Raw genomic sequence first — 70,664 nt, forward strand, 5'->3', positions numbered from 1 at the left:
GCTTTAGCTGCATTCCGAGAATTTTTCATTCTTACGAATGGTGTGGCCTGGTCCTCTGGTGTGGGCCACAAGGAGCCACAAGGACATCATTATCATCATCAATAAAGCATAATTCTTGGCAAACAATTCTATTGAACAACAACAAAAAGCAAGCCCAGCCAACGTTGTTGCCCACCAAAAGTGCCATTATAAAACGCAGACCGAGCCTCAGACCGAGTGCAGGCTCGTGTTACATGCCTCTGCCACAGCCACATCCACAGCCACATCTTCGTCCACGTCCACGTCCAGGTTGCAGATACCAGTTGCAGTTGCAGTTGCAGCTACCAAAGTCTATGATCAGCGATCGCCGGCTCAGTGGCCGGACGGCAAGCCAACACAATAGGGGTCACAATGAATGGCAATTTTTTCAAACTGTCAAAAATTTATAGTTCGAGCTGCCTCGCGAGTCTGCGCCGGCTGGAGCAGAGTAAACCCAAACAGGAGCGGTTGAGCGTGGGAACACGCATCGAGCAGGAAGGAGAATGGTGCAAAGTAAGTAGAGGAAGGAACCAGGCGCCCCACACTGGGCGCTTCGTGCAACCCCTTAGCGCGCCTGGCACCTGGAAGCAATTCTATGTGTTGTCCGTCTCGATCAGAGTGTGGCCATCAGTAGTCGCCCACCTACTGAGGGCGTTTCTCGCATAACACAAGCGAATCCGAACCCGAACCCGAACCCAAACCGATGGCTCCTCTCACCCACCGCAGCACCACACTGCACGCCCTCGCCTTGGCCAGGTCCGGCAGAGCAATAGACAAATTGTGGCCAGGCAGGAGGAGCAGGAGTAGCAGCAGCAGCATCTTGTGGCTGCCTGCCTGCCTGCCCCGCTGGTCGATTTATAAAGGTGGCTTATTATTGCAATTTAGCCACTGGTTTTGATTTTGCCAGGCATAAAAACACAGCGAGAGGTCTGGTCTCTCTCTCCTTCCGCAGAGAGAGAGAGAGAGAGGGCGAGCGAGTGTGTGTGTGTGTCGAGACAAATGTCATTTGGCAGCATTCGAGCGACTATATAGGCTGTCATGATCATTATCGCAATATATATTCCCTACCAAGAAACGGCACGCACAGAGAGCAAGAGTGGCACACAGAGAGATCAGGCGAGATCGCCGTGGTTGGTCCCTTCGAGGTCGTCTCCTACTAGACGACACTCTCGGGCTGCCACAGCCGTGAATTGTTATGGAAAGTGAGTTATGCGTTCAGCGCGTGCACTGGGCCAGTGTCCTGCTGTGTGCGACACCCAGCTCTGATCCGATCCCAGCCGATCCCCATTCGATTCGATTCGATTCAATACACTTCACCTGTAGGTATCTGCGCGACGGCTGACTCGTCCGACTTCCAGCACACTCATTTGTAATTTATACTTTCAGCCAAAGCAGTCAATAAATGTCATGTTTGTGTTGTTGATTGTCCACACCACACTATGCCATGCCACACCGTGCCATGCCATGCCAGGCCATGCCTTGCCACAACGATACCGACGCGGCTCTGTCTGTGTGCTGCTCCAGTATTCGAAATCGCAGGCATTCCTCTTGTGTGCCGGTCGGAGGATTTGCATACTCGCACAAGATCAATTGCAGGTGATTTGTTTAGCTGTCGAAATCGTCGTCTTATCGTAACTCATTACGAGATTTATTTTGTTCAACAAATGCAGAAGGTGTGATTTGTCTTTGTACCGATCCTCGTCTCCACGTCGTCTCCTCCTCCTTCTTCTCTCCCCCACTCTCTCTCTCTTTCCTCCATGGTGCCCGCCTTGATCTTGGCATTTATTTTTTATTGAGTGAATCATGCATCTTGCGTTGTCTCTCTGTCTCCTGGACTTCTCCTGGTGTCGGCTGAATGGACTTTTAGGCAATGGTTCAATAAATTCTCCTCGCTCCCAACGCACTTGGCAGCATCATTAACCGTCCACGGGTACTGGGCACTGGGCACTGGGCACTGGGCAAGCCATGGCCGCCCACAAAGGCCGCCCGGCATGCCCGGGTCCTGCATGATGAGCAGCTTCTAAATGCGACCGCATCCGTGGAGTTCCGAGGGTGCTGTTGGTGCTGTTGGCTCTCGGTGTCGGTGCCAGCGTCCACAAGCTGGTCCACAAGCGAAGCGATAATGTGATTTATGCTGTCCATTAATCTGGTAATTCATTTAAGCGCAGGAAACTGAGCCGCTATCCTACTGCCAGTCCCCAAACCGCAGTGCCCGCGAGAGCCTGGCCCGTGGCCCGTGGCCCGGGCACATATTTTATGGCATTGTGCATATGAATCTTGCGGCTGGAGGCCTGCTGCCTCGCATCGATTGCAATTCGACTGCTGTTCATCTTACCTGAGAGCAGGAGCTGCAGCTGGAGTTGGAGTTGGAGCTGGAGCTTGGGCAGCAGCAGGAGCTGCAGCTCTTCGAGGAGTAGGAGTCGGTCTGCTGTTGGCTTCGGCCCCTCGCTGTCTCCCAGTGGAGAGCGAGGCAGCGATCGCTTGTCGCTTGTATTAATAAAACATTAATTACACACTTGATACTTGCTCAAGTTGGATGCCCATGCCCATGCCCCATGCCACATGCCACATGCCTCTGCTTTGCCTTGTTGCTGGGTCTATGAGGTGTCGTTGTAGGTGTTGCTGGGGCTTGGCTGGTGGTCCACACGTTAGAAGTGCCTGCTGATGCCGATGATGATGCGCAAAATTGATGTGCCACCAGCCACCGAATGTTGCAGAAGAGAGGAGAGAGGAAGTCGAGGTCACCGGTGCCTCTATTCATCGCTGAGAAGTGGCGAGAGAGAATGGTTGATGGGGGCCAGCAGAGGTTGACTTGTTCGCCAAAGAGCAGAGATTTCAGAGTTTAAATTTCCTGTCATTCGATTGCTTTGGGCACAACTAACCTTCGGGTGCAAAGGGACCAAGTCCTTGGGGCATAAATCAATCGTCAAGCGGTGGCTGGAACCCTTCGCATGACCTTTGACAGCCCCACTTAGCCAGCCCAAATCAATGGCGCTGGCATACCTGCACAACAAATTGATGAGCTTGTCGTCATGCTAATTGTACGTGTGATTATTTTGACAGCAGCCCAGGCGGCTGCCTGGCAGGCATCTTCCATCCAGCTTCCGATGCTCGGTGCCCGGGCGATAGACCCAATCTGCTGGGGCAGAGCGTCTTGTCGGAGTTGTCGCTGTCGCTGTCGTTGTCAAATTGAAAATGCAATCATGCGTTCAAACGTCAAATTAAACAGCTCGGAACTGATTTTACATCCAGCATCCAGCATCGAGCATCGAGCATCGAGGCAGCAGCCAGCGAGAAAACATCTCACCAAAATCGTATGAACGAACACCCACTTAACTAATCGCATGATTAATGATGTCAAACTGACACTTGAGGCGGCTGCCCAACCAGTTGCCAGTTCCCAGTCCCAGTCCCTGTGCCAGCACCATCCACATCTTCTTTCTCTCCTCCTTCTCCAATCAGTTGGGGCATCCTCAGTCATGGGCTCAGTAGGTGCATGTTTGGCTGCCAATCGCAACTGCGACGCTTGAATGACAGGTGCTGACAGGTGATAGATTATTGCTGGCATGCCGCTGCCGCTGCTGCTGCTGCTGCTGCTCTTGCTCTTGCGTTCGAACTGTTTCGGGTCTGGCCTTGCGTGATTTATCCGAAAAGAAGCAACAGCAAACACACAGCAAATTATATGCCCAGCCGGACGTTGCGCCGTTCCTGATTATGCGCCCCAACGACAGCATCGCAGCATCGCAGCGTCCCAGCATCGAAGCACTGAAGCATCCATGCAGGGAATCAGAATCAGCCTCCGGCCCTCGGGCACGGCCCGTAATTGATCTGTTCGATGCGTTTCTCGGCGATCGGCATCACTGGGACTCCCCGGCACTCGTGTGGGGGAGTGCTGGGTGGCTGGCTGGCTGGCTGGCTGGCTCTGGCACTTTGAGCATTATTAATGATGGCAACGTGTCCGTTTACCGCCGTCCTATTAGCCGATAACTCAATTCATTTCGACTAATTGAGCGCCTCGGGGGCAAAGGATTAGACTTCCCCCATAGCCTCTGTGTACTTCCGTTCCGGTGTGTGACACCGAAATGAAGGATTGCCTTGGCTTTGCCTGTGGTGTGGGGAACATCCTTTTGATGTGGAATTTCGTATCTGGGAGTTTCTGTGTTTTTTATAGTTCTCTCTGCTGGGGCTTTGCCGCCATTTGATGTGCCCCACGATCACGCTCTGCTTGTGGAGCATGCTCATTGATTGCCTGGCCCTAGCCCAGGGATTTATTCATCCATCCATCCATTCGATACCCACCGACCAGCGACTCGATCACACGTACCGACCTCGGGCGCTGACAATTGATTTGTCACAATTGGATGTGGCCCGAGAGAGAGAGGAACAGAGAGAGAGATTTGCCATAGTCAAATCAATCAAAGGCCAAAACTATTATGATGATGATTCCCCTGGCTCTGCTTTGGCTTCAAGTGAACTGCAGGGAACTCCAGGGAACGCCAGGGATAGGGCCAGGGCTAGGGTTGGGGCAGATCAAATCGCTGGCCAGAGCAAACAGCACAAGTCCGACCAAGTGTTGGCCCCCGATCGTGTCACGTACGTGGAATTGGGTCTCGGCATCGGTGACGGCGTTCGGCTTTGACTGTGGCTTTGGCTGTGGCTCTGGCTTTGGGTTGGACTTGCTCTTGGATGGGGCTGAGGCTTTGGCAAGGTGCCGGCTGATGCCGCATCGGACGATGACGACGACGAACGTTTACTAGAACGAATTTCGTTAATTTTTATTGTGATTTCCTAGAACCGAAGTCGACAGTCGACAGTCGAATGTCTTTGGCCTGGTAAATCACGAAAAAGTGTCGGCGGACACGCGCCTCTAAAAGCCAACGAACGTTCCAATCGAATCGAAATGCAAATTATGCAACGCCGCAACGTCGAATGACTAAACGAGGTGGAGACAGGGAACCTGCAGAACTGGAGAACTGGAGACTGTGTACTGGAACAGGGACTGGGGACTGGGGACTGCGATTGGGACCAGGAGTGGCGGTGGCGGTGGTTGTATGCCTCTGACCGAGTCCGCTCTGCAGTTAATTTTTAACGACGCAAGATTTGTGCATTCAGGCGCTACAAATTGTTTATTGTGGGGCCCCATGCCCCAAAAAAACATCTCCACAGCTGGGCAGCGGCTCTAGAGCGACGACAAGTCCATTTCCATTGCCAAATCGAATTCGCTCCGGTCAGTCCTCGTCGCAGTTGCAGTTGCAGTCTTTTCGTTGTCTTTTATCTTCCTGTGTCCGTGGATCTTTGGCATTCAATCACGTGTTTGCACGCGGACGGTGACAGCATTTTGTGTGATGCTGAGATCCACTTCACATCTGATCTGCAGCAGGGGGAGAGTCTCGGGAGAGTCACCGAATGAGCAGCAAATGGATGATCTAACTTAAGGTATTTCCCTGCTTTAAAGATGCTAAAGATGCCAGCTGATCGGTGGGAATATATTCTTAAACTAATTCTTCCTTTTTAGTCACACAATAAATCGAAAAGAAATCACTGAAAAATATCTATTTGAAAGGGAAAAGTTCAATATATTTTAATCAATCTTTAACCAATTCAATTTTCACTGCGGTTGAAGTTTCTTGCTCATCCTCTCCCGATCGGACACTCCTTGCAGCGACTCCTGTCCGTCCTCGTCATCGTCCTCGTCCTCTGCCTGTGAACGAAGCGTAGCCTTTTCTCGTTGATGTCGACCGGCTGCTTAAGCATGCAAATCACGCTCCAGGGCAGCAGTCGTCGTCTCGTGTTGAGGAACGCGCGTCAGCATCATAAAAATGTCATTCAAGGGGCCCGCGGGCCAGCGTCAGAGTCAGAGCCTGTGCCTGTGCCGGTGCCTCTCTCTGGAACATACAGTTTTGATCCACTGTGTGGCAGAGAGCAGAGAGCAGGCGGCAGGCAGCAGGCGGCAAACAGCGGCAGAAGAAGAATGAACGATTTGTGTGTTTTAGATTGAAATCAAAATAAAGCTCAAAAGCGGCCGACAAGCGATATTCAGCGCTTCCCCCTGCTACCCAGCGCTACCTTTACGGGCAGTCCACCTCTTGAAATGGCGGTCTCCACACATAAAGACATACGTATATGATTTGTCAAAACTGTTACGATCGCCAAATTGCAGATAAGTTGAGGAGGAGCCTCCGAGAACGAACTCAGCCAGAGACTCAGACCCTGGCCCTGGCGGTAGGCCCTTCGTCTTTTGATAATTATAATTTCTGTTGTTGTTTCAGTTTCAGTGTCATAAAGTTATTGAATATCTCTACCCCAGCAGACACTCGGACAACAGTCAGCGACGGCAACTCCAACTCCAACTCCAACTCCGTTTCGTGTGAATATGAATTAGCTTCATTCCGACTAATTGGCAGTGGCACACAAGAGTCTTCCTCCCACTCCACACGCTGCCACTCCACCGCACTATTCTCGTATCACAAATGGCCTCTTATCGGCAGACAAGTCTATTTAGAGGGTACCCTCTAGCCTCCACCCTCCCCTGCGCGCGCCTGCACGCCTCCACGCGGGTTGACTCGTGTGTCAATAATGTCAAATGGAATGTCAACAGGCACATGGCCACGCGTCAGGCCCCCATCGCCCATCGCCCATTTGCCCATCCCAACTATGGATATGTGGAGGAGTACGAGTATATTCCGGCGACCCCTCAGCGTCGATCCGAGCGTCGGCAAGTCTTCAGTTTCAAAGTTCTCTGGAGTTTAGTTTCAGATCGGATCGGTTCGGTGCAGCTCGGCTTGGGTCTCTCGCTCTCGCTCACTCTCCCACTCTCTTTCGGTCTCTCATTAACATAACAAGTAAAGTCAACAATGAAAATTGTTGTCTAAACAAGACGCGAGCGCGTCGCAACGTTTCAATAAACGTCCGTCTGTCCGTCTGTCCGTCCGTCCGTCCGTTGCAGCAGCGCTGCAGAATTTATTGAGGCTGTGGTAAATATTCGGGGCTCGTTCAAAAGAAATCAAACAAGTAATTTGTTTATTTGGCCAGGGCAATAAAATGAGTAAGCGGCAGGAGAAAGCAGCGCAGAGACAGAGAGGGAACACTGTGGAGACACCGCTCTGTGGATTGGAAACGACAAAAGGCACGAGGGAGAGATCGAGGGCGCCGCAAGAGCAGGAGCAACGTTGGGGAAGATCTGCGCGGAATGGAAAGACTGCAGCAGCAAACTCAAGATGCACTTTTATCCATTCTCTAGCGTCTTTCAAATTGAATTTTTGTCTAATTTTTCTGCTCTTTCAGATCTTTGCCCATTGATCCTCACACACATATCTGAAATGGATCCTTCACTCTCTCAATCTCCATCTCTCCCTTTGTTGATTGGCAAATGTCATAACCTTCATGAGCGTTGATCCACACAGCTCGCAAGATCAGTCCATCCGCCGACCTTGGCACCGAACACAATCCCAGCTGAATATTTGATGCATGTAGATTTGGTGCGGATTTGTGATTGATTTATAGCGATTACCAAACTAATTGCTTGTTCACGATCACTTTGCTCTGATGCTGAAACCGATTCACATGAGAATGAGAATGGGGAGAGGCGAGTGGCGAGAGAGACCATCTAAATCGTATTACGAATGACAAACGATTCCATTCCATATGCACATGTGTGTACGAGCGATCCAATGCTGAAAGATCAGTCCAAGAGATTTATCTACCATTTGGTATGGGGGGGAAGAGGCCAGAGAGCCAGGTAGGCGTCCATGGATCACGTCTGCCTGGCTGCAACAGCAAAACTTATTAGGAGAATCGTGTATCTTGGTTTCTGTGTATCTGCGCTTGTGCAGGGCGCGATACTTGTAGTTTCATAGAATTTTCTATAGACACTAGAAAGATGGATAGATAGGCCGAGTCGGTGGCCATGTCCGATGCTGACAAATCGCCTGTAATAAGTCAAAATGTGTTGCCACTTGTGCTCACCGTACGAATCTGAATCAGAATCAAAAGTCTTCCCTGAACTAAGAATTGGACCCCTCGCCTTATTGATGGCCTGACAGTCGGCGTACCTTTCTTCGGTTCAGTTCAGTTCGGTTCGGTTCGGTACTTTCACTTTCTCCTTTCTAATGAGGATCCTTTCTTTACCTGCCCTAAACACAACAAATTAGTGGGAAATCTCAGCCAAATCGATTTGATATCGACTGAGCATTGAATGTTGTTTCTGTTGCTGTTTCTAGTGGCATGGAGATGGACTAACAAATGAGCTACGAGCTCGGAAATTGATCTGGGTTTGAGTTTGAGTTGTAGTCTGTGTCTGGGAGTCAAAGGTGTGCTACCTATGCCCAGCCATCCATCCATCCATCTATCCATCGAATTGTTGTAGTCTCCCTCCCGCCCTGTGCGAGTCCTCCTCGTTTTGTCTGTGTTGTGGTCGCTTGTTTATCTGACGCTGGTGGTCCCCCCCCCCGTTTCGCCTCTGCAACAAATTTTGATTTATCTTTCGGATGCACCTTTGTCTTCCTCTCGTTCTTGGCATTCTCATTCTCATTCTCATTCTCCTCCTGCTGTTGCTGTTGCTGTTGCCGTTGGGTCTAAATATAGGCTGCTGTGGCTGTGTGGCAGTGTTCACACCTTCTGGCCACAACAACTAACTAGCAAACAGCGACAGCGACAAATTCGTTACAAGTCCCGCAGTTGGAGGCAGCCAGGGAGTCGGAGGATCCAGCCTTGTGGCTGCTTTGTTCAACAGCGAAATGCAATAATTGTTCAAGTGGGAAAACCAATGTTGTGGTGCCTTGTCCAGCGGCTGCTGCACCTTCCACCTGGAGCGTGGAATTCCTGCCCTGCAATTTGTACGAATAAAAGTTGTAGTGGGAAATCTTATGATCCCATAGAGTGTCCTCCCGCCTTGAGCACATTTCGATACGCCCGAAAGTTGATTCCGTTTCCCAATCCTTTGGGGGGTGGCGCGGCTCAATCTGAATGCTTTACGCTCCATATGCCACGTGCGTCGCTGCCCTCCTCCCCCCACTCCCAAAGTCATTTTCAAATTTAACAAGAAAAACACACACCCGCAAAAAACAAGAAAAAAGAAACAAGTAGAAGCAGCAAGGAGTCAAAGGAAAACCAAGTCAAATTCCTGGTATAAAATTCATTGAAACATTTTATGCAACATAAATTTTGCGTGCAGGATTTGCCTGGCCATCGACCAGGACAACCACAAGGATACAATATCCCCTGCCACGGAGGAGGGGGAGACTCAATCACATGCAAGTGGACCAACCAACTGCTGGTGTGTGTGTGTGTGTGTGTATCATTTCAATTTTAAAACCAAACGAGCGTCGACCCGTGCGACCCTTGCCACCCTCCCTCCCCCCCGCACAGCTCAAGCATCGAGAGCCAGGCGCAGAAGGCAAAAGAAGAAAGGAGCGTGGAACGGACCAGCGGATACCCTGTAATCAATGCCACTGCGGAGGGTATTCAATGAACCTTTGCAGATTTTGTTTCTCAACTGATTCTGTGAGCAAGTTTCAACTTTATTCTGCGCTAATTATATTTTGGAAATGTCTCAACAATGTTTTTAGCCCATTTCTTTTTCTACCCCACAAAAACGAATATACCCCTTCGCGTTCGACATTTAAAAGGTAACAGAAAACGCACACACAAAAATTCCGCCCCCAGAAACCGCTTAAGAAGGAATGCCGCCTGGCCCGGCACACGGCAGGACTTTCTACGACAACGGGACATTGGGTCGCCCTGTCCTTGTCCTTGTGCCTGGCGCCTGGTCCTTGTCCGTTTCTTGTTGCTCGACTTTTGGTTTTTTTTCTCTCTTTGGTCGTTTGTCGGTTTTTATGGCTTTTTGATTTGCCATTTCTGGTAGCAAATGATCAAAAATTGAATGAAATTGTTATTTTCAAGTGGAACATGTCCTTTTTACAACCAAAAGAAACGAGAGAAAAAACTTTTCAAGATTGAGGGCTTCGACATCGCTGCTCCACCCCCTCGACGGGGTTTTGTTGCGGGTTGTTAGCCTTAATAAGAGGCATCATCTGTCACGGCAGAGAGGGGAGGAGCAGCGACTGGGGGAAGGGACAGATCGTGAGACATTCGGCATTTAAATCTTCATTTTCATATCCTTTTGTCGTTTCATTTGGAAATTGAAAAATTTCCAAGCGATAAAATTTTATCATACCCATTGCCAGGGCACATCCCACATCCCCGCTTGCTGTCACAGCAAGAAGGAGTCACATGAGGCGTCCTCCTGTCATGTGTGCTGCGTGCTGGCAGGTGCCTGGAGCTCTGCCTGGCGCTCTCGCTGGATTCTTGGCAATGACAATGAAATGAGTCCGGAGTCTGCGACCGAAAACAATTAAAATATTTGCTTAAATTACATTTACACATTTACTCTCGAGTGGTAATGCGATGGCAGTGGAAGTGGGAATGGAACTGGAACTGGAACTGGGAGTGGAGGTCTAGACTTGGGATGTAGATGAGTTTCCCTGCACTGCCATCACCCACCAACCGCCAACCAAGCCACATCCAAAAACGTGAGGCTGCACAATGTTAATTATGAATTTATGATCCAATATTTATTGCCAATAAGCCCCAGCAGGCGACACACAAAAGTAGCAACTAAACCACTGACCAAGCAACCCCCCGCAACCGGATGCGGAGGCGGATGCGGATGCGGACTGTCCACAACTTAACCCACTGATGCGTCGCTAATGAACTTTTGTCATCGTCGCAGGCATCCCAGACATCCCACCATCAGATATGGCCACACATGGCGACACTCATGTGAGTCCGGCTGTACGTGCGGCTGTCGGGGGGTTGCCAATCTTTCGTGGGGACTTGCTTCAAGTGTATCGGCTGGGAATGGAATTAAACATTTAATATAGTGTATAGATAAATAAATAAGCATTAGTTCACGACTCCTGCATCCCGAAGCGATGTACAAACAATTTGCATTTGTCGTTGATTTTTATCTTTTTTTGTCCTAAAAGTTGGCTACAAATTTGATGAATATTGTGTCCATTTCGTGTTGCTCCTCCGACTTGTGTTCTCCTACATGAAGCGAGAGATTTGAGCGACTGTAAAGAGAAGTTCGGGTCCGTCATTCACCCCCAACAAAGGGTCACCTTGGCCCAGGGGCTGAGGCTGGTCCGGCAGAGCTGGGGGGTTCATGTTTAGCTCCGGCCAGACCGGGACGTTCATGTTTAGCTCCGCGAGATCCTGGAGATTCATGTTTAACTCCGGGATAGCCGGCATGTCCATGTCCATCTCTGGGATGGCTGGCATGTCCATGTCCACATCCAAAGCACCAAAATTGATGGGCGTATTGGGCGCCGTGGGTGGTGGCTGGGGGGTGTTGTTGGTCGAGCGATCATCGTCATTCTGCATCAAGGGACCCTGCAGCAGCTCGTCATCGGCATCCCCGAATATCATCTGGAAGGTGGCATAGCCGAACTCCTCGTCGGTGAAGGTGCGCGTGGAAACCGCCACGGAGATGGGGCCATTGCCAGGGGCCAGCTCATGTAAGCCTTCGTTGTTGTTATCCAACTCGAAGGCGAAATGGGAGACGCTCTCAGTGCCGGCATTGGCCAGGGCAGCCTCAGCGGCAATTTCTGTGGAAACAAATCAAGACAATAAATCAATAATCAATTGAAGCCACAGCAAATGACAGTCAAAGTTTACATGGCGAATGGAGTGTTGTATTCCGCATGAGGAGTGATTCAACACATCGATTGTCTTTCCATTGAACCGGGTCGTCGGGCCAGAGGTCGATCGAACCACTTGAGAGCGATCCAAAACTTTTAATAGCTCCCGTTTGAGGTTCGAGCTCCCCGAATCTTTTTTTATGGCATTCCGCTTGTCCGCCATTTGGTGGATTTGTTCGGCGGTCTTGTTTGGCCATGTTTTATGTGTTTCGTTTCCATTGAAAACCCCCAAAGAGCCGAGAAACAAACAACAACAACAACAACAACAACAACAACGACAACAAAAATTATTTGTAAACGGCGGCTGTGACAATTTTTGTCTTTGCGGCGTGGTTCCGTGGAAGTTCCTAAAACACACACAAACCCAAAACACACCGGCGGAAAAAATTAATTGGAAATTTTTATGTCTCAAACATGTTGTAAGCGCTGAGCGGCAGAAGCGGCAGAAGCGGCAGCAGCAGCAACTACAACAACTGCAGCAACATGAGAGCAAGTTCGAGGTTAATTGTTTGATTTTCTAACAAAAAATATAAATAATTTTTAAGGCCAATCTCGTGAGAGAGCAGCATGGCAGCAGCGCAGCAGAGCAGCGCTACCTGAGAGACACGAGCTCGGGCCACAGGAAATGTTTTCTGTTTTCTTATTTTTTTCTGTTTCAATCGCTGTTTAGGTTTAGGTTTTCGGTTTCGGTATCTGCCTTTGAGCCCACTTTTTCCCCTTCTTCCTTTTTGCTGCTGTTGTTTTCCAGCTTATTTATTCGAGTGCTTCTGTTACACATTCGTCGAGTTGCCGCTTTCCGGGGAGCGTAAACAGAAGTTGGCGATTTATGATTGCCGCCGATCGCGCGAAAGCTCAACGGGAAGGAGGTGAAGGCGGCGCTGCGCATCTCCAATTCTTTTTGGAGGTGACCCCTGCAGGGGATAGCCATTCAGGGGAGGGTGACGTGACCCATGCCGCAGTCTCAGCCTCAGATTTACCCTGAATAGGTTATCCATCTAGAGCAGGTCAGCGCAGATCTGACCCAGTCAAAGGTTACAAATGAAAAGGTGACCCCAGCAGGTGCTGGCCAATGCATAGAGCAAAGATTATCCATGCAGAAATCTACAACTATTATCCAAGATTATCCATGCAGAAATCTACAACTATTCAACAAATAAAAGGCCCATCCAGAGAGAGCTCTCCACACCTCCACATGTGCCCCACCCATGCAGAGAACCACCCAAAGAATTCTGAACATCCATGCAGGGTCGAACTGCCAGTGGAAATGGGACCCATGCCGAAAATTCCACCAATGCTACCCATTCAGTGCTGACCCCTGACCCATGGGCCTGCCCGTTGGCATCACTCACCATTTATGTTATCCATCAGATCAGCTAGATACTCGCTCCCCGTTTGGCTTAGCTGGACACTCCTCGAATTTCGCAATAGCTCGAAATAAGATTTGTCACTTTTATGCTGCTCTGTTTTGCATTCGCACTTTTTATCAGAAGTTTTGTGTTTGTGGTTCGACTCCAAACGACAAACGATATTCGCGCTCATCCAATAGATCGATATTTGGAGCTAGATCCGTTAGGTTTCAAAGTGGGGCAGCCCTGTCCCTGGGGCTATCGCGATTCCCTGGCTCAGCCCTGGTTCGGCTCTGCTCTAGTTCGATAGCGATAGCAGGCCCTCGGCTTATCGGCCGATCGCCAATAAAAAGGCGCCCCCGACAGCACCCGATCAATCAGTCCATCAGTCGAGCAGTCGTCAGCCATAGTCGTCGTGTCAGTGCCAAAGTTTCGCGAGTTTCGAACAGTAGATGGGAAATACTATGGAAAATGCAAGTGCAGCCCAATTCTAACTCCAAGTCCAAATTGTGTTTACGTCTTGAGCCATTGATGTGCGCCGGGTGCCTCTGAATTTCGATGCGCTAAGCAAAAAACATCAAAAATAAATAAATTACGCGTCGTGAAGTGATTCGATTTGGTCGTGAAATTCGGAAATTTCGGTGCTCCCTGTGGACCCTTGGCCGGGTGTTAGAAATACCATTAAGCCTGGCAGTGGCGCCACAACTGCCACACCCGTCGCTGTTGTCCGTGTGGGGATACCTGCGACAAGATCTGTTGCCCCTCCTGCGCCGCCTTGTCCGCTGTTGTCCGAGTCAGACGCCAAGCCACGTGCGCTGCCAGGAGCAGGAGCAGGAGCAGAGCCTGGCGACTCATGTAGCTGGCGTCTACGATTTCCTGTCGCAGGTTAAATGTTTCCCCCCGTGCGCGTCTCCCTCCGCACTCGTGCACTTGCACAGGCGACGAATACTCGATAGTTGAGCAGTCTGATCAAACAGTTTTTTATCTACTTTGCATAAAGTCCAATGCGCTCTTAGAGCTCCTCCGGGGTCCATCGATTCTGCCAACAGTTGGGGGTACTTTTCACAGTGAAAGTTGCTCAAGTTTTAATGCCCTTTATATATTTTTTCTTTTCTGCAAGAACGCCCGAAAGTGACACTGAAATCAAGTGAGTATCTGCGCTGCCGGCACTCAGCTGACAATTGACTGACCTTGGCCCTACGACTCCCAGACTCTTTGCAGATGCACAATGACGAGCCCCTCGAGCTGGAAGCCCTGGCCAGCACTATCCAAGCCAGGTATGTGTAATCCGTAATCCTCGTTCCTCGTTCCTCGTTCCTCGTTCCTGTCTGCAAGGCTCGATCATTTTCTGCGTAGCGCATCATTTCTTTTTCTTTTGTGAATGACTCGCACGGGGACTGGGAGTTGGGTTTTTGGTCAGAGCCAGAGAGGCAATTCAAGTCGGTTTCGGTTTGGTTTGTTTTGTTTTGGATTGTTTATTTAACTTGCACCTCTTCCGGCTGACTGCTGACTACTGCTGCCTCTCCTCCTGCTGCTCCTCCTCCTGCTGCTGCCTTTATGGTTATGGATACAGTAGCCAGTGGCTCTGGCTCTGGCTCTGGCTGCGACTTGGATTCGCAGAGAGAGAGAGAGCAACAGTAGCAATGAATTTGCATGTAGTACATGAAAACCGTGATCTCCAATTTGTTGTTGCTGCCCGTTCCCCCCTCCCGCCTCCCGCCTGTCCCCTGACTCCAGCCACAGACTCGCATCGCATGGCATTGCCATGGGGATGGGTCTTGGGATCTTGGGTTTGGGTTTGGGTTTGGGGATGGCTTGACTTGGCATGGCGTTGCTTCGAATTGGTTACAGGGCCTGTGCCGTACTTAGCTACATGCCAAAAGTTTTGTAACATTATTTTAAGGTAGTCGGGCAGGCTGGCTGGCTGGCTGGTCGGTGCCTCCATGGAGCCACCTCCCGTTGCACAAGCAAAACGTTGCAAGTTGTCAGGCTTGCCATGGCAAATTTGCGATCAAGCGACAACAACAGTGACAACAAGAGTCGAGCCGTCGGTGACGGGATGCCCAATGTCCCTGCTCAGTGGCCATTTCTGGCACACACACACACACACACACACACACACACACACACACACAGTGTGTGATCTGTGAGGCAGGCTTCTTGGGTTACAGCGCTGTACATCACGTCGCCTTGTACGCCACGTACCATGCACACCCCTCCCATAGCCTTCCCCTCCCCCATCCCATCCCATCCCATCCCATACCAAGCAGCAGCATGCATGAGACTGCGACTCTGCACTGGGCACTGGGCCTGGCTTTTGGTCGCGCCTGAACTTTATTGACCATATTGATTGCTGCTGTATTGATCGCTTGTAACTGATAACCAGCAAATGGTCGGGGCCGTGGCGCACAGTGGGACGCTGTGACACACCATGCGAGAAATTTGCTCACAGCCTACAGCCAGCTCCAGCCAGCTCCAGCTCCTCCGCACAGCGCTGCTTGCTTTATGATGATGAGCCCAGCGGATGATTCGTTTGCGTTTATGCCGCGAGTATTTGTCGAACTTTCAGCTCTTTCCATTCATCCCCGATTCCCGATCTCTGCCCAATGGAGAGTCATATTCCACCGCTGACATTATCACGTTCTTGGCTGCGCATAAACGTAGAGCGCATCTAGCGCTGGCTACCGACCTGCTACGAAGCCAGCGGGCGGTGCCAGCTCCAGCTCCAGCTCCAGCGACTGTGAGACTGCGCTGCATATTCATAATTTCCAGTTGGGGGATTTATCAATTGCACATCTCAGTCATGAAAACGCATAAACATTTCAAAATGCCTGGCGCGGGTCAATAATTTGACATGAACGAAACAATATGCAGACACGTTCCCAGCGGGCAGGGACAGGGACAGGGACGGGGACAGGGACTGGGGCGAGATGGCAGCTGGCAGACAAGGGAACGTCCAGCGGTGTATGGAAGCAACTTTTTGCTTACCTTTTGCTGCCCCATTGATGATGTGTGAATAATTGAAAGCGGCAGCAGTTACAGGTTGCCTGTGGCAGGTTGCCCTACGGCTTCAACGTTTGCTCTGGGGGCGGCAGAGAGACTTTCAAGCCTAGTGGCAGAGTTGTCTACCAGCAACAGGCAAGCAAATACTCCAGAATACTCCAAGCCCTCAACAGGCAGTGCCAGAGAGCAAAAGAGATCAGCGAGGGAGAGAGTTCCCTTGCCATGGAATTCAATTTCGCTGCCGGCTGATGCTGAGGGAGTTAGACAAGCGCCCACACACACACACACACACACACACACAGACACAAAAACACAGACAGATTTTTGCAGTTTGTTTTTGATTTTCTGATTTTCTAGATCTTCAGCAGATTTTTGTTTGGAGTGCTCCACCGCCCACATTTTGATTCGTAGGCCCTGGGCATAAAATCTGAAATTAGTGAATTTTCTTCGTTGGCTTTCTCTCGGTTCTGCAGTTCTGCAATTTTGTAATTAATTTATTACTTCGCTCTGGCATGGGGCATACAAAAAATTGTCGCGACTCTGCGATGTGTCAAAACTATTTTTAATTGGTGGCAGCCCCTCGACAGACCAGACAGACGGACGGACGGACAGACGAGACCCGACCAGACCATACCCCAGCCCACTCAACTCAATCCCCGCTGATGACCCACGAGCAGGAATACGAGGAAGATCGTAAACTGGGAACGAGATCAAAGCAACAGCAATGACTGCCAAAGGAGTTCAGTTTCTATTTTCTGCAGATTTAATTGATATTTCGCGGCGTTGTGTCTGCACTTCACCTCCCACCACATGACTAATGTCCTACTCAATAGACACTAAAGATGCATTACCCAGTCCACAGTCCACAGTCCACAGTCCGCCAGTTTCCCCCCTAAAACCAATCCGATCCGATCCAAGCTGATCTGTCGCGGGGAGTATCTGGAAGGGTGGTCTCTCCTCTGCATCCACAATTGCATTTTAATGCAAATTTGGTGTCAACGCAATATCGACCATGACAGCAGCAGCATCCCAGGCATCAGCCTCAGCCGCAGCCGCAGCCACGGCGACGGCGACGGCCTCGAGCATCGCTCGTTGACGCTCACGCACTTTTCTCTCCATCTCCATCTCCGACTCCGACTCCACTCGGCTGTCTCTCTCTGGCTCCTTTTGATGGCCTGCTTGCCCTCTCTTTCTGGTGTGTAAGTGGCGGCTGCTGGGTGTTAAAGTGACTGATTAAGTTTGTGCTGTGTTGCTGTTTCTTTTGCTTTTGCTGTTGCTGTTGCTGTTGTTGCCTGACGCTAAACGAATTATACGCTTACGTAGGTGGCAGACACTCCGGCACACAGTCTGAGGCACAGCCAGGGCAGCGGCAGGAGCGACCGTTGCACTATAGACAGAGAGAGAGAGCTAGAGAGAGCGACAAATGAATTGAGACGCGCCACAAAAGTTATAAATATTGTCGCCTCGTCCCTAGGGGCGTCTCCATCGTCTAGTTGCTGCATCGGGGATCCTTGTGTGGGCGGGTGTGCGGTGCCGTAGATGCGATGCGTATGCAAAAATATCAGCAGAGGCGAAGGAGGGGCAGAACAGCAGACAGGCGAACGATGAGGCGTTGAGAAGGTGTTTGCGATCGAATGTGCACCTTCGGAGCTTCACCCTTGCCTTGAACTCACAAATGAAATTCGTTTGTGCAAAAAACATTTGAGAATTCTCTGCTGGAGACGGAGACCTTTCCAAATGTCTGATCACCTGTGAAGGCCAATTCCCAGGGTACATTACAGACTGCAGATCGAAGTCGTTAAAGGCTTGATAGGACTTTCATTCCACTTTCATTCCCATCGCAGACAGAAGCCGTTTCATTTCGGTGAACCAAAGAGGCGTCACCTCCATCTCTTTTCCATTTCCATTTCCATTTCCAATCCCATTCCGATTCCCATATTTACTATGACATCTAATAAAGTCGTTAAAAGATCTGCACACAGTCGTAAAAGTTGTGTAGGGATTTACTACCGTTGCGGGTCGAGGTCGGAGCTACTTTTTATGGCGCCCCGACAGAGCGAGAGGCGGCTACTGTCTGAGCGGATCGTGCCGTATTCCGGATGGGTTATGCCCCGTATCGATTGCGATTGGGATTGGGATTGTACACTTGCATAATTGAAACCTTTTGCCGAGTTTACGACGATCGTAAAGTGTTGGCTGTGATGGCTACTGGTTCCCAGTGCTGTCTGCGGCTACCTGTTCGATGGCCATTGAGGGGAATTTCGAGGGCAGTCATCGATGCTTATCGGTGAAAGTTTTACGACTTCGTTGAGGCTGGCAGCTGAGTTTGGACTTTACTGCAAACTGTCCCCCCCACCTGCGATGAGTTATCTAATCGTAGGAGGGAATCTCACTCCAAGATGACTGGGACAGATGCCAATACATGCCGTTCCTTTCATCGATTGATGGCTAACCTCAACCCTCTCAATGGAGATGAAAGCAGCCTTCCTCCCCCTATTGTCATTGCATATCCCGCGACTGGTTCAAAGCGATTCAATACCTTCCCCATAGTTTAGCCCGTCATTTCCCATTGCCCAATCTTTTATTGCTTCCTGTCTCGCTTCCTGGGACAACCTGCTGCTCCTTTCTTTGCGCTCCTTTCTCCATCATTTTTTGTACTTTTGCCTTGAATCGCATTTCAAAAGGCAACTTAATCGAGCAAAATAAACCGTTTTCATATGCTCGAATTGAGGCAAACACGTCGCATTACACGCGGCACAGAGGTGAGGTGCAGCCGGGGGACGCGGCAGCTGATTGTTGTCATTGGGTTCGGTTCGGTTCTTTGGGGAATATCTGGGGCCCTCGGGTGCCACGGGTTGGGGTTGCTTCCAACGCTCTTCTCTTTTTTTGCACGGATTTTCTTGTTCACTTCACGCGCTGTTCGAAATGCGCGAAATCTCTCCCTCTCTCCCTCTATCTCTCTCTCTGTGTTTGCAGGGGCGGGGAGTTTGCCTTTGTCAAAGGATTATCACTTCCTTTTGCTGGCTGGCTGGCTGGCAGACTGTGGATGAGGGTCGGGGGAGCGCTCTGCTAATGAGCTGTGCCCGTGGCAGCGACTGCGTACAGAGAGTATCTTCAGCTCTGGTCTTCCTTTTCCCCTCTCTTCACAGTGATTTGTCCGCTGCATTGTCCGCTCTTCGTTTCCCTCTGTCTAACATCAATGACAGAGTGTTTCGATCTATGGTCCTTGCCTGTGAGCTTTCACTGTATCAGTGCCCATCCCTGCACTGTTCCCCCCCCAACGTGCATAGTGGCTACATGTGGGGAAATGCTGTTTCGGATTGACAGTGTGCAATATGCGTTGATTTTGTATGGCCTTCAATTTTGAGGCTGATGTTGGGGCTGGCTGAATGCCGGCGATGCCGATTCGCCTCCATGGCATGCTGGGCTGAGAGGCTGATCTCGAAATGCAGATAATAATTATTTCAATATGTGTGACTGACTTGCTTGAATGACTGACTGCCAGTCCGCGGAGACGCAGACACACACAGACAGACAGACAGACAGACAAACAGACAATCCAGATGAACGCAGGGCAATGCCAATGCCATCGCCATCGCCATCGTCGTCGTCGTCGTCGTCGTCGTCGTCGTCATGATCTTCATTATCATTATGCGAATGGATCAAAACCGCAACGCCGCCAACATTCGATGGCCCCTGCTGACTCCACTTTTGCTCATCTGATGTTTGTGTTTCATTTATACACTTTTGTGCACGGGTTATACAGAATTTATGCGGCAGGAAGTCAAACGAGATTTGCATTAGACTAAAGAATAACAATCATCGCATTACCATAAGATATGGAAGGGTAAAAGAATCGATGGAATAAGACGCTGCTATGATTATTTGTAGCTCAAATGAAACTTCCAACGAAATGTAATCGGAGCAAAGTAAAGTTTCTGGGAAGTGCAAAGTAAAACTAAAACAAAAATCAAATCGAATTACCTCACATATCGCCGATAAGATGGAGCTCGATTCGCAAGTGTATCCGATTGTGCGGCGCTGGAAATTTGCACGTTCTGCTGTTGCTTCTGCTTTGTTTTTGCATGTGCTCCACTCAGTCTCTGGGCTGGGGGTTGTTCTTCCTCTTGTTTCACTTAATCACTTGTAGCGAGAGAGTTGCAGAGGGAGCGAGAGAGACGCACACAGTGCGAAAGAGAGTGGGGGACGGTGCGAAAGAGGGGGAAGATTTTTAAGTTGAAAATTGAATTTCTAAGAATTACAAAACAACAACTCCGCCAGCAACAATACGAAACGAAGAGGCAATATCAACAACAAAAGTGCCGTTGGCATTGGCATCGGCATCGGCATTGGCATCGGCATCCTCCCCGTGCACCACCCTCTCACCATGGGCATCCATCCCCAATCCATATACTCGCATGTATACCCATCTTCATATCCATATCCAACCCCATCCATACATGTCTTCGGCTTGAAGCCCCCCAACCCAGCCACCAGCCACCAGCCACCATCCATATCCCATATCCCATATCCCGTATCAGAAGAAGAGCGGGCTTCATTTCATTGCATTGCATTAATTTTGCCAATTAAAAAGTAAATAGAGCCTGCATCCTTCAGTCCTCCAACTCTTTTGCCCCACCCCGGCCCGGCCCCTTTGGCATCCACCCACAAGTGGTGGCATACGATGGATTCCATGGGCAAAGGGGCACGGAAAGGGCCACGGAATTGGCAGAACGCGCATCTTTTTCGGCTGTGGGCGCGCGCAAAACTTTTCAATACAATTTAATCCAATCTACACACACACACACACACACACACATGTGCTATGTGTATCTGTGAGGATGCTGATGAATGCCAGAGGCAGTGCCACATCCACTGTGCCCCCTGTGTCCAAAGTGCCTGGCTCAATTCAATCAGTTTTTCGGGCAGGGCCAAAGTGAAGCCCCGTCAAGTCGTTCCCCCCACACCCTGCACAGTGGGCTGCATGGCGACCATGGCAACAGCGCTGCGCAGGGTCGGCCCCACTGTGCCGACAGACAATTAAGTCCACCCGAGGGGCAACAACGACGGAAAGATGCGACCGCAACTTTGGCAACGGCCAGAGCCCTCAAACTCATGCCCCCCCCCCACCAGTCACTTGCGAGACTTGCACTATGGAAAACCGGCAATAGATAAGAGATATTATCAGAGTTCGGAACCATAATTAAGGGTCAGCCTCTGTCACTTTTATTGAGGGATTGTGGGTCCACTTCTTACCCTTCCAACTATGCAACATTCTCATTAGAACTCATCTTCGTTTGGCTAACTTTCTGTCAGTGTATCTGTAGTACACGGTTTGACGGTGTCAATACTGTCGACAAGCCCATACATTTGTGGGTTGAACCACCTGCCTGTTGGCTGCCCAGCCGCCTCCTAAATTGCTTCGCATACTCGCATGTGGAGGAGGCACTTGGAGACATGCCCCTGCTGCTGGGCGGGGGTCCAAAGTGTTTTTTGGGGCGTTTTTTGGAGGGTACACACTCGTACACTCAGCCGCAGAGTCTATGAACGTTCTTTTTCTGCTTCCTCAATCTTCTGGGGCATCCAGTCGCAACCGTTTTGTGGCGCAATTGTCTTAACCGTCGACGCGTCGCTTGCGTATCGCATATCGCACCTGATGGGTTGGGTTGGGCTGGGTTGGGTTTTGTGGGGTTCCAACCAGCTAGTCGTCGCCATCGTCGTCGTCGTCGTCCAACCATTCGTATAATTGTCGATGCGTTAAGGTAATTGTACACCTAACCAACTAGCAGAGCCAGAGCCAGAGGCAGAGGCAGAGCAGAGCAAGGCCGACCCATCTATGTATCTGTATCTCTGTGTATCTGTATCTCTGTGTATCTGTATCTCTGTGTATCTGTATCTTAGAGCATGACGCTTAGGCTGTGGCTCTATCTCTGACTCTGACTCTACCTCTGCCTTCTGTTCAATGCCGTTGTCGTTGTCGTTGTCGTCGATTCACTCACTCGTTTCTAAGTTTACGTTTGTCGTCGTTTGCCATATTGGTGGCACGCTCCGCCGCCTGTCTTTGCAACCAGCCAGCAGCCAGCAGCACCCTGCCTCCCGGGCCGCCCAATTTCCACGCCCTTTACACCAACAGCATTTAAAATTTTCCATTTCCCATTTCCCATTTTCCACTTCACTCCCCAAGCAACTGTTCAACTGAGTTCGGTTCGGTTTGGATCGGTTTTTGTTTAGTCTGGTTTTGGTGTTTGGTTTTGGTCTGATTTGCTAGATTTGATTTCAAGAAATCCCAGCCGGCGCCCTGCCTGCCACTTGCCGCCCACTTCCCGCCTCACATGGAGAGGCATGGAATGGCTTCGAATGAACGCATGAGCTCTGGTTTTGTTTTTGGTTTTGGATTCCGATTTAGATTCGCATTTGTCAGTCCTTTGTGCGACTTGCTTGTGCGCTTTGTCTCCGCTCCGACTTGAAGGCAGCTCTCCAATTACAGCTGCAACAAACAAAAAATGATAGCAATTAAATGGGATCCCTAGCCATGCTGACAATCGACTGACTGAGTGACTGGCCAAGGTCCAGTCGGTTTGGCTCAGATTCGGTGCGGCTCCCGTTGAAAGTCGCCCCATTCAATAGGATCTGTTTGGATTATGAATTATAATTCCATGGTTGGGGCGGGGGATCGATGTTTATTTGCGTGGCTACTTGATAACACTCCCCGACAATTGTACACAAAAAAGGGCATGGAATTATGCTGGGATTTTGATGGTCGTCTAGGAAAAAGAATTCAATTCGAAATGTGATTGCTGGATGGAATCAGAAACTGCCTTTAGGTATACAAACTTTCAATGGGATCTTATGTCTTTTACCCTTTGAAATCCGCCGTTTAGTTATTGAGCATGAAGATAGGTCCAAGTAGTAGCCTTATGGACTCTCCCTTAACCTTCTGCATTCGCTTCCAAGCTTCCCTGGCCCATCCTTGGATCCTTCCTTGCTTATCCAGTGTCCAGCTTGCTGGCGCTTGGCGCGCGTTGCCTCTCGGTTGCTTCGGTGTCTCGCAGGAGGGTTTGTTTTTCGGGCCTCTTTCGTATAATTTTTATATGCAGTCATCAACAGCTCATATATATTTTTATTGCCAACGCGCTCAGCGATATGCATCTGAGGCAGAAACAAGAAACAGATCGGGCAACAGCCACATGAAGATGATGATGATGATGCGGATGATGACTATTTCTGCGTACAGATTTCCAATAAAAATGTTTTTCGACTTGAGTTCGGTTTGACTGCCTCTCCAGCCTCAGCCTCAGCCTCAGCCTGAGACTCAGTATTTCATCTGCCTCTGGGCCTCTGTGGGTCTGCTGTGTGTGTGTGTGTGTGAGCGAGATTTACACGCTGATACAAGAAATACACCAATGAAAAAAAGAACAACAACAACAAAGGCCCATAAAGGCAGCGTTGCCTGCGCTTAGTCACTAGCAAAGGCAAAGATCTCCCCACAACCCCCAACTCTCTCTCTCTCTCTCTCTTTCTTTGGTGGTGTCTCTTTCTGGCATTTTGGGTGTAAAGATTTATTTCTTTATTTTGGCAGCCAGTACAGGCGTCTCCAGCTCCGTTTTGTCTCTGTTTTTATTACCAGGAAATTTATATTTAATACGTTTTTTCCGCGTTTCGGGTGCGACTTTGTCCGCTAGCCCACTAACCCACGAAAGGCTCTCCCGATGCACTAGAACCAACTGCTGGTTATCTAAGACAAGCATCGATACATGGACCAGAGCAAACTAGAACTGGTGTGGCGGGAGGGGATCGGTAGTCAATTTTCAATGGAAGCAACACACAATCCAACGGCGATTCGCAGAAGACTCTAAGAGTCGATCCTGTTGGATTTTATTATTTATTGATCACATCACAGTTAGCTTTGTAGTTAGCGTTTTTCAAAGTAATGCCGTTCAAAGATTAACCAAAGTACACACCTTGGGCCGTTATAGGAAGCAAGACCCGCAGTCGCCCACGACCTCGCTCTCGTCCTCGACTTCGTCCTCGACTTCGTCCTCGACTTCGTCCTCGACTTCGACTTCGGCTTCGTCCTCGACTTCGACTTCGTCGGAAATCGTTCAGCAGCTTCGACGTCCGTTGAGGTTCCGCATCAATCCATTCATTCTGTTGAAAGGTCACCAGTTTGAGCGCATCAGGGAGGTTCTGGAGCTCAACGCATTCGAGCTGGCCGCCGGCAAGAAAACTAAGTACAAATGCATTTGCTCGGCCACGAACGAACGAACGAACGTAAGCTCTCATTGACCGACCCCCATTTGTTCTCCAGGGTTTCCGCAAAGAGGGTCTTCATGCGAGTGTGGCATCAGGTTTCCTTCATGGATAACCAGCCACCCTCCCGCCCGCTCCAACTGGAACCATTTAAGCCCGAAGAGTCCGAAGAGAGTGACGAGCAGCAGCTCTTCAAGTTGCGCAAGGTGGAGACATGCTACGACCTGTCCCGTGTGGGCATTGAGCCACCAGCCACAGGCCCTGAGCAACAGGGTGGATCCTCTGACGATGGGGGCGAGGCAGCCACTTCCACTTCCACTGCCACTGCCACTGCCACTAAGCCAACAGTGTTCGAAGCCATGGAAGACGAAGACGAGTCCATGGACGAGCTGGTGGATTAGAAAATTCGAGTGGCAAGCGAAAAAAGAGCAGCAAAAAGAATCTAGACCTTAAGCCTATGGCACAAATTAATAGTAATAACCGTCGCATCAGTAGAAATTAATAAGATGCTCAATAAATTCGCTCGAGTCGAAAGCTCAGAAAAACGTGTGCAAACAATCGATCAATCAACATTTGACAGGCACACACACAAGTCTCCCGTCCCATGGAAGCTGCGAGTTCTCCGGTTCGGAGACGGAGTCACAGAGAGTCGGGGATGGCTGACAGGCAGTCTGCCTGCTGTTGCTACCAATCTTTGAGGCGAGACTTCAAAACAATTACACAGCAACATTTCAGAGGCAGGAGAGATGCAGATGCAGATACAGATACAAATCCGCGTGTGTGTATCCGTGCGTTGCTCAGACAACTGCCACTGTACGCCAGAGCAACTGACTGACTGACTGACTGACTGACTGACTGCTGGCTGTTGATTCAAGCGATTAATCGATAACAAATAAAAACATTTCGACAACTACTTCCAAGGAACAGAAACCCAGTCTTGAGCTCATTCCCAACTCCAACTCCAACTCATACTCAAACTGCAACTCCAACTCCAACTCCCAACGTCTCTTTGGCTGTCAACAAGTCGACATTGTGTTTATGAGTGGCGTGGTACGCATAAATGCCATGGAAATTTTCTTTTTAATCAATTATGAGTATTAAGCAAAGGGGCCAACCGTTCTCCATATGGGCAGCTCGCATGCAGAACTGTGGGATCGTATCGGATCTCCTCCGGCTCCTCTCTCTCTTGTGCGATCGCCGATCGGGGTGAGACCTCAAACCGCGAGCGATCGCGCGCGCGATCCTCAGCCTCAGCCACAGCCTCAGCCTCAGCCTCAAGATAAAAATCGCAAACATTCTTTATTGAATGCTGTAGATGCCAACGCCAGTCCGCAGTCCGCAGTCCCCCGTTCCACTTTCTGTCTTTGTGTGTGTGCCCCTAAGACCATGTGGAGTGGCACTTGGAGTGCGACTCTCAGGCTGAAGTACGAGCACTGGTGGCAGTGGCAGTGGCAGTGGCAGTGGCAGGCAGGCTGTGGCTCCTCCGCTCCTTGCGATCGGCTGGGAATAGATCTGCCATGGATGTGGCAGATATTTCGGGGAGCTACTGGTAGGCTGCGCATATGCCTGGCTCTCGGGAGGGTAGCGCACCGATCCCTGCTCCTGGCCACAATCAAACAAATCATAATCGGTGGCTGGCTGGCTGGCTGCGGGCGGCAGTAGACAGTAGCTGCATACGCTTCAAACGGTCGACAGTTTGTCTGTCAAATTGACATTACACACAGCGAAGCAGCCAGAAGCCGCTACGGAGGCAAAGTCAAGTGCAAGAGCAGCAGCAGCAGCAGCAGCAGCAGCAGCAGAGGTTGGGGCAGCCAACAAGTTGCATTTACATGACACATGCAGCAGGGCGCAGGGCTGAAGGCTCCTCTCTGCTTGAACTCCGGGCGTAGGCTGGGCTGATGGACCGAGGACCCTGTAGCCTGTAGCCAGTACCCTGTGCCATGGCTGATGCCTCGACGACGTTGCCTGTTGGCTTCTGTTTGCGGCGCTGACTCAGCTGAAATCGCAGCAGCAGAGAGGCACGGAGCATACGGGGAAGCTCAACCTGATGATTTTCTGCATGGCTTGGCTTGGGTTCGTTCTGCCTTGGCAACCTGTTGGCAACTCATTAAATAATGCCGATGACTGGACAAATTTGAGGCACCTCCGCCGCTCCAGAGACACCCATACACCCAGGCACCCATCCACCAATATGTACAATCGTGTGCACACTTTTTGCCTCATGCCTTAAATGAAAAGTGATTAAACAAGCCCCTGCCCAGGCCATGGTCGAGGCCAGTCTCGAAATTTATAATCCTTGTTGTGCAATGAAATTGCATTTGACTGGGGACTGGGGACTGGGGAGAGGGACTGAAGACTGAGACAGAGACGGAGTCTGAGGCTGATGCCAAAACGTTGGCGTTATAATTCTACCAGTCCCTCGTCCAGCGTCCACCGTCTGCTCCGACTCCTCCTGCAGTGGAGCTTCTGCCCGGGACTCTCCTCTGCCATTGCTGTGTGTGCCAAAGTGACACTTGTACAGATTTTCTTAATGCGCCAAAGTGCCACTTGTCGTCTGTTGACGCTCTTCGTCCTCAGCCTCAGCCTCAGCCTCAGTCTCAGCATCATCTCCAGCTCCATCTCCATTTTCATGCCCATCCTCAAGCCATTCCCATTTGTGTGGTGTGCATCCTACCGGGCAGATCGAAGCTGCTGCAAAATTTTGTTAAATCAGCGCTAAATGTCCCAAGACCGAGACAAGTTAGCAGAGAGCAAAAGACCAAGAAGAAGCCTCAAAACTTGTCCGTTGTCCGCTGCAGAGTTCTAATTGCTGGCCAACGCATAATTTGTCACATGCCAAATTAATAAACGACTTTGCCCAGATGCACCTTTTGGGTTCTTGATGCCCCCCTGGGCACTCACTCACTCAACCAGTCAGTCCATCAGTCCATCAGTCGCTCTGTCATTCAGTCGCTCAGTCAGCTGCACAGTAGCAGCTGATTTGGCTTCAAGTTGGCCGAATCGGTCCTTTGATTGAGTGGATGATGTGGCCGATGTGTGTGCTGAGGGCTTCTGCTTTTGCTCCTGCTCCTGCTGGTGCTGTGTGGGTTGAAGTTGGAATACCGCCAGGAAGTGGGTCTTTGCCACACTTCGAAGGGAGCTCAATCGATTAAGCACTGAAATTTCTGCAGAAATCCAAACAAAAGGGAATTAAATGTGTTGACTGAATCATCGATGAGGCAGGAATATAATATCTATATATTCCTTATGCTTTCTGGGCTATGACTTCTCGCTCTGTGTGCTTCCAATCGCCGAACATTGAATACCCACAAAAGGGGCGTTCTTGGCCCCAAACCATTCAGCGGCTACGCAGAATATGGCGACTCTTCTTAATTGCAGCTACTTGCTGTTATTGCTGTTCCTATGGGCATTTGACAGGGTACGCCAGGGAGCGATGGGTTGTCTGTTCTCGACTGGAGGTGAAGAGGTTTCTGTTTGAGAGAAGGATTTAAAGGTTAGACGCAAAATGTGACTCAAGGTGGAGCCAAGCAGTGAGCTTGGTTCCAGTACTTTCCAGCACTGCTTTGTGCGTTAACCAACACCCTTTTCAGCACTTACCCACACCACATTCTGCACTCTCTTTGCTCATTTAAGCAACTGCTGGGAGTGCCCCCAGTTGACACCCTCTTTGGGACCTTTTTTGCTTTCGTTGAGAGCCCGCCGCCGGGCAGTCTTTATTTTCTTGGGTGTTTTTTCTTGCCTCTACATGGCGCTGGGACTGTGGCTGGTGCTGGTGCTGGTTGAGGCTGCCACTTAATTTATTTGTCACCGAACCGAAGCGCAAATGAAGTTCGAAATGAAAAAAAAGAGAGACGACGACCACGACGACGACATGCAAAGGCAACTGAAGCAACAACGAACCACGGAATCGTTTGAAATTACACAAGTTGCAAGCAAAAGAAGCAGCCAAAGCCAAAGCCAAAGCCCAGCAAAAACGCTGAAGAAATAATTACAAATTAAAATGAAACACGGAATGGGACATACAGACATACACACATGAGGAAGAGCTCTGGGGATGCGCCAGTGGCATCGGAGGAGGCAGCGGAGGAGGGTCCAATGTTTTACCCAAGCTTATAAATAGCTGCGTTGACGACGCTGGCCACGCATGCGCAAAGATTTGTCATAATTGATAAACGACAACAGCAGCGGCCACATATGTACATACGAGAGACTCCTCCATATCTGACGAACCGAGTGAACCCGGGGCGGGCGACTTCGATGCCTCCAAAGGGGTGGACGTGGACGTGGACGTGGCCGTGGACCAGTGGCAGTGACAGTGAACACTGAACAGTGAACACGCCTGGCCGAGCACACAAATCGAAGCGTTCTTGAATACGGAAGGCACTTGGGGGAAGGTGCCAAGTGCCTTGAACCTCTTACGGCAGAGACCCAACTACAATTTGATGTTCCAAATCGAAGTTAAATTTAAAGACTAGCAAGAGAGCCACAATTTGATATGTTTAGAATATCTAGAAGATCTGCCAAAAGGTTACTCCTTTCGTTGTGATTAGCAAATAGTTTTCCCATCGATTTCAGCACTGAATTGGAATCGTTACAAGTAAATTCCTCCGTGGATATCCTTAGCTTTTCGCTGCTTTTGGTATATTGTGTTCAAATATTTCTACCCCAAAAGATATCTCATTAACAAAACAGCAGAAACGGATGCAGAACTAGAACTAGAACTAGAATTAGAATCAAAGCATTGGTCTTCAACTTGCTGCTTCGCTCTTACATTTTCTGCTTCGTTCGTTTTATGTAGATATTTTCCAACCATAATTGTAGATCCTTAATTAGCCCAATAAATTATACTTATGCCCGCAAAAGCACTGACTCGATCCTCATGCTAAGTTTTCCTTTTGCCCCAAACCAAAGAACATTCCCAAGCAATCCCCCAGCCGAATCTTCGGCTAACAAAATCAATCGATCTTCGCATGGCAGCACAGATCCACAGATCCACAGGGATCTATACACCTTCGGCAAGCGGCAGTCAGTGCCTGCAGCATCTGTAGATCTCTGATGTGATGTGCACAGGTGACGATGACGATGACAACTTCAGCATCTTAACTGCACCTTCGACAGCGACGACAACAACAACAACAGCAACGACAGAGACAGAGACTGAGACAGCGACAACTGCGACAACGATGACGCCAAATTGGCAACGCGTTTTTGTGGTTTGGTTTTTTTGTTGCTTTTCTTTTTTTCACTTTGTGTTCGTTTTGTGTTGTTTTTTTTTTGCTCAACGAACGTGAGAACCAATTGCTATGTATGGTCATTACAAGCCGTCCAGTCTGGATGGATCGCTTGAGCTGGGAGAGCTGGGGGAGCTGGGAGAGCGGGGCCGAGCGGAGAATTCAGAGTGTGTTTGGTGTTGGCTCGGTGTTGGTTAGAGCGAGAGATAACCCATAAATATTTTAATGATGATTACATTTTAAAAACGAGTGAGCGAACGAGTGAATGAACAGGCGAACGAGCGGCACGAAATCGAATGAGAAATCACAGGGCCGATCAAGCAAGAGCAGCTCCTACAGAGATCCTCCTGGGGCAAGGCCTGGAGTGGCTCCGACCAGTGATGAGCTACTACGCCAGTGCCGGGCGACACTGACGACATTTTTGGAATTACATTGACAGGCCAAGTTGAGACTAAAAGCGATAATTATTGCCACAGCACTCTCTGTCCCCGTCCCTGTCCCAGTCCCTGTCCTGTAAGTGTTGGCGATCGTGTCTTTGGCAGCGAGAAAAACATGGTCTGGCCTGCAGAAAATAAGGAGATCGCAGCTGTTGCCACTGATCGACGGCGTCTTGCCAATGTAATTTCAATAATTTTATCTGAGGCCGCGCGCGTCTGCCGTGATTCGATTGGGTAACCGGTGAGCGCTGAGCGGTGACAGATCAAAGCCATCCCAGCACCCAGCTCCCAGCACTCAGCTCAGACTCTCAGCGTCGGCAAAGATCACTGATCGCCAGCGATGGGTGGAGTAGAGTGGGGTGGACTCGGTTCGGTTCGGTTTGGCATTGGCATTGGCATTGCTCCTGCTCCTGCTCCAGATGTTTAGCTGCACTTTGGCGGCTCCCAGTCAAGCCCAAGCCCTGTCCCTGTCCCTGTCCCTGTCGCGATCGCAATCACACACAAAGCCAACACTCGAAGCGCAATCATCAACATCAGAGCGAGCGTCATCAGCCGACCGATCCGCTGCACTGCCAATTACTCGCCAGCATTGTTGACATGCCTTTTGCCATTTGCATCGTTTTCGTATTGATTTGTTTAAGTCCAGGCAACGTCCACTCGCCACTCCACTCCAATCCACTCCAATCAGCACACCACAATTTTCGGCATCTCAAGCCCCAGCCCCAGCCCCAAGAACTGTAGCGATCCCAGCACAGGTTGCAGGCTGCAGGCTGCAGGTTCCAAGTTCCAGCTCTCAGGTCCCAGTACCCTGCATTTTTCTCCCACGGACAGCAGCGTGTGAATGAGCCGCTGCGCGGGTTCAATGTGCCGATCAAAAATATGTCAAAAATCTATCGAACTCTTGCTCCTCGATCGAACTGCTTGCTGTCTGGACAGACCGGACAGGGTGCATGCCTCTGCGATTTGTAGGTCAGTTATCGACCCAGTTTACGTGAGGAGAGCCTCACTCTGTACAGAGGAAAGTGCGCTGGGGGTCTGTTGGCTGGCTGGTGACTCAACTAGAGGGGTGTCCTGAAATTCTAAATGAAGCTACACAACTTTAGGAGCGGAAATCTTTCATTTAAATTGAATTAGCTGCAAGAACAGAGCTCCATTTGGGAGAGGTGCCAGCCCAAAACAAACCATTGATTTAGCCACACTTTAGCATGAATTTATTTATGTTTCTTCTCAACTTTTTATGGCAATGTTTTGGCTTAGAAGTTGCCCACAGATATCAAGGAATTTCTATATATCTTGTGCATATTTGAAACTACTTTTTGATTGAATTGAATGGCCAACCGAAAGCACTTCCTACTTGATATCAAAGCTCAAACCTTTCGAATGCCGCAGAGTTCCAGCCTTTGAGTACACCAAAATCGTAAATAGAAAACCCAAAACAGAAAGCTCTGAATCTGAAGTCTCTATCAATCAGTAGATCCACTTTCGGGGGCAATTAAAATTCGATTGAAATCGCCACGAGGTGAACATGTTAATGGAGAAGAGGCAGACGCAGAGGCAGAGGCAGAGGCGAGGCCTGTTACCGATTCACTGGCAGCAATTTTCCCACAGCAATTGGCAAAAAAACATTGGGGATCGGGGATCGGGCGCAGTCGCAGCCGCATTTCATTTGAGATTCCAGAGGCGTTTCGGTTCAAACATAAAATAAATAAAAATCAGTACAATTCGAAGAGCTGTTGTCGCCTTTGAGCTTTTGCGACAATCACTCACGTTGCCTGCCTGGTTCCGTCTCGTTCTCCCCTCTGCCTCCTCTGCCTCCTCTGTCTCTCTCTCTGCCACCCTCCTCCCTGGCTGCACCTTCCCGTTCCGCAGTGGCCGTCGTGCGTTCAATCATCGGCAATCGTCTTTGAGGCCCTGATTCGTTCGTTAAACGTTCTGCGTATTGAAATGAAATTTGTGTCGCTCGACACGATGACTTATTCAATTATTCGATACGATAACACGTGATTGAATTATTGAAATAGTTCCCCTTGCCCTTGCCAGGCCATGTGGCAGCCTGCTCTTAGCCTGGCTTTTGCCTTCAAATCGATTTTGGATATTTCTCTATTGTGTACAAAAAAATTATAAGTTTTGCCACTTCACAAAATGGTCGAGCAGAAGGAGGAAGCGCTGGGCAACGGTGACCTGAACAGGACGAGCAGCGACGAACTGATACTGATGAGTCGCCAGCGTCGCCATGCGGTTCACTATGCCAGCATCGAGGAGTTCCTCGCCAGCCTGAACATCAGCGACACGGCCCTGATCTCGCCCAAGGATCCACGCCCTCGGACCCTCAGTCTGGAGCGTTACAAGAGCTTCATGCGGGGTCCCGAGGCATAGATCTGCTCCGACGTTTGCCACCAAGAGGACTGATCGGGGAGTGTCCAGAATGCCACAAGGGATGCAAAAATCCAGCAACAAATTGAACAATTAAAATGCAGCTTGGAGGGAGCTGGTTCTGGTAATCATTGTTGCAAAGTGTAGGAACATGTGTGGCGGTTTTCACTCTTTTCACTCTTTTCACCCTCCCCCCTGTGGCCCTTCCTTGAGAGCAGCAAAAATTCCCCAAGTTGACAGTTCGTTTTGCATAATTGTGGCGCGGCGGGGCAACGGACAGCGCATACAAATTGATTATTGAACCGAATTGTTGATATATTTTTTATGGTTTGATTTATGATTGCCATCCAGTTGTCAGTCAGTCAAAGTATGCCCGAAGGGGGAGTGGAGAGCGTTCTTTAACGATTGAGCATCAAAAATGCTAATTGAGCTGTTTATCGATTTGTCAACAGCAATAACCCACAAAAGGCGCAGAGCCGCGACAATGGCCACATCATTCCTTCGCTTCATTGCCCCTGGGTTGCCTTTCCCCTCTCCCCTCTCCCCTCTCCACACCCCTCTGGAGCTTCACGCTCTCCATTGAGTTTTATTGACTATTAAAATTGTGTCAAAATGTGTTTGAAATTTTTTATTGTTAATTATACTGTGGCGGGCGTAATGTGGAACCAATAAACAATACCGAGACACTGCAATCGAATCGAGAATTCTGGAACAACGCAAGACTGGCGGCTGCCCCCCGCACGCCCCGTACTGGGAGTTCCCCTTCCCCTTAGGCAGAATCTGAACTAATTTAAAAAACTGAAAAAGCGTGAAGACCGAAATGAAATCAAATCAAAATCGAATTCGAAAACTTTCAAATGAATAGACAGGCAAATCGGACATGGATCAGACAACGTCCAGGGCAGGGGCTGGGGAAGGGGCAGTGGCAGGGGCAGGGTCCAAGCGAAGGCCAAGAAGCGACAGGCTGCTGCCAGGCCACGACCACTGCCTGGGTTTCAGTTTGAGTTTGAGTTTGAGTAATGAGGCCTGGAGCTTGGAGATTGGAGCTTGAAGAAGCTGGAAGCTTGGTAGCCTGGAACTGGTCGCTCCACCGACCGCCCTGGCCGGCTGGCTGGCTGGCTGAATGACTGACTGACTGTCAGACGAGCTGACAGAGAGGCCCAGAGATCTGCAGAGACCCGCAGAGGGAGTGTGTAGGGTGCCCCTGACTGACATTTGATTATTGGCTTCCAATTTGTTGCAGATTTTGTTTTTATTTTCCATTCAAGCGCAAATTGCGTGCCAGGCCGAGTGATCGAGGGATCGAGGGACGGGACGGGACGGGACTGGTCTCGCAATCACGGTTCGCAAATTTGCACAAAAAACAAGAGCCAAAAGCACAAGCGAGAGAGAAACAGAAACAGAAACAGATACAGATACAGGGAGGAGGGCTCGCTCTGAACGAGCAGCGAACAGAAGTCAAATTGTGGCCAACATGGAAATTAATGGAGCAATGGAGCGAGCGGCAGCGATCGAAGCAGCAGCCCAGCAGCAGCCGTGATCTCCTTCTCCTTCTCCTTTTCCATCTGCAGCTCCATTTCGTGGCTGCTGCTGCTGCTGCTTCCAAATCGGAGGCAGGAAAGGAGCTATTAAGACAGAGAGGGATGGCTAGAGGGAGCCCGACCAGGCCAGGCCAGGCCCGGCCCGGCATTGCTCTGGTTTCATTTCTTTTCCTTTTTTTGCACTTTAATGAAGGCAGTTCGATCGATTTGGCTGGCTGCGAGTCGTGGCCTGTCAAGGCAGCTCCAAGCTGCCCCAGCAGCCACGGCAGCCCCAGCCACAGTTCCAGTTCCAGTTGCAGTTGCAGCTTCATTTCCTCGAGATGGCATCGATTGCGATCGTTTCGTGTGCGATAATATCGAAAGAAATTGCAGCGGAAGTCAGAGTTCAATTTTCATTCGAAAGGAAATCAGTTCTCAGTCGAGTTTGCGTTCATCTTTGATGATTGTGAGGAGTTCCAGCATCCATGATCCTCCCTGAATGCCACGATCATTGCTGCGTGTCACGCTGCCATCGCTGTGGCCAGTCCGCGGCACAATTTCAGTTTGCTGCTGTTTGTTGTTGGCCTGGCCAACGATGGCCAGAGACCCTCCAAGCCACCCCGCTCCCCCCAACTCTTTGACTCTGTGGCAGCATTTTCGATCTGTCTGTCAGTCAGCTGCCATTTTTGCTTGGCTCGGGCAGCAGCCAGCAGCCAGCAGCAGCCAGCAGCCAGCCAACCAAGTCAGCGAACCAATTGATTGACATTGCCCACAACGCCCTTTTGCTCTGGCAGCTTGGCCCCAACTTGGGGCGGTCCAAAGAGCGGCACGGCACCGAATAGTGGCAGCGTTTTGTGCACAAGTGTACCGGAAATGTGGGAAAATGTGGAACCATTCATGAATGGTTTTGTGCTTCTGGCGAATTATGCCCCAAGCCAGCTAAAAATTATACAACAATAATTAATTAAGGCAAGAAGTCCACACACAAAAAACCAGCTCCATGGGGACAGTGGCCAAGACCTCGTCGGTGTGTGGAGTGTTAACCAGTTAGCCAAAGCCAAAGCCACAGCCACAGCCAAAGCCGAAGTTCATTCAAGAAAAACTGACAATGACAAAAAACAGTTACTACAGACAGCAGCGAGGAGCTGGAGGAGATGGAGCAACAGTCGTTGAGCGGTCAAAGCCGTGTCATTATGAAATTCAAAGAAATGAAGCATTCAACTGAAACAATCTCGAAACAACAAACAGGAAAATGTGATACATGCGAGTGCCCAAACGAGTGTGTGTCTCATGACTGAATTAGCATGGCTGCGAGGCAGTAGCCACCGCCCATTGATAAAGAGCCACTTCCACTTCCACTCAAGCCTTGGCCATTGAGAGGCGAAGCGCTCTTGGCGCTCCAAAATGTTTGACAAATTAATACAAAGCTCAGAGTCGGTCTCAGACCTAGACTCAAATTCAATCCTCAGAGACTGGCTGGCTCCGTTTGATGTCAACCGCCACTCGCTGGGCCAGTTTCAAATTTGTAATTGGGAAGTGCCATAAACGACAGCTCCAACTTCATAGTTTGATTGCTTCAACCGGCCACAACTTGTCCGTCCATTGGCTGGTGTGGATTATATTTTGCTTCTCACCATTTGTTCGCTTCTCGCTTTATGATTATTTTTACAACTATTATTATTATTATTATTTGAGTTGGATCTGTCTGTCGCTGGTTTTTACAATTTCCACCGAACATGAACACCGAATTTCATACTCCGAAATGAATTTATGGCCATTAAACTGTGAGTTATGTCTTTATAAGTCCATGTCCAAGCCGACAACTACAGCACGGTGGGTCAGAGTGCCAGAGGGGAAATTCAGGGAAATCGAAATCAGCTTCCAGCTAAAGATTCCAAGAATCTGGAATAGATTTTCGTGGGTTTAAGCATCGAATGTGCTGGAATTTCTGCCTCAATCCATTCATATTCCCTGCCGTTTCCAAGCCATTTCCCCCGACTATCAAACGGCAACTTTCCCAGCGGATCGGATCGCTTCCAGGCCATCTACAGCTGACAGACCAGACAGACGGAGAGAGAGAGGGAGAGGGAGATTTTGTTCATTAACAATTAGCACACAACTGCTGACACTTTGGTGGAGTCGGTTTCTGCAGTTCTCTCAACGCTTCAATTGAGCAGTCGCAGGAGATTTTCCATTTGCCATTTTCCCAGGCATCCATTTGCCAGACGTGTACACATTTCTAATTAAATTTTCAAAGTTGTTTTTCCCCATTCTGGGCAATTTTTGATTGACATTTTACATTAAATGCTCCTCCAGCCACGGCGCACTGCTGCAACGGAGAGCAGCGATGGACCAGGTCCAAGTCTGGCCACGGAGCAGCAGAGACCATCAGGAGAGCAGAGGAGCAACGTTGAAATTGATCAATTTCACATAATTTCAAGGCAAGTCGGACGCGGTAATGCAAATCCGACAGATGCGACTACGATTCAGCCTCAGTCTCAGTCTCAGTCTCAGCTCTGACTGGGGAATGTTAGAAGTTAGCTTAGATCGCTGAAGCATTGCTGAGGGAGATGCAGGCAGCCACATTTTGGGGAGGAGAATGGCTGGCTGGCTGGCTGGCTGGATGGAGCAGCTTATGATTGACAACAACTGAATTGAGCCGCTCTGTAAGTCCACGCATTCGGAGCCAAGCCCTGCAGATCCTAACCGATCTGAGCCGAAGCGATGCCTCCCCGGCCCCTCATCGGCTGACAGCTTGACGGGCTTTGGGCGCTTTAAACGTTTCGGTTTCGGTTTCGGTTGCCTCCCTCGCGCGCATCGCCTCTGCTTTTGGCCTCTTTTAATTGCTGGCCGGGCCAACTCCTCAGCCTCTTTCACAATTCTCATTGATCTTTTCTCGAATGTGCGCAACTGTCGGATTTTGTGAGCTGTCAGTGGCTCGACTCGGACTCGGACTCGGACACGACTCTGGCTGTGCCTCGTGCCCCCCTCTCTCTCTCTCTCTCTCTCTCGCTGGAGATGTCTGTCTGTGGCGTGGCATATCTTTGATTTGCTAATTAACGGTTTGTCGGTTCAGTTTGACAGTTGAACATGAGTTCCTGACATTTCTCTCTCCCTCTCTTTCTCTTCCTCCCGGAGTTTGGCCAAGAGTTTGGGAGCTGCTGCTGCTGCTGCTGCTGCGGGTAGCCTCATTGATTTTGCCATCCAAGGTCAGAGATTCTGTTGGGTTTATTCGTTAATCTCTCGCTCAGTTCTCGTGGTGCAAAGCCGGAGTTTAGCTTCCTGGATTTTCCTGCTATTTTATTAGCATTTTTGTGTTAACAATTACAAATCGCTGTTGCAGGCCCACAATTGATGGTCAGCCGGGTTCCTCGACACAACAACAAGCCACAACATTGTTAACACCTTGGCTATGTCCGAGTTGGAGTCCGAGTGTGCTGTTAATATTAATGATGATGTGGTGTTGATGTTAAGTGCAGTTTAATAAATGAATTGTCTCCCATCCCGCGAGAAGATGGCTGTCCACGGTCCACGGTCCACGGTCCGCGTTTCCCCGTTGCCCCAGAGGGCCTTGCAGCTGCAGCGGCGTGCAATCCATCACCAGATTCAGTCGCTCGCCGGCCGCTTCCTGCATTTGCATGTGGCCAAGACGAGTGCATCAATGCATTCCAAGTATCCGATGCTCTCTCTCTGTCTCTCGGTGCCCCTTAACTACTTCATTTTTTTGGGCAAGCTGACCCTGGGGCCAGCTCTATTCAGCGCTCAGTGGTGTCCGTCTAGACTCGAGTCCCCCATTGGTGCTCGTGCTCGTCCCACTGTGTTGCTGGCCTGAGATCATTTGTCTGCTGGCTACGTCTGCCCTTGCCACCTCAACGCTGTGGCAAGCCTATTTCTTACAACTTCTTCAAACAACTGCAACAACTGACGTATCATAAACAACAACAGGAACAACATCTCTCGTTCGCCGTTCTCCGCTCGCCGTTCTCCATTTGCTCTTGCACTTGGCTGGGACTGCGACTGCGACTGTGACGGTGGGTGCGGGGAGTGGCTGCTGGAAACCTTTGTGGCCAAGTGTTTTTGGAATCTTTAGCTGCTTTTGCTGCTTGGCTAACGTCTCTCTAACAAGCCAAAGAAAAATGGGCCCAACGCCAACTTTTGGCTAAAGCGCAAACACATTAAAAATTGCTTCGCTCTCCGCTTCACTCCGCTTCACTCCCCTTCACTCCACTCCACTCCTCTCCGCACATCTTCCACAAACTAAGCAACATTGTTGTGGCTGTTGTTGCTGTTGTTTCTGCTATTGGCAGAAGTATACTCTAACTTTAGCGCCGAATTGTGGCGAAATGGAGAGCTGCCCAAGAGGGTTCCATGTGCACGCCAATTGGTTTTCTAAGCTCTGCTCTATGCAGCTTACTCTTGGACATAAATGCACCTGGAGGGCTGTGTATCTTTTGGGATTCTTTTAGCTGTTTTTATAGGGTATTTGTGGTGCTGCTGCTGCCATAGTTCCTCGTGCCCCATGTCCATGGCCATTGCAATTGCCTGAGGCCTCAAATGCACTTTGCGAAAAAAGCATTTCCTCCAAACTTGTCTCGATTTTTGCCTGCCCCGCAGCGGCTTTAGTGCGAAATACGCTGGGCATGGAGGCAGCAGCAACAATTTGCAGCCTGGCTGTGCGATTTATCTTTGGGCTGGCAAGTTAATGTGGCAATTGTATGCTAAGCAGCAGCAGCAGCAGCAGCAGTAACTGCAACATGGGGCAGAGCATGGGATATGTGGCACAGGGGCGGTGCCACCCCCCGACCAACGGTTTTCATGAATGAATTAGGCGGCGGCCAAAGTTTGGGCAGCGCGGCGAAAGGGCAACAACTCAATTTACAGTTGTTATATATTTATTTTTTTTTCTGTTGCTTTTCCTTTTGGTCTGCCGGAATGCCATTGCCCACGGGTCGGCCATTTTTTCTTGGGAAACGGACCAGTGCCAGCTACCCCACCCCACCCCACCCCACCCCACGGACCATGGCATTCCTGGGACACATCTCATGGGTGTGATTTTAATTTCATACACAAATGAACGCAGATCAGGGCAGTCCCCCCCCCCAGGGAGAGCAAGGGCATAATTTGACTTGAGAGCAGAGAAAATAGCAATAACTCCCACGAAGATTAATAACAGAAAAGTGGGCAGGGACAGGCACACACAGAGACAGTCTCGTAAATAAAATAAGCAAAAAGAAATACAAAATGCACAAAAAATGAACAATAAGCAGGGTGGGGCGAAGAGTGGGGGGGAGAGCTGGAAAATGAAATTTATGCATAATGCCGAAAAGCGAGCCGGCGAATGGCCCATCAAAAGCGGCAAAGGAAAGCAACAAAAAACACACTGAATGAGGAATACAAAAATGCCAAACTAGGAAGAGCAATTGGTGGAATTGATGCGCGCCCCGGGGGCGTGCTGGGAGGGGGGTTGGGGCTGGCTGTCGTTGCTGTTCCCCCAAGAAAATTAACACGAATCATATATGCCCTGAGTCCCAAAGGTTGATGGATGAATAGACGAGCGGCAGGTTTTCCCACTTTTCTATGGGAGTTCCAGCAGCGTTCCAGTTCTTCCTGCACCAAATCAACATCTAATAAATATTCGAAAATTGTAAATGGATTTCGAAAGGGTGTTGCTTGGCTGCTGCAAACAACTCAACTCATTCGATGTACCCAACGCGCACAGATATAGAGCGTGGCTTTGTACTTATGTCTTGTACTGTCAAATGGAGCACCGCTCTGGCCGTGCTCGTACATCAAGGATCAATGGCACGTAGCAGCACTAAAGTTATTAAAGCCATAAGATGCACAGCCAGGCGGTCGGGCGCCCGCAATCCAATCCAAAGCCCGACCAGGCGTGCGTTCATATGCAAAAAAAAGAGAGAAGAAATTTCTAAAAAATATATGTAAATATGTACAAATATATGTACATGCATGTAGTTGCTTCTGTGTCGTGTATGAGAGCGATACATTGACGCACCCCTCAGATTCCATCTCCACCTTCCACCTTCTCCGAGTGCGACACGGGCAGGCAACATGACTTTAAACCCATCAAACCATTAACAACAACAGCAACAATGGGACAGAGACAGAGGCAGAGACAGAGACAACTCCAGCTCCAACCCCTGCTGCTGCTGCTGCTGCCACCCCAAGCCACCCCAAGCCACCCACCCCCCTTCCAGCATATGAGTAAAAATTTGCGTATGAGTCAACACAGCAACGACGTTTATCTTTCAACCACCACCCATCAGAGGCCAGTGGGTGGGTGGGGGGTGTACTTACACACAGGTATGCACCCCACACACACCAAGAGAGAGAGAGAGAGAGAGAGATAGAGAGAGAGAGAGCGAGAGAGAGCGAGAGCGAAGCCCACTTGATATGTATCGTCGACAGTCGACAGTTATAAAATATATATGAGAAAAGCGCTTTTGCTCAAGAAAAATCGACATGGCAAACGTGTCGGAAACGTGTCACAAATTTGTTCGCCAAGTCCCGCGTTCGCCTACTTTTCACAGGATTACGCAGAGCGAGAGAGAAGTCGTATCTCTGAGGGGCAGGCTCCCCATTCCCCAAGCCCATGCCCCACACTTGATGGCAGATTGCATTGGCTTAGTTCTTGAAATAGTGCCTCCGAATACTCATATTGTAGTAGCCATTTTATGTGGGATTTTGTGGCTAGGTAGAACTTTTTCCTGATTTTACAGATTTTTCTTGGACATGGGTTACTCTTCAGTACATTTCGGTGTATCAAATCCGAATGTTGTTTGATTTTGTTCAACTTGCTGAAACACTCCCTGAGCGGAGAGCGGAGAGCGACTCTCAGCTCTAAGTTCCGGCTGGGGCTGCTGCTGCTGCTGCTGCTGCTGCTGCTGCTCTCCGCACATTAACGCCCGTAACGTAATTAAACAAAAATAATGTTCTCAATAATCAAGCGAGTGCCGTAAAAGCAAAAGTCCTCCTCCCCCCAGTTACCATTCTGCTACCCCTTTTCTGGGTGTCTCTGCCTATGGATGGTCTTTGGCTTTGGCTTTGGCATTTTTTGTTTCGAGTCACTAATTATTTTCTGTGGCTGGTTCCCTTCCGACTCCTGATGCCTGAGCACTTAACACAACTGTTGCAAAAGATGTTAAGCCCAGGAGGAGGAGGAGGAGGACGATTTCTGCATACCCCTCCCTCCCCAATTCGGGCACGCCCTTCCCAAGGAGATTTACACACATGAAGATTTATGGGACGACGACCCAGCCGGAGTTGGAGTCGGAGCCGGAGCCCTGGCTGTATCAAAAATCAATTAATGACAATAATTTTAAAATTAAAACCATTCTGCGTGCCGCCAACATGTGTGAAATTTAATGACTTTGAAGATATTTATGGAAATAGACCAAGAATCCGGCACCCAGCTACAGCCCGGCTACAGCTCCAGCCCGGTCTCCGGCCTCTGGGTGGACCGCATTGGAAGTTGCTTTGTTGTGTGGCCTTTTTTGTTGCCATTTCGTTTGCAATTATCGAGTATATTGCTGCGCATCCGCATCCGACCCATCCCGGACCGAACCATTCGAAATTTCGGGCTTGGATGAGGCTGCTGCTGGGAGGCTGCCTTTTTGTTGTAATTAGATGAGCAGCTGAGGCGGGCAGCAGCCGCAGCAGCAGCAGCAGCAGCACAAGGGTTTAATTACATTTTGAATAGAAAATTTATGGAACAAGTTTTTTGGTTTTCGTTTGTCGTTTCGGTTTGGTTCGGTTCGGCTCAGTTCTGTGTTCTGCCGGGGGGTTGGGTTCGGTTCGAGTTACAATTTCGCCAAGGGCCTCCTACCCACCATTGCCGGCATGTGTGTGTGTGTGCCATGGGCAGTGTCGCCCGATTGTCTCCCCTCCGACTTTATCCTTATCTGTGTCGCCATCTATTCTTTGCACTCTCTTTCCCTCTCTTTTCGCTCTGCCTCTGGGCAGACAGCAGGAGGAAAGCACAAAGCAAACTATTGATAATTAGTGCGCAGGTAAATCGTTTATGATGAGTGGAAATACTTTACTGCAGTCCATGGACATTGCCCCGAAGTAGGCATCACACACACACACACACACACACATGACGTGGCGACACCCACCCACACAGTGACAGCCGTTGCAAGTTGTCGATGCTGAAATTTGTGCGCGCCGCAGGCGAGTGGCCAAAAATTCGACTTCCGCTGCTGCCAATTTTCGTTTTCATTTTCATTTTCACATTTTCAGCTGCAGAGTTCGTCCTGCGTCCTGCGTCCTGCGTCCTTCGTCCACCGGCTGCTGCCTGCTGCTGCTGGAAAAATGTTAATTGATTTATGTTTATATTTGTGCAACATGTTGATGCCCCAGCCACAGCCACAGCCACATCCACATCCAGTTGCAGTGCGCGGAAAACGCTCGCGGTTGTCATTTTGCTGCCGCGATGTGTCTGCCAATGGATGAGTGGGTGTGCGGACTGGGTGTGGGTTGCCCGACAGACAAACCAAAACACAAACAAACTGAGGCACGTTAATTGAACAACATTCGACGGACAGACTCATCTCAGCTCTCAGCTCAACCCCGAAAACCGAAACCGAAACAGAAACAGAAACCAAAACCGAAACTCAATTTGAGGCAAATTTCAACGTTAGCGGCATATTTGCTTGTAATTACATCTATCAAAAATATATGTATATTGCGCTGTGTGTATGTGGGGAGATGGCGATAAACTTTTGTCTTCTGCCACGCCTCGGGGAGACAGTCGAGCGAGCGAGAGCGAGGGCTGCCACGTGGGCGATGGAAGGTGGGTGCCCCGTTCCACCGGAGGCTCTTTCGATATGAATCCTTGTTTATTTGTTCGAGAGCGAGGCAAATGATGAAAGAATCGAATTATGACAACACAAGCAAGGGCAAGGGGAGGAGTGCCAATGCAGTTCGGAAAAAAAATCGGAATCAGAATCAGATCACAAACAGATCCAAATCAGATCGGTGGCCACAGTTCATTGCGAGTCCACAGCAAGTGCTAGTCAAACTCAATTTAACTGGCAATTAATGCATGCTGCCCCCAGTCCCGTACTCCCCTGCCAACATGCCACAACCCCGTTCGGACGCGACGCCATTCGATCCATTGCCGAAAGTGGCAATCAGCAAAAACAACACCAATAAAGCCGCCACAGCAGCAGCAGCAGCAACAGCGACAACATGTTGCCCCATGCCACGCCTCCATGGCAGCCGGAGGACAAGAACGGGCGGCATTGTAGGGGGGGTCATGGGCATGGGGATAGGTGGAGAGAATGCCATGTCGACACCTATTACCATTCATTGACTTTTGCCATGTCCCTGGGGTGTCATCTATGCAGGTTGCTCTGGTTTATCCTTCCTGTTCTGCACCTCCCCTCCCCTCCCCTGTCCCAGGCTGCTCCTGCCTCGATGTTTGTCTGCTTTCGGAAGAGGCCCACGCTTTTGATTGCATTTGCAGCCAAACCCAACGACCGTTTGCTAATGTCCTTCGATAAAGCCGGCAAAATCAACACCAGACCAGGCCAGCCACCCAGCTGCTCTACGAGTGTGTGTGTGTGTGTGTGTGTGAGTTGGTGTCTTTTGGATGGGTATAGGATATGGGCAATGGATATGGATATGGATATGGGCAATGCTGTTGCTGCTGCTGCTGCTGCTGCACGGCCAGCCATGTGCCTGTGCCTCCGTTTTCATTTGGTGTTTGATTGGATTTTCAATTATTCATTATTATTGGTTGCAATTTACCTGCCGGCCAGCGTGGTCCCATCCTCGTGCCGACATCTCTCAAAGTGTCTCTGCATTGATTGCGTTTCATCAGCCGGTTGGCCGGTTCTGTTCTGTTCGGTTCGGTTCGGTTCGTGTCCCCCAGTTTTCCAACTCATCAAATTCCAATTGCATCATTAAACGGAATTTTAAATGCGACAACATCCCCCCCTCCCCAGTATCCACCGCTTTTTGGACTCATTTGCATGGAGGCACTCGTTTGATTGAGTTCTCGCCCCGTGCGGGTAGACTCCTGGCTTAGGTTTCGATTTTCATTGGCATTTCCAGGCCCCAATCGAGTGTCAACTCTTCAAAGTGAATCGACCTTCAAGGTCTCTGGAGACCGACCGCGCTGGAGCTGGAGTTCATTGCATTTGAGTAGCAGCAAAAATCACTAAAAATTCCATTCAGCTCCAGTGCCCGTCCCCAAAAAAGAAACGATTAAGTGCCTGATTAAATGGTTACCCTAACCGAGAAGCGTCAGCGCACTTTTAGATCAGTCTTCTTTATGACACTTAAATACACACAAATAAAGTTGCTTTCTAGTGACGGCTTTTGGCGTTTAAATATGTTCAGAAAGCGCCATTAAAGTGTATTCAATGTTTCGCTTAGAAATTTGCAATCATTTTGCGTACCCTCAGTTGACGGATTGCCAAAGGGTATACCCAACAGCATCGATCTGACGAAGAAATATAAGATCGTTGCAGCAGCCACCCCATGGACGTCCTTAAGTTTGAGGTGTACGACTATCACGAGCTGATTTAGGACATGTAAACCGTGAAGAAGAGGCTGTAGAATTCCTACATTTTAGTGTATTTTAGTTGAATTTTGTTGTCGCTTTGTGTGGCAGAAGTAAAAGTAATTTTGTAGTCGGAACAAAACAAAAATCGAAGTTCTTGATGGTCTTTGCTTCCCATTGCGACCCCCCTGACCGTTTGAGGTGGACAATTATCTGCATTGCTGTCGGAGAGAACAGAACAGAAACCAGATCGAGCCATAAAGATAGGGCCAGAAGCTCGAACAAGCCCCAGCCCCAGCCCAGCCACCGACAAAGTGTTTCCGACTTTTGTCGTAGATTTTTGCTGCCAGATTTTTATTGGCATTCGACTTCATGCGAAACGGCAGGGGGGAATGGAGCGACCAATTTGATTTTTACGAGGCAGTCAGCTTGGGATTTTGCATCGGTTATTTCGGATACGAATAAGTATTCGGCGGGGCAGCTACTTGTCTTGTGTGCTTCGCCCTGATCCGATCTCCACGCTCAACGCTTGCCGCTCGCCGCTCGCCGCTCGACGTTTGCTCTGCGACGCGACAATAAATTAAGTCAAGTGTAGCATTTAATTGATTTTAATCATAGATTAAATATCGTTAAAACAACAGCACAAGCGGCAGTGGAAGCAGAAGCTGCAGCGGGGACTGTGGCTGGGGGCTGGGGGCTGGGGGGCCAAAGAACAACACACAAAAGGCCCGCGCTGACCAATAAAGTCAACAATCAAATCAAACAGCTCGCCAGCTCGCCAGCTCACCAACCCCAAAGGGTCGTCTGTGCCACTAGAACTGGGACTGGGCTGGGGTGGGGCTGGACAAACAAACCAATTTGTAGCACAATAAGTTGTCGTTACCATCGGTTGCTCTTGTGCCTGTTCTTGTTCTTGTTCTTGTGCTCCTCTCTGTCGTTGTTGTAATCGTTGTTTACCAATATGTAATCCTTAGAAACAACAAGAGACGGACTCCGTGTCCGACATTCCCCCGCCCTGCCAGTGCTGGTGTCCTCTGGTCTTTGCTTGCTTTGAATTTCAATTACCCCAGGACTCAATGGGGGGATTGGATTTTGGGCAAATTTTACATCCCAGCCATCACATTGGCATTGGCTTTAAGCTCGTGTCCGCATCAGCTCATATGCATATGGCGGCATGGACAGTGCGTGTCGCGGCTTTAAGGCTTTGTGTATCGGAAATATATTACCCAGAAATTGGTTGGAATTAGTGCAGGAACAAACATTGGAGCACAGGCGAATTAAGTCATAAATTGTACACACTTTGAGGGACTATTAAATGGAAAAGATTATGGTTGAAAATGGTTGAAATCTTTCCTGCACTTTGAGAGTTATTTCTGTCGCTTTGCTCCGCTTATCTGCTAGCATAACGCTGCGCAAACACACAGACGTAGGCGACTTATGCTGCTGGCAGGCACTGTCCACCTCTAAAGTTATATGCGAGAATATATGGAATATATGGGAAGCGAGTGCGGAATGATTCGGCAAAAGTCAGGGCAGTGGAAGAAAATATTCGCGTTGCTAACGAATCAAATAAATTTGTTGGTCAATTAAAAAACTGCAAAACGCGCAGAATTTCCACATGTGTGCGGCACAGCAACAACTGCACTGCACCACCCCGAAGCACCCCCCTCCTCCCTCCTCCCCTCGGGCAACCGCTTGGGTAGGTTGGGATGCTGCTGATTTTTGCTCTAATGGCTGCCAGCGCCAAATGAAAAGCTTCGCGTGAAGCTCCACCAGAAAAAAATTGCATTGCAAACCAATTTTTTTTCTCTCTCTCCAGGATCCCTCTTGGTCCTCTTTTCTCGTGCTCGCTTCTCGGTACAGCTTCTCCCATGATTCCCTGCATGATTCCCGACTAGCTTTTGACCGAAAATTTCATCTTTTATTTCTATTTTTTGTGCTCTTTTTTATACACAATTTTGTAGAATTTTTCGTGGATTTTTTTCGTTGGCTTTTCTCCATTTTTTGTTTGGTTTTTTGTTGTTTTTTTTGTGTGTTAAACTTTTGCCGTAAACTAACTTTGTCGGGTGGGGGCTTGATAGTGTCTAGGGAGAATTGATGTTGCACCAGGGGTGGTGGCCACGAGGGGGGTTCTCGGACTGGTTAGTTATTAGTCGGCGGGAGCACGGGTCGAGTGAACATGGGGAGCGGCGATAAATGTCTAGTTCTGCACTCGAAAAAAAGAACGGAGCAGAGCAGCAGAGCCAGCAGAAACGTGGCAAGTGGAAAGCATTGATAAATGCCACAGAAGGACTCTCCCAAATGACCGAAGCTGGAGTGGTGGAGCCACAAAGGGGGCAAGCCCCCGAGATCTGCCTGAAGGATGAGCACCAATAAGCGAAGATCTAAGTAATCCATGGCTGGGATTTCTATGGATGGTTCTCCACTTTTCTCTTGTGATCCTGTGATCCTTTTCTCTTTCTCTCTCTGCGCTTTCTCCCCCTGCGATGTTTGGGGCGAAAATTGACATCGGCTGGCTGGGCCGCCGCAAATGAAAACTAAATACAAATGGAGCACAATTTACGGTTAGTTTGGGCGCAGAATGGTGCAGAGTGGGGTGTCCGAGGGTACTGCTACACCTCGATGACTGCCAATTTTCTGCTACGCTTTCGCTCTCCCCTGCTCTCTCGTGCTCTCCCCTGCTCCCTTTTGCGCACTAGCTTCCTGCATTGTTACATGTCCATCTTCGGTTTTTCTCCACTGTTGGGTGCTTGATTAAGTTACCAACAACAATGGGGCGAAGAAAAAGAACTCCCTAAGAGAGAGAGAGACAAAGCGAGAGTGCCGCTGGGGGAACCGCCTTCGGGCGGCTACTGCGCCTGTCCACAGGCGTCCCTCCCGAATCGATAACCAATAACCAATAACCAATAACGATGAATGTCTGTGTGCCCTGTAGGCGTGCCAGTCAGGTGCAGGATGCGAGCACTGGGATGCCCGGCTTGATGCCGCTGCAGCGTTCCGAGGCCGTGCCGATACCGAGCCGAGGCAGACTTGCCACCCCACCCCCTGATGAGCTGCTGGACGAGTCGAAGCCGATTGGCGGTGAGCTGATTGGGGGCAGGCAGGTGGCGCAGCCCGAGGATATCCTGGAGCTGTCGCAGGATAACGGCCCGGAGGGGGATAACTCGGAAATGGACTTGGGCTTGGACTTGGACCTCGACTTGGAGCTGGAGCCGGAGTTGCTGGCAATCGCCGAGAACTTTGATCCGTTGAGCCAAGCCGATGGCTTCTCGCCGTACTCCTCGCCCGAGCGCGACGTCTCCACCCGCTGGTCCTCGTCCACCGTGTCCCCATCGCCCCCACCGCTGAGGCCCAAGGTCAAGGGTGCAGGATCCAAAGGGCATTCGGGGGCTGGCAAGGGCAGAGGAAAGAGCTACGACCCGGTCTTTCCATACCCCGTAGATATTGCCATGCATCCGCTGCAACGTGTTCACTGTAAGTGTCAGCCTCCCCCCACAAAAGGGATGATCCTCCTTGATAATCTGTTTGATTGTTGCACAGATATCTTCAGTCTGGTGGACAGCATGCACTTGCAGCTGGAGGATCAGAAGCGCAAAATGTCCGTGGAGCTGCCGAAGAAGAACGCCACTGGAGCTGTGCCCAAGACCAAGAACAATCCGAAGGAAATGGTAAAGGAAAATGCACAGGAAAAGGAAAAGGAGAATCTAAATTTGAATCTCAAAAAGAAAACCAAACCGAGCAACATGACTCCCAGTAGCCCGGGAAAACAGCTTCAATCTAATGCCAGCAGCCAGGCAAAGCCCAAAAAGCATTACATCATGAATATCCAGGAGAAACCCATCAATCTTTCATCGAAAACTAATTTTCAGCACAGTCAGTATCAGAGTTAGCCTCACAGTTGGGAAATATTTGTAAAGAAGATTTGTTTGGCATTTCAGTGCTGGAGAAAAACTCGAAGCAGCCGATTGTGAAGCGTCGACAGGACCAGGAAACCGAACCGCTCCTCGACTTTGACACTGAGTGCGAGTTCGGCATGGAGCACCTCGAGCAGTACCGGGCCAAGGCCTCGCGTCGTGACTACGGTGGCCCATTCGATAGTGGCGAAGGTGAGTGAGAAATATTCAAAGTTCGTGGCAAACTTTCACCACTTTCTGTGGTCCGCAGAATACAGCTCCGACAGCTCCCCCGAGGAGCAAACTTCCAAGAAGAAGCTCGCCATGAAGCCGAAAAGTAAGAACAAATCCATTGTTGTGGTTGCCACAATTCACTCGGGTAAGTGCATCCATTGGTGGCTCCTATCAGTAAATAATAAATGCAACCCATCAGAGCCACGCAACTCTGACGACGAAAATCAGGAGAAGGCTGGCGTTGAAAATTCGGCTGGATCCTCCGCTCGCAAAGGTAAGTCCTCGATGGCTGCTCCCCAAAGTCAGTGTCCAAACGCTTAACTTTCAGGTGCCGGCGAAGGTATGCTAATTCCTCCTCCAGAGTGTTTTCCATACGATTTGCGCAGCAATCGCAACCGTCGCGCTGCCATGACTCCACCATCTTCGGATGACTTGATCCAGAGAGATCCCAAATCTACATCGGCCTCCGGCTCTGCCGGGGGCATGCAGTTGCCACGCAATTCCCATGTGGCCTGTAAGTGTTGTGCCAGAAAGTGTCCAAATAGTTGCCCGAATCAGTGTTGTCTCTCTCTATCCTTGACAGGTTCTTCACTGAGCGTCATCGACGAGCAAACACCGAATACATCTGGTAAGTCCGTGCACTTTCCTTTGCCAAACTAACGCTAATCGATGCCTTGTCTTGCCTCTCTCTTTGCAGCCTCCCGCTAGGAACTTCCTGGAGCGCAGCAATTAAAATATACGAAATATATACACACCAAATATCTATCAATCAATTAATCAATCAATCAATGAAATAAATAATACCTTCTGAAATGTAACCGAGGCTTTTGTGACTCCGTGAAAAGGGAACTTCCAAGGCAGGGCCCACCTGGGAGCTTCTCCAAGTCTGCTTCCCCGGTAACTCTTTGCTACTGCGAGGAACTGCGAGGGTTCGTGCTCCGTTCAAATCAATTTGTCTCTCTGCAGAGCTCTGGCTGCCCACTTTCGAGGGAGCGTTAGAAAAATAAGCAGATGTAAGGAAAAACCAAACAAAAAACCGAAGACTAAAGCAAAGATAAAGACACAGAGTTGGTGGGGCGGAGGGTGGCATCAAATCAAAAAACAATTACGCGGCAAATGACATTATCAAATGTCAAATGTCATGTTCGGAAAGGGCCATGCCCTGTCCCCCGCATCTCATCTCATCTGAACTCATCTCATTTCATCTCCCTGCTCCACGCTCCACGCTCCACTGTGTATCTCCGTGGCATCTCCTGGCGAATGCAAAGCAGCTGGCGGCGCATCAAATTTGTTCGAGGCAATTTTTCAATTCATTGAAGTGGAATTCATAGGAAGCCCTCCATTCGCCGTTCGCCAGTCTCCTGCCCGCCGCAGACGGTCGCGATTTTGGTCGCCAGCTCGCCAGCTCGCCAGCGCAACTAAGCGCCACTTGACTTGTGCTCCCCCCCCCCGAACGCCGCAGCATGGCCAACCCCCTGGAGCCACCCTCCATGGGCCCCAACCACAGCAGCGGCAAACAGCTCCCACCCCAACCATTTTGCCCTGTCCCTGTCCCTGTCCATGTCCTTCTCGAGTATCTGAAATCAAAATCTAGATTTTTGATTCTTTTATACACGCGTATTACTACTGCCCTACCCCCCCCACCATCCCTCGTGGCACGGGGCAGCTTGTTTGTTTCTTTGCTTGCTTTTCTTTTATTCCTTTGAAATTGGCTTTAAGCCCGTCGCCTGTAAATAAATCCACGAAGCTTTTGTTATTGCCTTTGGATACCATTTCGCGGGGGTTCCCATACCCCCCAGGAATACGCTGCCAATACTTGAATAGGGCTCAGAAAGTAACTCCATTTGCGGCTTTCTAAATACAGCAATTGAATGGGTTTTTGTGCAATGAATCTTTAGTCGATGCTGCAGCAAAGCTATCCCCAGCCTCAGCCTTCCTCCGCTTATGTTACTTCCACTTCTATTTCCCAATTATTATCTTTGCGCGCGAAAGAAATGAAAGTGATAAGCTGGCCATACCTGAGGTGGAGTGAAGGCGAGTGGAGTTCCATATGCACTCTGTCCATTTGCTGGATAGCTTCTGGCTGCCATATTGATGGGTGGACATCAGTCTCTCCACTCTCTCTGGCTCTGTCTCTGGTGGAGGTTGAAAAATTGCCCTGACAATGACCCTGGGCCATTGCGCCTAATGAAAGTCAACACGCAGGGTAATGATAATGGTCCTCCCAGGGCCCAGTGGGTGGCCAGCCGTGGCCCCTGTCATCAATTGCAATGACAAGCGAGCCGCACAGGGGGCAGGGGCAGGGGCCGCTTAGGTCAATTTTGAACGCGTCGATTACACTTGGCATTTATCGATAGCCCGAACTTGAAGCATCGAAACAGAAAACTATTAGTGCCGCAGGGGGAGGCACAGTCCACATATGGCACAACCCCACACGGGCAAGGCAAATGCAGAGTGATGGTACGAAAAAAAATAGATGAAAAATGATCTAATGCCCACAAAAGGCAGGAAGGAAACGCACGGAGGACACTCGCAGACACAGACAAAGTCGCAGTCCCTTGTAGGTGTGTCGACATTCGTCCAATTGCCATAATTTATCTGTCACATGTCGAATGTGTGTCAACGTCAACGTCCTCACTGAGAGCAGCACCACCCACCGACCCCATCCTCCCCATCATCATCATCATTGGCCTCATCGTCATCATGTGTTACTCTGAGAGCTCTGAGCAAAGCGCCCACCCACTGGGCACTGGGCACTGGGCTCTACGTGGGATCTATGTCGGTCAGTTGTCATTAATATTTATTATGTCACATGCATGCCAGACCCCTGGAACCCCCAACCCCAGGCTCAAACCCAAAGCATTGACTTGAAGGACTACACAGCCTCATCAGCTCCAGTTTCATCTCGAACTCTGCCTCCACACCTGCCAGGGTACGTGCCGGAGCAGCCGAAGAAGAACTTTCGGGTCGAATGTTTTTAATATTTTAATAAGCCACATGAATACTGCAGTCAGGACAACATCAGCAGCCTTGGGGGCAGAGCGCCGCCTCATTTGGCAAACTTTGAAGGCAAAAGTACGGCCCTAAAGGATCCCCCTGCCTGAGGCATGACCGGGAGCATGAAGGAGGAATCATTAAAGGGTCAATGGCTCTTTGCTGCAAGCTCTGAAGAATGTTTGCCTGAACTTTGGAATACATTTTGCACTCGTTTTGTGTGTCAATCCCCTCCATTGGAGGGGCAGCTCCTCCTGCTTATATTCCCATTGAATCTTTCCACTCTATGATGGGCAGATTTCTGCCTTTGATCTGTGGCACCTGGGGCCGAGAACCGATGCCTGAGTTATGCCATCGCCTTGCCGCCTGGCCAGCGACCAACGCCTGGCACAATGGGCTCATTAGTCGTTTAATGGAATATGTAATGTCCCTGGGTCTCGGTTGATAAAGTGACGAGTGGGCAGTGGGTGGTGTGGCAGTGGAATTGGGTTGGGCAGTGCTGGTTCGATGGTGGTTGGTTGTCTCCTCGCACGAAAAACTAACAAACTAATCCAATATTTTTATTACGAAATGCCATTAAGGGTCATTGAATATTGTGGCATAATAAATAAATGGACACCCACACACGCACACACACACGCACACGTACATATGTGTCTGTCGTGGCACTCCGTTTGGCTCTGAAGCGTGGTTCTGGGCTTGGGCCTGGGCATAATCCCAGCTATCAACGGCATCATTATTCAAAGACGGATTTAGCGCGACGATACACCACGGATACATGTGTGTGTGTGTGTGTGTCTTACCAAGGGGTAGGGGAAGGGTAAGGGGGCGAGCTCTGACACACATAGATCAAAGCGTCTTAGGCGCAACCCTGAATCCCGCACCATGAATCCCCGACTCCAGTCACGACTACTCAAAAAGCGATTTTTTCTGTGTCTCTCCTGTGGCCCCAAAGCCATTTCCATTAGGCGGCACAACCCTAGGGTGCGAGTGTGAGTGTGTGGCTGTGAGGGGAATGTATCCATGAAATTGAAAGGCAATCCAAGGCAATGGCAATGCTCCGCGTTCCATGCTCCCCGCTAATAAGCCAGTTCACACCCAAACACCTGGCACCCTCACACTCACCCCCCAGCCAACCCAAGTCCTGCCACCCACTGCTCGTACTCCGCGTGGGCATCCCTGGTTAGCCACTCAAGGACCCACGCGGGCAACGTGCGCTTAATTAGTCCGTTTTGTTTAAAACGATTCTGATGACGATGGCGATGGCGATGGCGCTGATGATGATTCTCATGTTCCCTTCGTGGCTCAGGCTTGTCGTGCATATTCCCATATATGCTGGATGTACTGTGTGTCGTATTTGTATGTGCACACCTATTGACACTGAGAGAAAAATGTGCTAAGGCTGTGGCATCAACAATTGTGCCTCCATCTACATGTTTCTATGGCTCGTTTTTAAAGCAGATCTTTGGCATTCAATCCTCAATCTGCAAGAGCAGCCCTGAATGACCCTGAGTAACCATCGCGAATGTCACAGTTTTCCTTTCACTGTACAAGACTTTTTGCCTTTCTGTGGAATGTTTTCGCTTCCTTCAAACGACTATCAATTCTCTCTTTTGCAACATTCTTTGCCATTTCTTTCTCTCAGTGCAGGCAGCTACTCGCTTTTTTTGTGTTGCTGTTCGCCGCGCTTACTTCCTGCAGCAGCGAAACGGAGCTCCTTGTTTGCCAGCAATTCAATTTGCTGCCAGCTCGTACTTTTTTTTGCACTCTTTTTTTGTATTTCCTTGCCCATGCACCGTGCCACACCCAAGCCCCACCTACCGCCAGCCGCTGCTGTTGGGGGCGGCTGCCCATTCATCGCACATGTGTAACGCGGCTTTGTTCGACATTAAATGGAGGTTAATACCTGGCAGCACGTCCAGCCTGGACAGCAACGGGAGGGGGCGGGGGGAGAGCCGGTCAAGTGCAGCATCAGTGAAGGGTTCACTGCTCCATCCAGGGGGGCAGAGCCGTGGGAGACAGAGCTAATTTTATTGCCACCACATTTGATTGTTTGGCTGCCGTCGATGTCGATGTCGATGTCCATTGCCCCCCAGGACATGGCCCTGGACTCTGGCTCCCACTCACTCTCTGCCATTTCGATTGTTGTTGCAAATAGGCGAGTGATTTTACGGTTAATTGATTTTAAAGCGATTTCGCTTAAATGTTATCTCTGCAGGATACGCCACCCCTCCTGCTGCTGCTGCTGCTGTTGTTTCTCTTCCTGGGAAGTGGCTTTGCATGGCTCTTTGCCGCTGGGGGGAGATCCATTGTCCATTTTCCACTGTCCAGTGCATATGTAGATCCATATTTATGATTAAATTTGATGATTCCCTTTTGTCTGCCGACTGCCTGTGGTCTCAGCTGCTGTTTATATCCTCTCTCTTTGCCAAGCGATTCTCCAGCATTCGAAATTGTTTCCTATTGCTAATCGGTGGGACGTCAATTATTGCACAACTTGGGCAAGTCTCCGACTCCACGCAACTAACTCCAGCTCCCCAAAGAAACGCTGCCTGAGAGTCCCGCACTCGTGTGTGTGTTGGTTCATTAAAACAATAAAAGGAGCAACTACAACTACACTGCCCAGAGAGTGTAATGAGTGGGGGTTACACACTTACAGTTTCAGTTACAGTTACAGATCCGAAGGCCTCTAATTATGATTTCAGCAAACTGACAGAGCGGTCAAAACAGCCTTGGGAGGCCATTATCGAGGGGTGGTCAGTCCACCCGTCCATCTATCTGTGCGTAACGCTGCTGTAATTACGCAACATTTTTACTCGGGTGGGTTCGGACACGGCCCACTCTTTGGGCTATTTGCTCATTGGTTTTACGAGCGTGCTGCACTTTGGCGGCCGAACCAACCCCAACCCCCAACCCCCAGCCCAACAGACAATAACCGAACCACCGAAGCTCTAACTGTAGGCTGTGGGCTGTGGGCTGTGGCTGGAGGCTGTGCCACCTGTGTGTGTGTAGTTCCAATCCCAATCCCAATCCCTGTCCCAGGAATGTTATTAGCAGCTTGCGTGCAAAAACATTTATGAAATTCTCAACCCCACAGAAGCAGGGAGCAAGCAGGGGGGAGGCACAATGCTGACCACTCTATATGTTGTCCTGTCCTGTCCTGTACTGTCCTGTACTGTCCTGTCTGCCCTGACACTCTGTCTTTATGTGACGACGCAGAATGATACGAAAACGTTTCGTCATAAACTTCAATAATCGTAAATATAGATTTCTCTCCTGTCTCCATGTGTCCTGTTCCTGCCCCTTTCCATGCCATTCCCTGGGCTTCTCTATCGCATGTGGAAATTAATAGTTTTAGGCTTTCGCTGACGTGCGGCAGAGCATCGCATCGCATCGCATTTCATTTTCATGTTCGTTGGTCAGTTATATTGCCCCCCCTGTCCACCCCTACCCATCTCGTGCCATCTGCAATCCCCATTTCCCACTTGCCATTTGGCAATGTCCAGCTCCACCTCCCCCCACCCAACCCCACCCGGTAACGATTGTGGGTAATGCACATTTATGTCCCGGCCACTGGCTAACAGTTTTATCGTTTCGTCAATGTCATAAATTCTGATCTAGTAGCTGAAATTGAACTTAATGCGACATGGACACACCAGGCGAAGACGCAGACGCAGACGAAGACGACGACGAAAACTAAGACGACGAAGCCCCAGACGAAGCCTCAGGCTCAGGGCCAGCTGCAGACACAGACCACGGAGCGTCTGGCCTGCACTTAATTGACAAAAGTACAGTTGTGTTTGGCTGAAACTAAGCGGGAGATTGTTAGTGAAAGGAAGAAACGAACGAAGCTGAAGTGGAGAAAGTTCAGGCTGCCAAGAGCAACTCTCAGACTAAACTGAATGAAGGAGTAGTCTATCCTTCATCGGGTTAGCCGATCAGACCGTTTACCCCTCCATGGGCATGTTCCTCATATTTCCCAGTCACTGCCAATAATTACCGATTTCTTTGTGGCGATAAGTAGTCGCGGGTCGCCGGTTCGCCGGTTCGCTGGCAAATGATATATGCCCAGAGACATATCGATAATCTCTGCTCGATAAATTATAATGTGCTTTGTCTCCTTCCACCCTCCCCCGCTCGCTCTTTTAACGGGGCTCTCACCCACCTCCTGCCGCTGTCCTGCACAACTTTCGATTGGCAATCCAGGGCCCGTCCCCAGTGGCTTCTGGTTGTTCCTGGTTCCTGGTTCCTGATTCCTGTTTTCTGGTTTCTGGTTGGGCTTATTATTTATGTGGCAATTAGCAGTGCATGCTTTTAGGCGCTGGACGAAGGCTAACGATTTTAATGACCATTTGAAGCGCATTTCGTTGTTGGCACTTTATTTTTATTTATTTACGTACCGACTGCGACTGCGACTGCGAATCCCAACAGAAGGAGGGGAGGGACAGGGACTGGGACTGGGACTGCGGCTGGTCAATGCCTGGCCAATGCTTATCAAGATGTTCGGTCGCCAGTTCTAATTGATAGGGCGGGCACGCCCCCCCACCACCACCCACCAGCGTTCGATATTCGCGTGCTCATAATTTGAGGCGGGTACAGGCCACAGAGAGAGAGAGAGAGAGATTGGGGGAACACAGGCCCGAAAACCCATGGAAAATCCACAAACACATTGTGTGCTAAATTATTAATCAAAGGGTGGCCACCCTGGGGTGGACTGGGGGGTGGCCTGGGGGGTGTCCTTTGTGGGGATTTGCACAATTTCTTGGTACTTGTCGGCTCTGCTCGTTTTCTGGTTGCCAGTTGGCGTGTCGATCGCTCATAATTCGCCCCGGCCGACATGCAAGCAAACAAAATCGAAAATTCAGCACGAACATTATCGATAAAATTGCCATTAAAGCGGCTCCGACTCTGACTGCGACTCCGAATGGCGGACTCCGACAAGCGTGGGGACCTTATCGATAGTTTGCATCGCTTTCCGTCGCGTCGCTTAAAACGGAAGTCGATTTGGATGATGAATGAAGCCCGATGAGACGGGCTAGATAAACCCAAAGGCACCCCTCGCCACCCCGACTAAAGGCCAACACAGAACTTAGTTGAGGGAGTGAAAAGTTTTGGTTTTTGTTTGTGTATTGGAAGCACTGGAATGGGTGTGGGCATGCTGATTTCGGATACTTGTTTTGGGGTTACAAAAAGAATAGAAAAACAAAAGAAAAAGGGGACCACAAGGGCGTGGGATTGCAAGAACAAAATCTGGAAGAACGATCACTTCGAGACAGACGGAAAGATTATCCTTCAAAATTGAGAGATATCCATAATTTCAGCTTTGGCCTCGTTTTTCCACTGCCAAATGAATTCCCAACACTGCCCCTGCTCTTACTCACTCGTTTCCATTCTATAAACCATTGAAAATAATACAATTAAGTGAATTTACGTGCGCCACGCAATCTGCATACATAAACTCGAGCCACACACACACCACAGACGCTCAAGGACTGAGGGGGGGCCAGTGCCTGAGAGTATGCAAGAATTCATAAAACTTCGAGCCGAAGAAAGAAATCAAATGAGTCAGTCCAAGAGGGAGTTGGAAGTGGCAGTGGAAGTGGAAGTGGAAGTGGGAGAGCGCAGTTCAATCATGCAAAGTGCCGAGCAACTAAAAAAGCGGAACAGCACTAGAGAGAGAGCGATGTGAATGGATGGAGCATGACGAAAATGTTGACAAAATGAAGTAATTTGCATGCATGCCAATTGTTATTGCATATTTGTGCTGTTGTTGTTGTTGTTGTTGTTCGCGGCGCACGCGCTAATATCGAAATTGACAAAAATTCCCCAAAAACCGAAACTCCACTTCCCTCCCCCCTCCGCGCACAGCTTCAGCAATCGAACTACCCTTTTACATGGTGGATTCTCCCTTCACGACACAAGACATTTATGCCACATAAAAAACTATAAACGTCTATAAAGAATACACAAAAAAAAGAGGACGAATAAGAGGATGCGAGGAGTGGGAGTGCAATAAAAATGAATTGGCGACAATGCCGGATATATGAGAATATGCTATCTATAAAGACTGAGTCCGGGACACAAGCCGAGAGCCAAGAGCCGGAAACAGCCAAAAAGAGTGAGAGATTTAACAGCATTTTGCGGCTTGTCTTGGCTCAAGGCACAAAGGGGCGGAGGTTCGCATTGGAAAGGGTTTAACACTCGCAAATGTGCCCCAGATTGATCTCTCATCTATGCCGAATGAAGTCATCCCCGGATGGGTAGATGATCTCAGTGGGATAACTTTCTGTGCAGGGGCAGAGCTTACATATAAGCCAGGGGAATTCCTAGCCTTCGATAGATGATGGCTAATACCTGTTGCTGACTGACGTCTGAGCCTTTTTTTGGGTTGATACTGACACACATTTTAGGGGTAATCGCATTATGGAACAACACACCCATAAGGTGCAGTCGATGTCAGTTGGTCTTTTGGCTTTGACATTTGATGAATTACACGCATAGCCATGGCCATGGCCAGCAACGGCAACAGCAACACCATCAACTACACATCTAATTAGACTGGGGACACAATTTTATTGCACACTCACTGCCCGAACAAAAAGAGAGACAAAAAGCGAGCTGTGGGGTGCTGGGAGGGGCTGGGGTGTGTGTCCTTTAAGGTGTGTCCCGGCGATTTTTCACACCATTTGAGGTTGGTGGATGGCGCTGCCGCTGCCGCTTCTAATTAATTAATTAGCTTGATGACAAAATAAACTTTCTGCTGCTGCTGATGATGAGCTCGAACAGAAGCGCGAGTAATGGCATTGAAAAAAATAACAGAAAAAATAAGTGGAAAATGTAAATTATAAAAAGAAAGAAAAAATGGAAACGGGAAAAACGAAAATCAATAATAATATCGTGGAGCCATGAAGCAATCGCAAATACCCAACGCCCAAGCCCATTCCCAATTTCCTTTCACATACACAGGAAAGCTCTCGAAGCCGTTTATCATTTGCGGCTCATAACTTTGTGCAATATGCAGAAGGCGATCCCGTACCCTGCCACCACCACCACCCCCGTGGCGAGGGCGGCATGTGAAAATGCAAAGCTGTCAATGAGTTATGTTTGGCGCTATCATAAAATTTGACAGGCCGCCCCAGTCCTAAGTTCTTCGCAGTCCTTAGTCCCGGAGCCTCATCGAATCGCGCGCTGGCGGGGGCATGTCGGGGGGTATGCAAATGTTGCCAGCTGGAGGCAGAACGAAGGGATGCTGTGGCGGAAGCGGAAGCGCACATTTAAGAAAGTCGATGGAAAGGATTGCTCTGCCAGTGGCCTCTTCCCCTGCCCGACTGTGTGTCTGTGGCTGTGCCAGTGCCAGTGCCAGTGTCTGTGTCGGGGTTTACTGTCTATCAAGTGAAAGTGTTGGCGGTTGTGTGTGTGTGTGTGTGTGTGTGTGTGGTGGGGGCTGAGTGGGGATGCTGACATATTGAAAATCAATGACGTCATGTGGCGCAGTTGTCTGGCAGCGTCGCGAGGGGTGAGTCTCTCTGCTCAGACATGCCAATAGCTTGCGGCACCTAAAGGAGCAGCAGAGATCTCCTGTGCCAACTGCCACTGCAACTGCAACAGGTGTGCAGCATGCAAAGCCACGCCCAGTCTCTGAGAATCCGCAACCAGAAACCAACCCGGAAAGTATGCAACAATAAAATTTAATGCACTTTGCATGCATATTGCTCTCTCTCTCTCTTTCATTCTCTCTCTCTCTGCAGTTCGTGTGTGTGTGTGTGTGTGCATGTGCAATATTCAACAATTTTCGCACTTATTTTTGAGTATTATCGAAAAAGTTTTCCCATCATCGAAACGTAAACGGCAATTGGACAAACAGCGCACGTCCTTGCCTCTGCCTCGGCACTACGTGTCCTGCTGCAGGTCCTGGCCGAGCACGACTACGAAATATTCATTATGAGTACTCACACACTCACACTCGCATTCGAATAGTTTTTGGCACATAGACAAAAGTTTATTGGCGATTTTAAGCCATTTTCTGTAGCATTTTGGAAAGCGTTGAAACGTGCGCGCGTTTTGCACGCGTTTCAAGTGCGTTTCCAGAGCGTTTCATGTGCGGTCTGTTTGTTTAATTACAATAAATTAATGTACATAGTTTTGAAGTAAAATTTATGCATTGCATTGTAGTTTGCTTGAATTTTCACCCATTATTTATCCCTCATTTCCATTGAAATGTTTCAAAATTTTCTTTAAAAAAAAACCCTGCTGTTAATCCTTAAATTTTGTTTTTCATATCTTGCCTTCAGTATTCCCAAATGAGCTTTAGAGATTTTGGCTGCACATCGCCCGCCCCGCCACGAATGTATCCCTCCTCAGCCCACCTGCCATCCACCCAATCACTCAGCCAACTGTTCTTTTTGTCAGCCGTCCCCCGACTCCGACTTAGCCCTTTCCAATTGCCCATTTCCCGAGTCGGTTTAACGCTTAAATTAGCCCAAAAATGAAAAAAAACACCAGAATAGAAAACGCCAAGGATCAGAAGATATCCATCCCTTGGTGCAGGGGGGGAACTACCTATGAAAATATTTTAGGCATTTTTCCGTTGTTGTTCGTTCTTGACAGCCACAAAACTGAGGATGAAAATGGTACAGAAATTACCAGAAAAAATATTCATTTCGCTTTTCATTTCTCTCCCGCTTTTCTGATAATTTTTTCGCTGCTGCTCCTGCTGCTGCTTCTTCTTCTTCTTCTTAGGGGGTCTTCTTCTTCTTTTGTTAATTTATAAAAAACGCTTGAGGCTGAATGTCCAGCGGTGTGGGGTGGGCTGCAGATGGTAGAATGGTAGAAGGTGAGGCCAAGTGTCGCCTGCCAGGAGGGAGGAGGGAGTGAAGGTGCGATGCTTGATGCTTGGTGGTGGCAGTGGCAGTGGTGTCCGCGACGGGGGTGGCGCTAGTGCCGTTGCTTTCCGTGGTGGTGGTGGTGGTGGTGGTGGCGGCAAAAACTTCAAACGAGATAAATACAATTTCCATTAGGCCTCGCGGAAAATCCCCTCGAACCACATTCATATCGTACTTCTTCCCCGAAATATATGTACATCCATATATCTGTGGAATATTTTTTGCTGTCTTCTTTTTTTTTTGCTTTGCCCATCCTGCCTCCCTCCCCTCACCCACCTCATGGGGTTTTTTCGTATTGATTTTAGGGCTTTTTCACAGTTTTTTTCCCCGAAATTTTGTTGTTTGCTTCGGTTTGGGTTTTTTTTTTGGTTTAGGGTTTGGGTTTTGGACTTCTTCTTCCTCTTCGGTCTGTTTTACGTTAATTTTTTAATTGTAAATATTGCCCAGGGTCGAATTTTTCATCTGTTCCCAGAGTTGTCCCTGTTTACCGCACCAACCCCGCCCCCGCCCCCGCAGCAGTGGAAAGTTCTCTTCAATCTGCCTTAAGGTTCATAATTTCACCCCCCACCACCACCTCTGGCCTTGCCCCTGCCCCTGCCCCTGCCACATCGCTGTTTACATAATTTGTTCGTTACAACGCGCACACGGAACATTTTTTGGGCTACTTTTGCTCGCATTTTTTAATAGATTTTCCCCCCAGCCCACACTGCGGTAGGAAATGTGCGCAGTTGTTCCGATGAGGCAAGGTGGGTGTGGATGGGGCATGTTCAATTAAATTTTACACTTAGCGAGTGAGGGATTGCGGCGGGGAGGCGAATGTTGCTGCTCCTGGCTCACGCCCCGGCAATGACCATCAAAAAGCAGCTCTTCGTCCGATTTTTCTCGATTATTTTTATGTTGATTGCCGTTTTTATTGCCCAGCAGCTAATTGCAAACTATTGGGGCACACACACACACACACACACACGAGGAGAGTGCGACTTCCACTTATGGGCCACATTATGATACAATAAAGTAGGGTTATGGGGGCCGGGGGAAATGGGCGCCTATCTAACGTAGTTGTCCGCCCCGGGCCCTTCTTGGGTCCTGGTTTGGGTATTAGAAATTATGACAGCCCTGGCAATTTGCGCCGCCCACAGGCCCAAACGATTGCAAACGCATCAGACGCAGATAGAACATGGGGCATGGGGCATGGGGCAGACCCCGGCCAAAGCAAAGATGTGCTGTAAATCCTGGAATTTATAGGAAGCGCGTTCCGTCCAGGGTGCTGCTGTTCCAGTCGTAGTTGTCTCTACACATAAATAATCATAAAATACAAAATAAAAGAGCAAAGCGAAAGATGCGCAGATCCGAAAAGGAAGCTGCTGAGGGGGTGTCAGGTTGTGGCTGAGTGTGAAGCTCTCACTTCATCGGAGTCACGGGGATTCCTTCAGTGGAATTTTGTTCTAGATCTTCTATCTTTTTTCGTAGATTTAATGCGGAATTTTTCGTGGTTCCATAGAAAAAAAGTGCTGAAAATGTAAATTCTATTATATTCTAGCTGGAATATTGTAAAGGAAATGTTGTTAACCACCATTCAGATACCTTGTTCTCAATTGGTATTTTCTTCCACATTTTCTTCAGTCTCCTGGTGGAATTTTGTAGCTTTCCTTTCGCTGTTTAATCTATATCCCATTAAACCTTCTTGTTACAATTTTTTCCTAGAAATCTTCGCTCATTGAACTTGAACAGCTATCACACAAGGATGGTGCCCTGGACACCACGGCCTCATCCCTGCCGAGTAGGACACACATGTGAAGGTCACGACATGGAGGCAGAAGGCGCGCATCTTGTGGCGTGGTGGAGGGGGCACTCGCTCTCTCGTCCTCGCTCGTTGTCGCTTTTTGCCTAATGAAAAAGAAATAAAAGTGTCGAGTGCATTATTGCCAGTTGCCCATACACACACTCACACACTCACACACACACACAGACACACACATATCATTTTCTCTGGTAATTGTTGAAACATTTTTAGTACTAGACGCCGCCGCCTGCCTCCTCGCCATGGTCGAACTGTGCGTGCTACGTGCCCCGTGCTTGCCCCTCTCCCACTCTTCCACTCTCGCACTCTCCACCCCTCTGTCGTTTGGCTCACTCCCCCCTGCACGCTGGCTATTATTTTGCACTTACTATAACATGCACATAAATATTTTTGCCTGGACCCCATGTCTGCCCATACGTGTTGCGAGTCGGTCCTCTTCGAGTCTTTCTCCATCTGTGTGGCTATTTTATTGATACTAACACACACACACACACACACACTCATTCACATAAAGGACATGTCCTGGCTGTGTGTGTTGTCGCTTTTCTTTGGCCTGTTTTTATTGTCGCCTTTTGCCGAATCTCTGTCAAAAAGCAATAATCATCAATTCTGATTTTTTTTTCTTGGTCCCTTTTTGTTGGGCAAAAGACATTGGCGTCGTCGTCGTCGTCGTCTGTTGGCGGCTCGATTTGATTTCAAATTGATTATTATTTATGCCATTCGATGTCGGACCGAGACACTTCCTACTGGTCTGCCTCCTTCCTCCTCGTGCTAATTGCTTGGCAGCTCTGAGGCTGAGGCGGGGATTGTTATCCATCAAGAGGTGACAATTTGGTATTGAAAAAGTGTGTACAATTCTCTGCCGCAAGTGTTGTTTCCTCCACGCAGTTATTGCAATACAAACATCATATTTTAGTCGCTTATTTCTGGTGGAATTTCGTTGTTGCCATCGGAAGCCAAGAACTGAAACTGAATCTGAAACTGGTTCGGCACTCTGCTCTGCCCACCTACGTGGAATCCAGTCCGGCGGCTCGCGCTCCTTTGCCCCTCTGGCTCGTGTTCGTCCGTTGGGTTAAATTACTTAATTTTAATTTCTCGTAGGCGCTGCTTAATCAGCAACTATTAATGCTGCACTCTGCTTATTTACGAGCTCCAAATGACTTCCATTGAGCGACGTCCGGCAGCCGCGTGGGTAGCTCCTGCTGCTGTTTGTGCCTCTCCTCCTCCTCCTCCTCCTCCTGCTGCTCTTGCTGCTGCTCAGCCTCCTCCTGCCGCTTCTTCTACTCCTCCTGCTATCATTAAAGCTGCTCCTCCTTATGTCAGCGTGCACACAGCCACGATGACTCAGTGGAGGGACGAAGCATGCTGGAAAGTGGCGAAAGAATACCGAGGATAATGGCAAGGAGTAATAATGCATTTTTCACAAATGACACTCAATTAGTTGACTTGATTGACAATAGAACATGTTCAAGGAGTGATATTTAATGGGTTTCTCAACAGTGCTTCGAGTGGACAACTGGCAGTATCGTTTGTCTCCGGTGAAGCTTCCGAGTTGAAGAGTTTCAGTGAAAAGAATCTTTCTAAAATACTTTGTTTGATTTCTATCATCTGTTTCCCACTGAAACACACCGCCAAAAGAGCCACCGCATACCATAATATCACATCGAACATTCAATCGATTTGCTGCCTTTCCCTTTCATCTGCCGCTCTTCATTTCACTCAATCTTCTCCGCTCTTTTCCTCTGCTTCCCTTGCTTGTTTTGCCCACAGTTTGTCACACTTAATTAAAGAAAATTTTAAGCACTTTAGATGTCAATTTGTGCCCACTTTTCGTAGCGCCCAATACGATGACAGTCGCCAGTTAGCCCCCGCTCCCCAACGAGTTGCGTCAAAAGGCATCAGCAAAAAAAAAGGGAAAAAATGACTGAGCCAAAAAGAGAGAGAGGAAGAAACGGTTTAATTAAGTTGAAACCCTTTCGTGCGTGCCAGGGCCAGTTGGCAGATGCTCAAAGAGTCCAGAGAGAGGGAGAGAGAGACCTTGTGACCAGACCCCCAAAGCGTTTCCAGTCCCCGGTCCAAGTAGCTCAAGTGGCCAGCAAAGTCGACGACAGCGATGGCCATGAGGACTTGGTCCGTCATCTCGTATCCACAGCTGCTCCGGGGGGCGGCGGCTGGGACTCCAATTCCAAGTGGGTTCCCGAATCCGAATACTTGGATCTCCTTGTGGCGGGGGAGTGGGTCGCAGGGCGTGTTAATTTCCAAGGTGTTTGCTATTCCAAGCTGCTTCCGTTCTAATATACAAAAAAAATACAAAAAATCAGCGTAATTAAAAATCAAATGATTTTTCCTTTGGGCCCTCATGCCACACTCCAGCCCGACGACAGCGACAGCGAAATATCTTCATTAATTTTGCTCTTTTGGGACAGAGGAAACTCCTCACCACTCACCCCTCACCAGCATCACCAATCCCCATCATCAGTTGCTGAAGTCCTGCCTGAAGTCCCAATTCATTCAATGCTGCACAATTTTTAACTCATTAATTGGTGTGGGCAACCCTTTTCTTTTTTTTTTTTTTTTGCTGCTGTTGGTCCACCCTGGACGTGAAAAATCTGGCCGAAAATGTCCTGAAAACGGATCCAAGTGATTTATTTGTTTAATCCCTTTCATTTTCAACCGATTTCTTTTTATTTATTTTCTCCTTTTTTCCATCTGCGCCTTTCTTCTTCATCTTTTTGGCCCCCATTTGGCGCTTTCGCTTTCTTGGCTCAAGCCAGAGCCACGGGCCATGGGCCACTTGAAATGTTGCTGATTAGAGAAACGAAAGAATCAGCAGGGAAATGGCAACAGAGAAGGGAAGGGCAGGGCAGGGCAGGGAAGAGATGATGGGTTAAGGGATGCTGCTTCGGCTGAAGAGCGGCAGTCAAGTGTTGAGAGCCATCTGCAATTGAAAGAATTTCATATCCTGCAAAGGGATTCTGATGGATGGATGGGAACTCGTACCAATTGCAAAGTTATTCCCCTTTTTTATTCCCTCTTCGATCTTGTGTTAATTGATTCGTTATCGATTCACACTCCGCGTGCCCCATCGATATGGGAACAAGAAGTAAGAGGCAGCAGGGGGCTGGTGGAAGAGCCTCATGATCTCGCAGATCGACAGACATTGAGCGACCAATGCGACTGGCAACTTGTTTAGCTGATTTTAATCCGCATTCGATACGGTAACAATTTTTACTTCATCACTCTTCAGCGGCAAACTGCAAACTGCAACTGCAACTGCAACAGCAACTCCATCTGCAGCTCCCTCTCCATCTGCCGCACCAATCAAGGAGCGGTTGCGGGGCCAGAGACGAGCTTCTGACATTCGCATAACTTCCGATTTAATCCCAGCGCGTGAATGTCGTTGTCGTTGTCGCTGTCGTCGTCGATCCTCATGTCCCAATCTCAGTCGCAGTCGCTGTTCCAGTCCAAGTCCAAGTCCCATCCCAGACGCAGTTCCAGTTCCAGCCGCTCCATCTGCTGAGTTATGCGCTTCTGTGCGTTGTCGTATTTTGTAAGCTTTTACGCGCCGGCTACCACAGCTACAACTACAGCCACAGTCCAACCGAACCGAGCCAAACCGAACAGATCCAATCCGATCCGATCCACAGACTGAGTCAGAGAGCTTCGTCGTTGCGTCGTCGTCGTTGAAGCGATAAAAGATCAATTTAGTTGCGCCACAGTCGCCCCTGTCCGTTGTCCGTTGTCCGTTGTCCGTTGGCCGCTGATTTAAATCCGATCATTGCGCGACGATTTGATGCGAACTGAAACATGCACAAGGAATTTGCAATTATCGAACATCAAAGGCAGAGAGCAGAATGCTCTCCCCCTGCCCCTTTGCCGCTCTGCGCTGATCATTGTACAAATTTGATCGTGCGATCATGGGAATCCTTAACTGATTATTAGGTGTGAGGCGGCATTAGAGGACTCCTGCTCCTCCGTTCTGATTGCCCTTGACCATCATTGACGGCTGGCTGGCTGGCCGGCTGGCAACAACGTAATCAGCGCGAGTTCGTTAAACGATTTTAAATCAGACTCGAGACAAACACTGTGATAAAACAGGCTTATAGAGCGAGAGGCTGTGGACGGGGCAGCACGATGGCTTGGCATGGCATGGCATGGCTTGGCATGGAGGCTGGGCTTTGGGGGGCTTTCGGGCTTAAGCGCTCCGCTCGAAAAATCAAATAGCAAAGAACTACAAATTACATGCCAAAATGCACTTCAATACAAAGCACTTGGGTAAACACGGAGCAGCAGCAGCAGCAGACACAGGAGCAGCGAACACACACACGCACGGGGGAGGAGGAGGAGGAGGAGCAGGGTACACCTGTGGACCTAACCGTTACTCCTGTGTGTGTGTGTGTGTGTGTGTGCTCTCTCCTTCTCCCCCCCCATTGACGATGTAAACCTTAAGGTATTTTGCGATAATTGCACTTTGCTGTTGCTGTTGCCCTTCGTCTGCCTCGGCCTCCCTCCCTCCCTTCCTGGTGCGGACTTGCCGAAAAGAGTTGCCGAGTGCCACCAACCCATCCCCCTGCTCCCGCCCCCATCCTCATCTTTGCATTGGCATTGTCGTTGTCTGTGCGTGGCGCAAGACAAACAAAAGACAACTGTTCCATGTGCGACTGCGATTGCGACTGTGTTGTTGTCTGGCACATGTCTTCGCCATGCCCTGCCCCTGCCCCTGCCCCTCCCTGTATTCCCTGCTCTGCCCTGAAACTTTGCCACTACTTTTCAGCTATTAATAAAGTGAAACTAGACTGGAGACCCAGCGCCAGAGTCAGAGTCAGAGTCGGAGCGAATCCCAGCCGCGGGGTACCTGCGTTTCCATATCAACTTTATTGGGCGGACTCATCGCTCGCTCGCTCGTAGTTTGTCGCCTGTAGCGGGGCCCAACTGTACCTGCTACTTAATTAATTCAAATCTTGCTAATTGCATTTTATTTGCTTTTGCTGTGCAGATTTTAAGTTTTTAATTGCAAATCTCTGCCTTGCCGTATGGCCGTGTGCCGCTCCACCGCTCGCCCCATGCCATGCAGAGGGAGGAACCAAGAGCCAACTGGGAGGCTGAAAAAGATTTCAACAAAGGAATAAAACATGAATCGATGGGCGATTGGCGACGAAACATCAGCCAAAGGTGATCGATGTGATCGCAATTATAGAAACGAGTTACACAGATCCAAAATATGATTTTTGGTTCATTTGCAGACTCTGTGGAGTGCAGAATCAGAAACTCCAGCGCCATGAAACACTTTTGCCTGCCAGTTTGGGTTGGCAAACGAAGTCCGCAGTTGGGAGTGTCGCTTGGGCCCCCGACAACACGTTCCTGCCATCATCATGTTCAATGGTTGCTCAATAGACTCTTTCTCTGTCTCTCGGGTCTGCTGTGGTGCTGTAGTGTGGGTGGCTGTCCCTGTGTCCCTGTCCCTCCTCATCTGTATAGTCCATGCCAGCTGTCGCTGCGGTTGGCCGCCTAATGGCCGCCACTGTGGGGTCTGTGTGTGAGCTCTGTCTCTGATCCGGGGTCGGTCTGTTTTCTGTTCCATCTATAGTCATATGCCACACACACACAAACACACAGCTACTGCTGCTGGTGCTCGTGCTCGTACATCCCCATGACTTTGGATTTCATTAAACGCAAATTTATGCCTTTACTTGAATGTCAAATATTGCAAATGTCAAACGATGAGGCGATGAGGCCTCATGGAATGGCCATGCGGCCACACTAACACTCTAACCCTGCTCTAGCTGTGTGTGTGTAGCTGTGGGACGCTATGGTCCCGTCAGACAATAGTGTCCTTCCTTGGGGGCCATCGACGAGCCCTGCCACACTGCCACTGTCTCTGTTGGTTTTTATGCGTTGTTCGTTTTGTAATTAAGCGACGCACTTGGTTGGATTTGGGTTGTGTTTTGCTCTGCAAGAAGAGGGCCTCGGGTTTGGGCTTGGGGTTGGGGTTGGGTTTGGGTATTGGTCTGCTTTAAATGAGGCAAAATATATATTTAAGTTAAATGTTTCGTTGGCTGCTAACCAATTTGTTAGACTCTCTGCCGCCCTCCCCTTTGGTCATCATTGTCTCCACACTCTGATGAACTGCCGGCTACACCCCCAAGCTGGTGGGCATATCGAAAGATCTGTCAAAGGCTATGAATATATTTGGCTTGCTGGTCATCTATTTACTCCCACCAATGCCCCAGCAATCCTTCTGCCCTGCACTGGTCGGACACTTTTGTCGATGCATTGACCCGACATGTAGTTTGTGGTCAAAGTTGGCGTTTGACATTTATGCCGGATGTCAAGCAGTCCGGCTCCCGGTGCCGGTCCCCGGTCCCCGGTCTTTTGGGCTCCAAGAAAAAGATCCAAACTGCCACTTTGGCTTGGCCTTTTGTCAGAGACCAGGGCCCAGGGCACAGTCTCATTCTGTTCCTCATCCTGTTCGGGTCAGGCAGGGGATTGCTTGGAGGTCCCATTGTCATCATCAGCAGTGTCGTGTCCATTTGTGCTTGTTATTGTCACTTGGTCGGCCCCCCTCCCCCACACACTCCTTTGTCACTCTCTCCTCTCGGGGCGAACTTTGGTCGGTGAAAAACTATCGATACCCCTGAAGTCTGTCTCTGTCTCGGTGTCTGGGGGCTTTTGGCTTAACCTTTTTGGGGTTTGTTGTTCCTTGTTTGCTGCCGGTTTCGTTATAGTTTCGCTTTATATTCAAGCGAGTCGCAAATGCACCCCGGAGGGCGTTTTCATTTCCATTCTTTGCCACTGCCATTGCCATTTGGTCATTTGTGTATTTGACATTTGGCTCAAGTGTTGCTGACTTTTTGGTCAATTCTACTTCTACTTCTACTTCTTCTTCGGCTGGTTGGCCCTTTCTTTCTTTGCTCCTAACATCCAACATGGACTCTGTCTCTGTCTGTGATTCCGACTCCCTCCCCGCCCCGGGCCATTGTTGTCCAACTGTGCTGTGTTGTTTCTGCTTGTTTGGGCTCTTAATTAAAGTTTGGTCAACTGGTTGCGACTGTGAATGCTCAATGGATTGGCTACTGAAGCTTTGCGAGCTGTTCAAAACTGCTAAATGCTGAATGGATTGGATGGGAATTGCAATAACGAGTGTTTGGTAGTGGTGGGAGTGCTACTCGCTGCTGCTGCCTCGTCTCCACTCGCTCCTTTTACGCCTGAATGCCAGGCTTTTTTGTGGCTGGAACCTTTTTATGAAGCCCGAAAACTCCCCAAAAGAGCATCACGTAGCGAATCACTTAACTTGATTCCATGACCGTCCCACTCCATCCTCCCCTCCGTATGCTGAACGCCAAACGTCGAGTCCCATGATGGTGCCTGATGGCACAATGGGGAATCCCAGCACAACAAAAGAATAACACAGACTGAAGATAATTCTCAGTTATTTGAAGCAAACACGCAAATGCGTTCGAATCAATTGTCCGATTGTTCAGATTGTCTAACCAGTCTCCCTCCCCCAGCCCGCCCGTTTTCCCCCGCCTGCCCGCTCTTCGCTGGCCGCACAAAAAATGCGATCAAATTGAAATGAAAAGCTCAGCGTGCAACGCATCGCAAATGAGTGGCAGGGTTGGAGGATGGAGGCTGGAGGCTGGGCCATTGGGTGCGTGCCGTGTGCGGTTTGAACGTTTCACTTTCACTGCAACTTTCACCCGGGCCACCAAAAAGGGGGCGTGGCAACGAAGGGGAAAGAGAAAGGGAGCGTTGTCGATGCTGATGCTGGTCAACTGGCGGCACGTGTCCTAATTTTTTCGGATTTTTTTTGCTGTTTCCCCCCCCACCCAGCCGTTGTTTGTCTGCCTATAAATAATTTGTGGCCGGGGCGGGGCAGGAGCTCTCAATGAGTTTGCTTTTTTTTAGGCAGTGCGGCGATGTCATTTGTAAATGGCATGTTATCAATTTTCGAGATGATTGAATCAAGTGATTTGTGTGCGTGTCAAACGGGAGTTGTGTCCGTGAAGGGCTGCTGGCTGCGGGCTGCGGGACGGTAGCATCTTCTCGGGATATGCTGCAAGGATTATGCCGGGGGGGCAGGGGGAATGGATAGTTGGACAGGACTAGCCACAAAACACGTGGTAGTGGGGGGCGGGGAGGGGAGGGGAGTGTGGGATAACTGGCTTTGAAGTTGCCTTTGCTTTGTCGGACTCTGTTTGTTGGTTCTTCGGCTCTTTGCCATAAGAAGGAATCTTTCTTAGTCTGTTTGCCTGTCTGGTAGCTGGCTCCTGGCTGCCGTTTCCTCCTCCCTTGGTTTGCTTATTAAGAGATTATCAATTTCTTTTGATGCGATTCTGTGTGTCTGTGTGGGTGTGTGTGTGTGTGTGTGTGTGTAGATGGTCAATGATGTTGGTAATGAGAAAATTGAGTTGGTCTCTGGGCTGGCTTATGTTTCGGGGAGACAGCAAACTAATGG

At 49.4% G+C, this 70,664-nt stretch overlaps 4 protein-coding genes across 4 annotated transcripts; 3 read left to right on the plus strand and 1 right to left on the minus strand.

Annotated features, from left to right (window-relative positions):
- Positions 1-5,626: 5,626 nt before the first annotated feature.
- Positions 5,627-13,102, minus strand: LOC117903239. Its single transcript, XM_034815142.1, has 3 exons — positions 13,067-13,102; positions 11,311-11,624; positions 5,627-5,719 (listed from the first exon to the last, which is right to left on the minus strand). The coding sequence occupies exons 1-3, from the start codon at positions 13,080-13,082 to the stop codon at positions 5,627-5,629; spliced, it is 423 nt and encodes a 140-aa protein (XP_034671033.1). The 5' UTR covers positions 13,083-13,102.
- A 1,182-nt stretch (positions 13,103-14,284) lies between these two features.
- Positions 14,285-24,717, plus strand: LOC117903240. The gene is made up of 3 exons (XM_034815143.1): positions 14,285-14,340; positions 24,010-24,297; positions 24,375-24,717. Exons 1-3 carry the CDS (start codon positions 14,285-14,287, stop codon positions 24,715-24,717), a joined length of 687 nt encoding a protein of 228 aa, XP_034671034.1.
- Positions 24,718-32,116: 7,399 nt separating this feature from the next.
- On the plus strand, positions 32,117-32,466 carry LOC117903069. The gene has a single exon (XM_034814838.1). The coding sequence runs from the start codon at positions 32,127-32,129 to the stop codon at positions 32,358-32,360; it is 234 nt and encodes a 77-aa protein (XP_034670729.1). The 5' UTR covers positions 32,117-32,126; the 3' UTR covers positions 32,361-32,466.
- A 14,851-nt stretch (positions 32,467-47,317) lies between these two features.
- LOC117903241 lies at positions 47,318-49,322 on the plus strand. Its single transcript, XM_034815144.1, has 9 exons — positions 47,318-47,509; positions 47,612-47,879; positions 47,946-48,278; positions 48,344-48,511; positions 48,570-48,677; positions 48,732-48,806; positions 48,861-49,046; positions 49,116-49,160; positions 49,230-49,322. The coding sequence occupies exons 1-9, from the start codon at positions 47,318-47,320 to the stop codon at positions 49,238-49,240; spliced, it is 1,386 nt and encodes a 461-aa protein (XP_034671035.1). The 3' UTR covers positions 49,241-49,322.
- Positions 49,323-70,664: the final 21,342 nt, after the last annotated feature.

The sequence above is a fragment of the Drosophila subobscura genome, chromosome A (assembly GCF_008121235.1).
Source record: "Drosophila subobscura isolate 14011-0131.10 chromosome A, UCBerk_Dsub_1.0, whole genome shotgun sequence".
In the NCBI taxonomy this organism is placed as follows: Eukaryota; Metazoa; Arthropoda; class Insecta; order Diptera; family Drosophilidae; genus Drosophila; species Drosophila subobscura.

Coding starts and splice junctions, on each gene's coding strand:
- LOC117903239 (XM_034815142.1), bottom strand. Junction 5,720..11,310: donor TCAATTTTGGTGCTTTGGAT/GTGGACATGGAC, acceptor CTTCGTTCACAG/GCAGAGGACGAGGACGATGA.
- LOC117903240 (XM_034815143.1), top strand. CDS start 14,285: ATGCACAATGACGAGCCCCTCGAGCTGGAAGCCCTGGCCAGCACTATC. Junction 14,341..24,009: donor GCCAGCACTATCCAAGCCAG/GTATGTGTAATC, acceptor TGCCGTTCAAAG/ATTAACCAAAGTACACACCT. Junction 24,298..24,374: donor GCCGCCGGCAAGAAAACTAA/GTACAAATGCAT, acceptor TTTGTTCTCCAG/GGTTTCCGCAAAGAGGGTCT.
- LOC117903069 (XM_034814838.1), top strand. CDS start 32,127: ATGGTCGAGCAGAAGGAGGAAGCGCTGGGCAACGGTGACCTGAACAGG.
- LOC117903241 (XM_034815144.1), top strand. CDS start 47,318: ATGAATGTCTGTGTGCCCTGTAGGCGTGCCAGTCAGGTGCAGGATGCG. Junction 47,510..47,611: donor AGCTGATTGGGGGCAGGCAG/GTGGCGCAGCCC, acceptor CTCGACTTGGAG/CTGGAGCCGGAGTTGCTGGC. Junction 48,512..48,569: donor CCCATTCGATAGTGGCGAAG/GTGAGTGAGAAA, acceptor TGTGGTCCGCAG/AATACAGCTCCGACAGCTCC.